This window comes from Larimichthys crocea, chromosome VII (genome assembly GCF_000972845.2).
Source record: "Larimichthys crocea isolate SSNF chromosome VII, L_crocea_2.0, whole genome shotgun sequence".
Lineage (NCBI taxonomy): Eukaryota > Metazoa > Chordata > Actinopteri > Sciaenidae > Larimichthys > Larimichthys crocea.
This window is the reverse complement of record NC_040017.1, coordinates 7,154,742-7,225,568: the sequence shown is the minus strand read 5'-3', so window position 1 is coordinate 7,225,568 and position 70,827 is coordinate 7,154,742. Positions and strand designations below refer to the sequence as shown.

Below are 70,827 nucleotides of genomic sequence, written 5' to 3'. Positions count from 1 at the left end.
GTAATCCAGCCGCGATGTAATGAAGACGTGGATTACTGTTTCAAAGTGCTTTTGTGCAAGGAAGGGCTTCACCTTTGCCAGCTGCCTAAGATGAAAAAAGCTGGACTTGACTATTGCACCGATTTGCCGGTCAAGTTTAAAATCACTGTCCATCTTAAAACCCAACAGTTTGTGACTGTTTGCTTCCTGTAATGCATCAAGGGGCCCAAGTCAACAGGAAGTGGTTCACAAGAGCCACTGGGACTGAACACCATTACTTCTGTTTTATTTTCATTAAATTGTAAAAAGTTCAAAGACATCCAGTCTTTAATGTCTTCAAGACATAACAGAAGTGGTTTCAAAGAGAACGCATCCTTCTTCTTTAGTGACACATAGATCTGGCTGTCATCAGCGTAAGAATGAAAAGTGATACCATGCTTTCTCAGGATGAAACCCAGGGGCAGCAAGTACAGTGAGAAAAGCAGGGGCCCTAAAATTGAACCCTGTGGAACCCCATATGACAGCGGAGCAGAGCGGGAATCAGAACCACCAAGGCTTACGCACATAGTCCTGTTTGCCAGGTAGGACCTGAACCAGTCCAAGGCGGTACCAGAGATGCCTACTAGCAACCGATGCACTAAAATGCTGTGGTCCACGGTATCAAAAGCTGAACTTAAGTCAAGGAGTAGAAGGGTCACATAATCTCCAGAGTAATTCGCCATAAGGATGTCATTAAGAACTCTTAATAGAGCTGACTCTGTGCTATGTAGTGTTTTAAATCCAGACTGGAAGACCTCCAGGACCTCATGCTCATCCAGAAATGATTTCAATTGAGTATAAACAACTTTTTCCAGGATTTTTGAAATGAAAGGCAGTTTGGAAATGGGTCTAAAATTGGCTAGCACACCAGGGTCAAGACTGTGTTTCTTGAGAAGGGGTTGCACCACAGCATGTTTAAAACTTTGGGGGACAACACCAGAAGACAGACTGCTGTTGATAATGGCCAGAACCATCTGCCCTATACTGGGGAAAACATCTTTAAAAAAGTGAGGCGGGATAGAGTCACAGGGAGAACCTGATGGTTTAATCCTGTCAACCACATCTTCTAAGGCCTTCAGAGACACAGACTCAAACAAATCAAACACAGCCAAGCAAGGGACAAGGTCAGAGGGGTCAGATGCAGGAGTAGAGATGAGAGCCCTTGCAGTAGAAACCTTGTCAATAAAAAACTGCAGGAAACTATTGCACATTTCGGGGGATGCCTCTATACACACCTGGGGGGGATTAAGAACAGCCTCAATGGTTTTAAATAGCACACGCAGGTTGTGGTGATTAGATTCAACAAGGTTGGACAGGTATTGTCTTTTGGCCTCCTTACCAGTGCTCTGGTAGCAGCGCCAACAGTTTTTTAGGATTTGGTACGAGACCTGCAGCTTGTCCTTATTCCACCTTCGTTCAGCTTTTCAGCACTCCTGTCTAGGTGCGCGAGTTCTCTCATTAAGCCATGGCTCAGGTTTAACTTTGAGCTGCACCGTTTTTAAATGGAGCCACAGAGTCCAGTATGGTTCGGCAGGAGGAGTGAAACCAGGAATTTAGCTCCTCCGTGTTTGCAGATGGTAAGCCAGAGGGAACACACAGTCGGTTAAAAGCAGACGAGAACTGACCAGCAGCGGCAGGGTTAAAAATCCGACGGCTCCGAGTAGGAGCGCCAGATTTAACTGCAGAGCAGGAAAAGGCAGTTTCAAACACCACAGGCAAATGATCAGAAAAAACATTGTCACACATTTCCAAGTTGGACACAGACAAACCATGGGAGAGGACAAGGTCTAATGTGTGTCCATGTTCGTGTGTGGGACCAGACACACACTGCACCAAGTTAAAAGAGTCAATGAGGCTTAAAAAGTCCTTCACCATCGGCTTGTCAGGACAACACACATGAATGTTAAAATCCCCCACAAGGAGGACACGATCATACTTAGGCATAATTTCAGCCAGCAGATCAGAGAGATCAAGTCCTTGTTGTATTTGGGGGGGGGTCGGTAGATGACAGCACACAGCACCGGTTCGGAGCGGTCCACCTCAAATAAATTTGCCTCAAAACTGGAAGAGGAGGATGAGACGGCACGCTGCCTACATTTAAAATCACCGGGACCGATCCAGGTCTGTCACGCAGAGAAAATCCAGGCCGCGAGAATTGAAGAAATCCCTCAAAATAAACGTTTTGTTCGCCTGGCGTTCACCAGGCTGATCCTGGCAGGCACCGATGGGGTCCAGGAAACGCCGGGGCACAACGAAAGGATGGATTAATCCCAGTTCTGTCCGGGAGATGGTCGGAGATCCTGCCAGCCAGGCTTTAAGCTTCACCAGCCGACCGCCGCGTTTGCCGCCGTGGCGGAGACACTTCTGCCGAGGAGGTAGAGCCAAGGCCCGACACAGGTGAGTCGGGATCCCCGCCAGAAGCAGGGGCACAGTTTTCTGTCCACCATGCTCAAACGCACCCAATGTCCTGACATTATGTCTAAGATCTAAAAGGAATTGGCGATCATACACCAGCAGAGACTTGATCTGTAATGACAAGGGTTGAGAACAGTAAAAACACAAGATACTGTAGGAGCAGCAGGCGGCCAGGTACACACACCGGCGCCATGTTGGACCCTACATCACTGTAGCATTGAATATACCCAGCGCCGGTCCTGGCCACATTTGCGCCCTGGGCGAACCCCCCCCCCGAGGCGCCCGAACGGCGCCCGTGCGCCCCTGGATGCGCCGTGCGGCCCCGGGATGCGTGCGCCCCCATCGGTCTGTCCGACGCCCCCCTCTGCCTTGTCAACACCCGCTCGGGGCGCCCGCTCGCTAACTTAATGAGCGGTATCGAAAATTACCGATTTTTGCTTTTTCGGGCGTTCGTGCGCCCCCCACGGAGAATGCGCCCTGGGGGCGCCATGTTGGACCCTACATCACTGTAGCATTGAATATACCTCATAATTTATTTTAATGTTTTCTATGAATAATACAGCATTTCTGCTCAATAGCGCCCAGGTCATGTGACCTATTGGTTCAGAATCAATGTAGGACAGTAGAACTACACTTTCTGTATGAGACACACCTCTTTTTATATCATTTTGACACTTCTCGTTGTACTGTTGCACCCAACGTGACCCCATGTCCTAACTGAGATTTACAGCCAGCTAAACTCTCTCTTGCATCATTTCCTCCAAAGGACAGACAAGTGTTGTATTTGGCCAGGATTTAATGCAAAAAAGTGTGAAACTGCAAAGATACAAAATACAAATAAGTATTCAGTAAAATCAACAGTGCACCATTAAAGTTACACTATGTAGATAATTAACTGGTTAACAGTAGCTGAGCAGTATCACAGACAAATAGGCTACACTATCACCACTGGAAGGTAACTCAACTCAAACGTCTATAATATGTCACAAACTATGACAAAGTGCAACAAATATACCTGCCAACATTCATAATTAACGTAATTAACTTACTCATACTCCCACTCAAAGGGCTGGAAATTAGAGGATGGCTTCACATCGGACAGAAAAACACCTCGTGGACTCATTGTTATTCTCCAAGGTAGTTTTTTCTCTGGCCACCTACTGGTTGAATGTATCACCACAATTGTTACTAGCGCCTTCTAGATGTGTCAAAATCAGTGCAGCATCATACTTGTTTTACGAGACACAACTCTTACTTTCTTTCTTTTTTCTTTGTTATTTTTAAATCACCTCTTAATCCTTTTTTAACGTTTAATACATTTAATACCAGTATTTGCCATAAAGTCGGCAATAAGTGCGCACTTGAAAATGTTGCAGCAGCTGGCTTGACCACGCAAAAAAAACGAGAGATGGCTATGTCATACTTTTGAAGACAAGCCATCCAAAAGGCGCTCAGACTTTCAGCACCACGAAGAGCAGCCTTTATGTCACCAGCGGCCTGGATGTTATTCAGTTCACTGTGATTGGCCGCCTCAACACTGACAAAGGCTAAAAAAAAATAACATACATTTAGAAGGAAAATTGATAAATGAAATAAATAATATATTACTTAGGGTACAATATTCGTTTAATTTTATTTTACTGGCCCTGATAGTCTCTGCCGAGAAAAATTCTGGCCCTTGGACAAATGTAGTTGATGGCCCCTGTTACAAAGTATAGGTAATAAATCCCAAACGTGTAGTTTGCATTTCTCAGTGCATCACAGGATTCTAATTTAAAATCCTGCACTAAAGACTTTCCACCATTGAACACATATGTTATCTAATTATGCAATCATTCACTATATATCATAAACTACTGCTGCATGGGTCAACAAGCATAAATTATGTGCGGTATATCTTGGGCTTGCAATGGCAAAGAGATCTGTTTCCTTTGCTGTATGTCGTCCCCCCTTTTCTTGTCTGTCTGTCTTCAGCTGTCCGCTCTCACAAGTTGAAAGCTGTCCGTCTCTGTGATACACTCTCCATACCCTTCTTCTTCCCCATGATAACAGACTGTACTCATGGTTTGTGCTATCTTAGATCCAGCTCTGCATCCCCGTCTCCTTCTCCTCACTTCAGCAGGGATCTCCGGTCTTTCCACAGAGAGTATGCTGAGGCTGCCTACCGCTAACAGCTGTTCACGAATGTAAACAAGAGAGCCGTGGCTTTTATTTGAACGGGTCACCTGGTGTATCATGAAGTATGACAGAAAAGGGCAAATCGCTTCATGCTTCAAGCCCACGTTTGCACAAACTGGATAAAGACTCGTGTCGAAAAAAATACGAAAAAGTCCTAAAGACACAGAGCTACTGTAACTGGCAGCCAACTACACGGTGCCATGGCAACAGAGCAAACATCGCGTTTTTTATTTATTTTTATTTTATTTTAATAACAGACATCTATTAGTCAATAATATTTAACTTTTTTGTACTTATTTATTTCTATTTATTATTTCCCAATTTTCAGCTATTTAGGTCTAACCAAGCACTTTTGTTCTGTTTGTTATAATTATTTAGTTTAATTAGTCTTTAATTATTCTGAGTGTATGTGTGGATTTTCATCGTTTTTTCCTCGTTCTGCCTAGTTAAGGTTGCTAAGCAACTGTTGCAAAGTCGTTGCTAGTGGGCGGAGTTTAGTAATTGTTTGACGTCACAGTGCTTTGATCTAGTTAGAGCTTTTGGAACATATTTTAAACACCAAGAGCCAGATATTTACGAGTGTATGAACAGGAACAAAAACAATATTATTTGAGTTGAGTTCGGATTTTCTGACCACTTTCAAGTTACTCCAAGTGTCCAAGTTACTCCACACAAACAGGAATAACAAACTGCTGACACCATGAATTCAAAACACAAAGTTACGATGGATCTCCAGCTTCAACCACTGCTCACAAAAGAGACCCTTCGCCCACATGTCCAGTGTTATCTCCACCAGGTAATGGTAGCACAGTTGGGCGAAGTGGATTCTGCGTATAATGACGAGGAAACAGTACATCTTGTAACAGAGATGTGTTCGTGCATTGTTGACACTGTGTATAAATACACGTTCAATGCATTTAAAAGCTACCAAGCTTCGTCAGGACTCCCCAAATGTATCACTGAAGAAGAAGTCCGTAAGTATCTGGGGAACACAGTTACAAATACTTTTCTGCATGTGATCGATCGCCCAGTGCCCAGTAAGAGCGCTAAAAAAATAATGGATATCATTACAAAAGAAGTTACAAAGAGAATCAACTCCACGCTTTGGAGACAGAGAGGCGACAGAAAGGGAATTGAACCACACACCACCAGCAGATTAATCATTACCCACGGATATAAGTTGCTGGTGACACACATTGTCAATTTCTTAAAAAACGGCAGGGATAGGCCATCATTCACTCTCTGTATTAAAGTGCAACGTACAAAACCGGCTGGGGAAAATTGTGAAAGTCTGATAGAGCAGGACAGTCTCCTGGAGACTTGCCAGACTCCAGTAACTGATACCTTCGTGAAGAAAACAACCAAGGCTGCTTCCATCCCTGGTGAGTCAAGTTTCAGAGGTAAAGAAATTATCTTTGTCAGACCTGCCAGTGGATCAAGACCAGCTTCAGCTTCCACTGAGTCAAGTGTCAGTGACGAAGAACTCTCTGATGAAGACAGTAATGAACTCTCTGATAAGGACAGTGAAGAACTCTCTGATGAAGATGATGGAAATTCAACACCCAAACTCCAACCAAGTGAACCTGCAGAACTGCTCTACACAGAAATCGCAGAAGGAGTTGTAAAAGGGATTCTTAAAGATACACAGATTCTAGTGGCTGATGATAAAAGGCAGGAGGTGGTATCAATGCTAAAACACACGCTGTGTGCAAAAATGGCAGGATATGTCCAGACAAGAGAACAAAAAGTTGAGAAAAAAGTGAAGGCAGTGCTAAAGAGTATACATAAGAAGTTTACCCGCAGATCTTTGGTGAGGAATCTGCTGTCACAAAATCCATACTTTTATGCAATCCTAAGTGACACTATAAAAAAGCACCTGTTGAAGCCAAACAGCAAGAAGGGAGTCTTCAGCTCTGTTTTCAAGGGCTTGATCAAGCCATTCACTAAAAAAAGATCTGAAACCTAAAGTCCCACCTCATGTCCATCTGAACACTGTGCTACCAGCCTCACAGTGTTCAACCTGGATATGATCAGGTCCCAAAGGCCTGCACAGGTGCCTTAGTGTTCAACACTGTGGTCTCAAAACTGTAAGGCCACTATTTTGCTATGGGTTTTCCCCGAGTGCTTTGGTTTCTCCCATATTCAAAATACTTAGAACTGAAAAAAAAAAAATCTTTGTAACATCAAAATTAAGAGCTTTAGAAAATGTCCAGCTGAAAACTCTGTGCTACCAGCCTCACTTTGGCTCGTAGCACAGAGTGTTCAACCTGGATAGGATGCAGAACTTCAGGTCCCATAGGCCTGCACAGGCACTGTGGCCTCACAGCTCTGTGATCAGGGTTCATTTCTGGACCTTGACCTATTGCTGTGAGGAATACATACGTGCTCACTGTGGTTTCCCCCGAGTGCTTCGGTTTTTCCCTCATTTAAATAATTTAAATGAAAAAAAAAGTTGACACAGAGTGTTTAACTTAAATATGATGCAGGACTACGGGTCCCATAGGTCTGCACAGGCGCCGTAGTGTTGAACACGATGGCCTCGCAACTGTAAGATCACTGCGTTGCTGTGGGTTTACTCTGAGTACTTCAGTTTCTTCCCACATTAAAATAAAAAATAAAAAAATAAAATCTTAAGCATTTTAATAGTGTTTCAGTTTCCTCCTAGATTTGAAATTCTAAAGAAAATAGAAATAAAATTAAACAAAAGATAACTTTCTAACTAACATTTCTGTTTTAAAATGTTTCTTGTTACTAGTTGCAGCACAGTTGTAGCTGTGTAACTCAGGCTAAAGTTCTGCTGATTAAAAAACAACACTGCGATAGTCACAGATGAGTGAAACAGGACAAAGATCCTCAGGTTTGATCATACAAATTAACATTAATCTTTACTTGCTACTGAATTTGAATGCACTCATCATAACCTTCTTACTGGATATTTTCCTTCTTTAAACCACAGATGGTCTTCAGATTCATGGAAATTTGTCTTGGAGATTGTCCTTCCTTTTTTCAAGCATTCAGAGGTGTTTATTACAAAATTCCACCAGATGGAGCTCTTGCATTGAGTCTCTGCAGACTTGAACAGAAACTGTTAAAGCACAAGTCTTCCCAACTTTGATCAAGTATTGACAGCATATGTTAAAATAAAATGATCTTATAACCATCTTTTGAAATGAGAGGGCTTGTTATGCATGCTCTCTCATACAGTCTGTCGCATCTTGTCTCCTCCCTGACAAGACAAATGAAAGAGACAAGTGAAATAAATACAAACAACTCAAATAAAAACGAATAAAAAACTATTAATAGTTTATAAAACTCTGATAATAGTAGAGTCAATATATTTGAACCTTTTGAAGTGTACGGAGCCCCTAAAGTCATAAAAGGTGCTATTTTGTTTTTTCTTGTGCACACAAGTTATTTTCTAAGTGCTGCTCCTATTTCCCCCAGGAAATGATTTTTCTTTTTTGTATCTCTGGGTTTCCAGTTTACACCAGTCCACATGATCCGTCACCTCCTGCTGGTATAATGATTCATCATTATGAGATACCAGTCCCACTACTGCTGTGTTGTCTGCAAATTTCATAATATGACTGCCTGGGTGTTTAGCTGAGCAGTCGCATGTGAACAGTGTGACCTGGAATATGTGCTATTGCTTTGATCACTTGTATGAAAAAGTGCACTATCGTTGGTTATATGTATGAGTCAAATGCTGGGAAGATAGATGGATAGATAGATGCAGTCGTAACTGCATTCTTTTACGCACTTTGAAACCGTCAACAAACTTGCACAACATAGCTGCTTTGAACTTATTGGCTTGTTTTGTTAGTAAGAGGATTTCTTTTTTTAATTTAAATAAATGTAACCTATTTCATTGTATCTTCATTATACAACTTCACTTCACTTGAACTAAATCAACTTGGTGTTTCTATTGATTTTGAACACAGTACCCTCCATCCTTTGTTGACGATCTTCTCGGGAGCAAACATGTAGGTCTTTATACCAGGAGAGAGGTAGAGACCTGTACTGATCCACTCCCCCCCTCCTGACACACACACATTCATAGAAGATTTTTACATTATTTTAATACAAAACACACAGATCACTGTCATGGCAGGAGGGCATCAGTCATAAAAAGCCAAAGACTGAAGTGAATGTGAGATTAAGAGAAAGGTTACATATCACTGGACAGAATAGACTACAACACCCGTCTGTCAACACTGTGATTGTTTCAGTAGCCTATGGCTTAAACGTGGGTTAAAACAAAAAAACAACCTGACTCTGATATAAGTTGGCGGCAAGACTGCAGTGATGACGGATTGATTGTGAAATCTCACTTGAGAAATCTAATACCTTTACAGAAACATGTTTTTGTTTTGTTTTTTGTGGTAGGGAGAGACTCATAAGGCTGCATTAACATTATCACGTGTCTGTGTTATGCACATCTATGTGTTTTTCTTTGTCATGGTGTGCATTTCTGTAGGAAATGGTGAAAAACCAAAAAATCCCTTTCTCTTTCTATTGTGAGCACTCTACATGACTGTACTAAGTCTTATAAGTAAAGTCTCCTGATCTTCAGGCTAAATTAATTAATTTATTTTTATCATGTCAACATAAAAAAAAAAAAAAAATCTAAACTGAAGGTTAGCTCTCAATTGCAAACATTGATAAGTACAGCTGTTAATAATGTTCATATTAGAAGAAGGAACAATGAAATAAAGTGTTCAGTTGTATTTGCACTTGTTTATTTGGGTCTTAGACATTGACAGTTAAAGCAAATATCACTATAGCGAATTTACACATTAGACATATGTTCATCATATATAATTATAGACTGTTAATTATAGCATTAAGGTGAGGCAGTTAGGAAAATAATAAAAGATGAATCTTTCCAATTCCTACAATAAATCTTCACACTTATCTAAGAGGAGTAATGTAACTAGATTGAAGCAAGCAGCAGAGATATTGATGCTGCATTTTCAAAAACAATGAAAAATTTAAATGAAAAAAAAAGTTGACACAGAGTGTTTAACTTAAATATGATGCAGGACTACGGGTCCCATAGGTCTGCACAGGCGCCGTAGTGTTGAACACGATGGCCTCGCAACTGTAAGATCACTGCGTTGCTGTGGGTTTACTCTGAGTACTTCAGTTTCTTCCCACATTAAAATAAAAAATAAAAATAAAATCTTAAGCATTTTAATAGTGTTTCAGTTTCCTCCTAGATTTGAAATTCTAAAGAAAATAGAAATAAAATTAAACAAAAGATAACTTTCTAACTAACATTTCTGTTTTAAAATGTTTCTTGTTACTAGTTGCAGCACAGTTGTAGCTGTGTAACTCAGGCTAAAGTTCTGCTGATTAAAAAACAACACTGCGATAGTCACAGATGAGTGAAACAGGACAAAGATCCTCAGGTTTGATCATACAAATTAACATTAATCTTTACTTGCTACTGAATTTGAATGCACTCATCATAACCTTCTTACTGGATATTTTCCTTCTTTAAACCACAGATGGTCTTCAGATTCATGGAAATTTGTCTTGGAGATTGTCCTTCCTTTTTTCAAGCATTCAGAGGTGTTTATTACAAAATTCCACCAGATGGAGCTCTTGCATTGAGTCTCTGCAGACTTGAACAGAAACTGTTAAAGCACAAGTCTTCCCAACTTTGATCAAGTATTGACAGCATATGTTAAAATAAAATGATCTTATAACCATCTTTTGAAATGAGAGGGCTTGTTATGCATGCTCTCTCATACAGTCTGTCGCATCTTGTCTCCTCCCTGACAAGACAAATGAAAGAGACAAGTGAAATAAATACAAACAACTCAAATAAAAACGAATAAAAAACTATTAATAGTTTATAAAACTCTGATAATAGTAGAGTCAATATATTTGAACCTTTTGAAGTGTACGGAGCCCCTAAAGTCATAAAAGGTGCTATTTTGTTTTTTCTTGTGCACACAAGTTATTTTCTAAGTGCTGCTCCTATTTCCCCCAGGAAATGATTTTTCTTTTTTGTATCTCTGGGTTTCCAGTTTACACCAGTCCACATGATCCGTCACCTCCTGCTGGTATAATGATTCATCATTATGAGATACCAGTCCCACTACTGCTGTGTTGTCTGCAAATTTCATAATATGACTGCCTGGGTGTTTAGCTGAGCAGTCGCATGTGAACAGTGTGACCTGGAATATGTGCTATTGCTTTGATCACTTGTATGAAAAAGTGCACTATCGTTGGTTATATGTATGAGTCAAATGCTGGGAAGATAGATGGATAGATAGATGCAGTCGTAACTGCATTCTTTTACGCACTTTGAAACCGTCAACAAACTTGCACAACATAGCTGCTTTGAACTTATTGGCTTGTTTTGTTAGTAAGAGGATTTCTTTTTTTAATTTAAATAAATGTAACCTATTTCATTGTATCTTCATTATACAACTTCACTTCACTTGAACTAAATCAACTTGGTGTTTCTATTGATTTTGAACACAGTACCCTCCATCCTTTGTTGACGATCTTCTCGGGAGCAAACATGTAGGTCTTTATACCAGGAGAGAGGTAGAGACCTGTACTGATCCACTCCCCCCCTCCTGACACACACACATTCATAGAAGATTTTTACATTATTTTAATACAAAACACACAGATCACTGTCATGGCAGGAGGGCATCAGTCATAAAAAGCCAAAGACTGAAGTGAATGTGAGATTAAGAGAAAGGTTACATATCACTGGACAGAATAGACTACAACACCCGTCTGTCAACACTGTGATTGTTTCAGTAGCCTATGGCTTAAACGTGGGTTAAAACAAAAAAACAACCTGACTCTGATATAAGTTGGCGGCAAGACTGCAGTGATGACGGATTGATTGTGAAATCTCACTTGAGAAATCTAATACCTTTACAGAAACATGTTTTTGTTTTGTTTTTTGTGGTAGGGAGAGACTCATAAGGCTGCATTAACATTATCACGTGTCTGTGTTATGCACATCTATGTGTTTTTCTTTGTCATGGTGTGCATTTCTGTAGGAAATGGTGAAAAACCAAAAAATCCCTTTCTCTTTCTATTGTGAGCACTCTACATGACTGTACTAAGTCTTATAAGTAAAGTCTCCTGATCTTCAGGCTAAATTAATTAATTTATTTTTATCATGTCAACATACAAAAAAAAAAAAAAAATCTAAACTGAAGGTTAGCTCTCAATTGCAAACATTGATAAGTACAGCTGTTAATAATGTTCATATTAGAAGAAGGAACAATGAAATAAAGTGTTCAGTTGTATTTGCACTTGTTTATTTGGGTCTTAGACATTGACAGTTAAAGCAAATATCACTATAGCGAATTTACACATTAGACATATGTTCATCATATATAATTATAGACTGTTAATTATAGCATTAAGGTGAGGCAGTTAGGAAAATAATAAAAGATGAATCTTTCCAATTCCTACAATAAATCTTCACACTTATCTAAGAGGAGTAATGTAACTAGATTGAAGCAAGCAGCAGAGATATTGATGCTGCATTTTCAAAAACAAAAGTCAGCTGTTTTTCTAAGTCATCCTCAAATTTGAAACAAAGTAGTAACTGTTTTCTTACTAATTCCTGAATATTGTGCTTACATGGAAAAAAAGAGCAAACAAAGTCATTTAATTTCCCACTGAATAGTCAATACTATTCAATAAACCTCAATAAACCCATCCCACTACACTTTTAATCTGCAGCAGTTTGAAGTTCAGGCATACTGGGCCATGGGATGGTCACTCCACAGAGGCAGGTTGGAGAGTTTCTCTTCAGTAGCTTTTTCGATAGGCCAACCCCAGGCCTTGAAGAATCCAGTCAGGTTCAACTCCACAGTCTTGGAGAAAGTCTCAGCATACAGGTTCATCTTTCCTTCATTGTTTTTTGGAAAGTTGCTCATCTGGTGGTAGGCAGCAAACACCTTCTTCAGACCATCCCAGCCAAACTTCTCCTGGAGCTGCATGGACGAGGACAGAGGAAGAGGAAAGAGTGAAAATGAAGCAATGATAGCTCTCCATTTTACATCCAATGTTTTTGTTGCCTGGTGTGTAATGAGAACCAAACATGTGTCATTCTGTCTTTTTTTGAATTTCTTCAACCTTTTCATTTCATTGCAGGTGTTAATTTACAGGAATTCTCTCACACCTGCAAATATGTCTCCAGAGCCAGCCACACTGACCAGCTGTTGATTTTCTTGCCTCCCTCAACATACTCCTTTATTCGACTGTTTCTATTTTCTACAGTCAAACATGGATGAGCCTGCAACGCACAAGGTGAAATTGTACAATTGTGAAACACGAGAATCCACGTGTAAAGTGAAAAAAAATGTTTCTTAGCATAAAACAAGAAAAGAGAGGTTGTGTTCCGCAAATTCTCTGAACTTGTAAATTTAATTTACTCCACCTTTTCCCTGTTGATCCCGAGCACCTCTTCATGCACATACACTGACCACAGGTTGCATGTAGCCTCTGTGGTGTTGGGTGGCAACTCCCAGCAGCTTCTCTGCTGGTTGTGTCCCAGCTCATGGATGGGGCCCCAAATACCGTTGCTCCAAGCATTGGTAACGTCGACCAGCTCAGGTGCTGAGTGATTGTGTGCCATGACAGGATAACCTGCATGCATCCAACCTGGACAGAAAAACAGATGTTGAGAGTTTTGTATTTGTAGTAGAGAAAGATTACATTGTAGTGCAAATGCCTGCAATTAGACAAAAGGTGGAAAATGCTGATTTTACCCATCGTGCATTGAGACAGGCTCAATCCCCCAGTTGGAACCAAAAACACTTACCAGCGGAAATCTGCACATCCGTAACAAATCGTTCTTTACGAGGAAATTCGTGTGGTTTAGCGGCCAGGTCAGCAATGGCCTTCATGATCTCATTCCAGTGCGCTGCCAACTCATCAGGATTGTCCAGGTTCCGAGCATAATCGGATGGTACAGTCAGGATGATGTTGTCAAACTCCAACTCTGCCCATGGTGCAGGAGCTTTGCGCAGCTTGGACCACTCAGCAGCTGTTGTCACACCTGGAAAGAACAAAGAGATGTGTGTATTTAGAATTATCATTCAATTACTTTCTAAACTTTTGTATGCAGGTAACTTTTCATACATTTTAATGAACACCAGCCAAACAGAATGTTGATAAAATGATTTCACTTAAATTGTTCCTACACCCTGAATCCCAAAACAACCATATTATCGTTTATTTTACTGAACAAAATGACATTTTAGCTGGACCCACCACAGACTCACCAGATTTGTAATATGGTGCTGGTACAGCCATCTGCACTGCAACTTCGATCCTGTCCACTTGTGTTTTGGGTGGGGCTATCAGATAGATGAGTCCCCCCCACAAGTTCCACACTTGCATCATCTCTGAGTCAATAAGGAATCGCTCATAAACACATGGTGCTCTCTTCAACTCTTGAGCATTGAGTCTGTCTGTATGACAACCAATCTGGATCTGAGGAAGACATGGAACATGTGTTACAGATTATAAGTGTTGGGGCCTAACCTGGACGTCTCCCTGGTGAGATGTTCCGGGCACGTCCCTCCGGGAGGCGGCCCCGGGGAAGACCCAGGACACGCTGGAGGGACTATGTCTCTCGGCTGGCCTGGGAACGCCTTGGGGTCCCCCTGGGAGAGCTGGCAGAAGTGGCTGGGGAGAGGGAAGTCTGGGCCTCCCTGCTAAAGCTGCTGCCCCCGCGACCCGATAAAAACGGATAAAGCGGAAGAAGACGGACGGACGGGCCTAATCTAGCTAATTATTTATATTTATTACAGTACCTTCCAATCCTTGTTGACAATCTCTGGTGGTATGGCCATGTAGGTCTTCATACCAGGAGAGAGGTAGAGACCTGTACTGATCCACTCGTCCCCTTCTGATACACACAAACACACACAGCAACAGCAGCACATCCTTATTGAGTGAGGTCAATGAAACAAAAGTGTATGAATAATAAATATAATGTAATGAATCTAAATGGTCTGACCTGCTGTGTTCACATCAATCTTGATTCTGTGGTTGTAGACAACGGGCATCAAGGGGTTATTCTTGATGATGTAGGGCAGTAGGGCATCAGGATCCTTGGAAACCTTGTATACCTCTGTCGCCACATTGAGGAGCAGGTGGTCTTTGGGACTCTTCACAGGGCAGCTGTCACACACCTTTGGAAAAAATCATTGGTGATATTAATGGTGTTGGTCAAAGACATCAGACTGGTGGTTCCACTAGTATGTTTTATAAAGGTTTCATGTTATTTTATCCACTGACCTGTGGCATGCTCGAATTTAACATGTCAGTGAGAGTGGACACCACTTGTGCATAGCAGAAGGAGTCATGAGCATTCATATGCAAGTAGTTGGCACAGTCCTGGCCCAGCTTTGTAAGACATTCCTCTTCATGCTTGCTAAGTACGTCCCCCTGGAGTACATAGCCAGCAAAGCGATGTAGAAGGTGGCGGAAGTGGTAGGTGTCTTTGATGACCTGGCTAGGAACAGGGGCCTTGTATAATCCTCCACCAATTGTTGCCCCCAACAGACTCAAGCCCATTTTGTTCAGGATCTTGTTTCCTGAAAGACATTTCAGCAAACCTAATTTCATTTACTGTGTTCTAGTGTTGAAATTATTTTGGGTAGGGTATAAGAATACTGCTCAGAAAATGTGGGTCTGATAAAGTATGTTCTGCCTTCACATCTTCACCTTTACCCTAATCTCGTCTGACATCGGTCGACTATTTCAGTATGTCTCTAACTTCCTCTCCAGCCACCAGTACACTTTGAAAGCCTTCACACAGCAACTGTCTTAAAATGTGCACCATTAATGTTGAAATACTTTTGCAGTGTAGTCAGTCAGAATGTCGTAGAAACTACATTTTTTTAAACATAACGCAACCCATATTTATCAATCCCTGCAGGCATCCAGACAGCAAACATTCCTTCTTCTGTCCCTGTAGCTATGTTCTACCTGCACAGACATGCTTTTATCTCTGCAGTAATCAATCATACTGGTAGTCTGCAGTCAGAATAGTCTAACTTGTACCTAAACCTGTTTTTCCTGTGTTTCATTTGTATCTACCTCTATGTAATCCTGTGAGTCTGCTTTTTTCTTGAGCATGTCTGTGCAAAGCTGACTCCAAGCTTGTTGAGTTTTTCAGCTCTGTGCAGCAGCCTATTTTATAAGCAGTTTATAATTACCATTATGTGCACATGGAATATGCTCTGCTTGCATTATGTTAAATTATCATAAGACTGGCCAGTATATAATCAAAATTTATGCTGTTCGTACCTGAGAAATCCGTTAATGTATTTTGCCCATGGTGTGTCTGTGCCCAGTACCAGGCATGTCCACCAATCAGCAGGCCTCCTCCCTCTGCCACAAAGTCTTGGATTTCCTGTGCATGATCATCTCTGTATGCTGTACACACAAACACACTCAGGTCTTTCCTGAAGTTTGACTTCTCACAGTTTAACCCTGACTTGCTGAGGGTGTCGACTACGTAGCCGGGCTCTACACCAACGACCCCCTGCCGGCCTTCATCCAACCAGTGAATGGCATTGATCCACAATGGAGCCAGTGTCTGTGATAAAGACAGTTATTTAAAGAAAGGCAGGAGTTTTTTAATCACACGAAAAGATCATTTCGAGCACACTGTAGATTTTCTGCCTTCATAAGTTAAATTGAGCATGTAAGGACAATTTGCTCATCTTCTAGGTATGAAACCATATGAGCAAAATCTTATTATGTTCTCAAGTAGGCTTAAAAAGACAGAAATTCTTAAACCAGTCTTTATTATAAACTCTACCTCTCGTCCTAGAAATCCTTCATGTGTAACCACAATGACCCGTCCCTGCCCATAGTAGGCTCCCGCCAGGAATGCTCGTCCATCGCCTGTGGTCCCAATGGGAAAGGCTAGCGGGCCGTGGACCAGAACTTCAGAAGCAATTGATCCACCTTGGAGGTCAAACTCTGACACCCCCTGAAGTAAGAACTCTAGGTCATCCTCAAAATCCTTACCGATTCTGTATTTGAAAGGCAGAAGAGGGTAACACAGATGCCAAGTTGGAGAGATACAGTCTGTTATGTAATGAAGTATAGGCGTACATTTGTTGGCCTGATTTTGTTTTTTAAGTTTCATAAAAGCTGCATACTGCATATAACCATATGTTAATAACAGACAAACATGTTTGTTTTAATTTTTGAGAGTGTTCTTAATATACTATTTTAATATAGATAATACTGTCATGAACAGCATGCCCAAGTGTGCAAAGTGTATGTAAGGTTTTGAGATCAAAGGTTTTATAAATGTGTCATAAAAAGGAATTACAATATATACTCACACTACAGCCATCCAGGAAAATGGGATCTGTGGATAGACAGGCAGACACTCTGCCTCACCAGTGTGCTTGGTGAAGTAGATCCCTGCAACACCAGAAACCTTATTCCCTACAAACTCAACCAGTGCGTTCTTCTTAGTGTGACTTTGAGCCCAGTACCACGCCTGACCCCCTATCAGCACTCCTCCTCCAGCTTTCATGAATGCCACCAGGTCCTTCACGTTCGCACCCACACTGTAGGCATCAGTCACATACACACCTACACCCAGGTTGTCACTGTAGGCCTCGACAACTTTGGCTTGGAAGATGGAGTTGCTGAGGTTGTCAGTAATTGCCTTGACATTTTTGTGGACCCCCACAGACAGGTTTTCAGATCCATCTCCCCTCAGCCAAGTCAGAGCATTCTCTACCAGAGCAGGAAAGGCAGTCAGGTAGCTCTCATGACCCAGGACCACAATCCTTCCAGAGCCATACACAGAGGCAGCCATCAGGACCTGGCCTTGACTGTTCACTGCTAAAGGAAAGGCGTGGTCTCCGGTCAGAACCAGCTTACAGGGAACAGAGACCCGGAAGTCTAGTTCCCTCAAGCCTCTCATGATAGACTTGTAAGCTGTTTCATTAGGGGTTTGTGTGGACTGATAGTTGGACATGGTGAGAAAGACTGATGCTCAAGATCAGAGCTCAGATGATGAGGAAGGTGGATTGCAAAAGACAGCTATGTCTGAGTCAAATTCTGCAAATTATGCAAATTATGTAAACGAATGAAGGTTAACCACTGATATGGGATGGATGTATGATATATCAGCCAGGCTGTCCTGTGGAAACAGAGACAGAGCTGATATAGATTACAACACAAACTAAAAATACTACTGATGGCTTAGCCTTTCTGTTACACATATATAACAATTAAGTTAGAAGAAGATATCAATGCAATACTTCAGAGTAAATCCAGTATAAAAGTACTCATTACTGAATGTGTACTGATTTTCATCACAAACCAAACTGAAGCAAAAAGTTAAAATTTTACCTGAAAGTTTGAGCAGCGTCTCCAGTGTTGTTTTCTCCAGTCTATTAGCCCCCTTTCTCGTAGAGATGTAAGTCTTCTTAAAGGTTTGAGATTGTCTGGTTATAGCCACACCCAACCGCGTTTATATACTCTTTTGTACCACCCTACATGGATATCCTGCATTAGCTCTTACATTGTTACCTCATACACACTTCCTAATTTGGTCATTGTCATTAACGTCTTGCAATTACCACAGCGACTGAGCACGGCTAAGTCCGTGTAAAGTGTGTCCGATGAAGGCGTGTCCTGAAACCCAATTCATGTACAGGAGACGCACAGACATATTGAGCGGGTTGGTCGTTGGTCGCGATACGTCAACGGGTCCGCCATATTGGATGTGGCAGATCTGCCCGTAAACTAAAACAAGGAAATGGACTGAACTTCATAAAGCGCCTTTCTACAAAGTTCTTTAAGTTAATGTCTCTTATACATCCATTCACACACACACTAATATATCTGGGAAACAAACAGGCACCAAAAAACAACGTATGTAACTTTTAAAGTGATGATTATAAATGTTTACTCCTTATGTAAGCACCAAACCCTCGTATGTATTTTTCTAATGCTGAGTGTTTACAGCTACTAATGTGTGTAACACTGTTACTGTGATGATAAATGTTGAAATATTTATATTTAACATTTATATTTAACATCTGAATAAAGAGCAGTAACGTTTGTCAGCTAACTAATGTGTGTGTGTGTGTGTGTGTGTGTGTGCGTGTGTACTTTATGTATGTATATATGTTCACGTGTAATGTACACGTTAGTGCTCTTTATTCAGAAAATTCTCATGCCACATCTACATTTCAGGATCTGGTTATTATAGACACAGATTAAATGTTAAATATAAATATTTCAATATTTATCACCACAGTAACAGTGGTACACACATTAGTAGCTGTAAACACTCAGCATTAGAAAAATACATATGTTGGTTTGGTGCTTACATAAGGAGTAAACATTTATAATCATCACTTTAAAAGTTACATACGTTGTTTTTGGTGCCTGTTTGTTTCCCAGATATATTAGTGTGTGCATGGGCGGACTGGGACAAAAAATCGGCCCTGGCATTTTTGGACCAGAGCAGTCCACAACAACAACATGTGGTATTAATGCACAAGCAGCAGAGTCCTAGATCTCTAGCACTAAAACATCTTACCAACTTTAGCCTTAACCATATTCCAGTTGATGCTGAAGTTTGGCATGATTGTTGAAAGCTCAGCAGTGACGCCTGGTGGACAAAAAGTGAATCACACACTCACTGCTGCACTCAGTCACAGCAGCATCATGAGGAGAGGACAAACAATCAGGGCAATGTCTCCATGTGGACTCTTTTGTGGAGTAATGTGTTGTTGCGTGTAGTTGAACCTAAGTATGTACTGCTTTTTACTAGTTACAGACATCTCCTGTTCAAATCTTATGCTAGATAAAATGTTTTAAGTGTCACTTGTCAGGTTTTCACCTCACTATGTAAGTCAAATGGTAGTACTCTGGATACCAGCTACAATACTACATGATCATTATACAATTTACCTGCAAGGCATCCCTCAGTATGAGAAGCTGGAAAATATGTATTTTTAGAGGGATAGTAAATGTAGTAAGTAACATAGATGTCTATAATCTCAATAACTTGCTGTCTGTTTTCAATGACTATTGAAAATGTTTGTTTTTACAGCAGTGACATGAGTTTGAGATTCATTGCATGAAATAAGTTAGTTAATTCGTTTCTATCTACAAAATAAGTTCATAAGTATCTGGGGAACACAATTACAGATATTTTTCCGGACGTGGTCGATCAGCCAATGCCCAGTGAGATTGCAAAAGAGGTAATGGATATCATTACAAAAGAAGTCAAGGAGAGGATCAACTTCACGCTTTGGAGACAGAACAGGAAGGGAATTGAACCACAGACCACCAGCAAATCAAACAGCACCCATGGACGTAAGTTGATGGTGACACACAATGGTCAAATTATTTTTTAAATGGCGGGGATAGGCCATTGTTCACTCTCTGTATTCAAGTGCAATGTCTAAAACCAGCTGAGGAAAATTGGGAAAGTCTAAGAGAGCAGGACAGTCTTCTGGAGACTTGCCAGACTCCAGTAACTCCAGGACAAGTAGAGGTAACTCTGGGACCAAAAAAGTTGCTGTTGCAGATAGATTTATGAAGAAAACAACCAAGGCTGCTTCCATCCCTGGTGAGTCAAGTTTCAGAGGTAAAGAAATTATCTCTGTCAGACCTGCAAGTCAATCAAGATCAGCTTCCATTACTGATGAGCCAAGTGTCAGTGATGAAGAAAATATCTCTGAACTCTCTGATGAAGACAGTGAAGCACTCTCTGATGAAGATGATGAAAATTCAACACCCAGGTTTCAACCAATCACTGGCTCAACCAACAAAATTCAACCAACTGAAGCTGCAGAACTGCTCTACATAGAAAAGCAGTTTAAAGGTATGCCGGTTCTAGTGCCTGCTGGTAAATGGCAGAAGATGTTATCAATGCTAAAACACATGCTGTGTGGAGAGATGGCAGGCTCTGAATGTGTCCTGACAAGAGAACAAGATATTGAGGAAACAGTGAAGACAGTGCTAAAGGATATGCATAAGAAGATGAGCCGCAGATCTTTGGTGGCGATGAATCTGCTGTCACAGCATCCACTGTTTGTTTTATAATGTAAGCATATAGACTGCTTTAAAATAAGAGTTACAAATTGAATATTGGCCTTAAAGCTTCACATGGACAGGCGCCCCTAGGGTGTCAGCTGAGAACAAAAAAGGGCCATGTGTAAATCTGTACAAAACCTGACACAGATTTGCAATTCATGCCCGTGGGCACACGGCTGATATGCAAATGATACCACAAGTGATAATGCTAAAACCACAACATGGCAAATGACAACTAGTGTTTAAGGTCCATTACCACTGCCTGCTGTGCAGAGTTCCCTCTTTCCAGTGGAAAAAGAAAATATAATCTTTGTTGTCGCACAACAAAGATTATATTTTCTTTTTCCACTGTTAGATACATTTAGTAAATAGTACATTTATTTAATAATTAAGTTCCTTCTTCATCCTTTCTCAATGTGTTTCATAGTACTGGCAGTGACAGAAAATATATTCAGCTGGTTCTTCTTCTAAGCCACATTCACATAATCCTTTGAATGTCCCCAATAAGTGCATTGTTTTAGTAAAACTCTGTGTGTCCTATTATCAGTTTTGATATAATTGTTTTTTTTCCCTTTTTGTTTTCAGTCCTCCCACTTTTTTGTTTTATGACTTTTTTTTTAAACTTGTATTTACACATTTACATTGTGGTACTGTAACTTTTATTTAAATAAAGATTCTGAGTACACTTCATATCATTGCCTCGAGCTGTTTATTGTGTAAATAATGCCTGTAAGCAGTGGTTAAACTGTTTTTTGTAAGGAGTGGGAGCCCCTCTTCTCTCACAGTAGTAATAGATATCAATTTATAGCGTACTTATTTATATCTGACATCAATTCACATATTGGTAGCTTATTTAGCCTACATTTCACCACTAGTTTGTAAAACGCATAACTACTTCTAAAACGTAGCATTAGCGCTTCTTAACAGTTTTCGATTTTATAACTGACATTTAAAAAGAGACATTTAGTTTCAGTAAGTTAACAATGACCTGAACATTTTGTTGTGACAGTATTCACCTTAAGCTTCCCGCTGTCGGTGGCGCATCAGCAGCACTGTGTGTGTGTTGTGTATGCGAGAATGTGCGCCTATCAGTGAACACATGGACTGGAGTTTCATTGATTCAGGTTTTATATCATTAAACGGATTCAGTAATGAAGCTCTGACACGGCGCTCTGGAAACAGTGATGAGTGAACAGACTGATCTGATGTAGCCTGCTGATTTTTGACATGGTAAAAGAGGGGAGGTCCAAAGTAATGATTTTTTAAAAAGTCGTGTAATGGTAGCTACATCGAAGCAGAGGGAGCTGGCTGTACTGCCTGTAAGTGCTGCAGCTGCATATGCTCTGTATATATCTTACTGCAGTGGTCCCCAACCCCCGGGCCGCGGACCGGTACCGGTCCGTGGATCAATCAGTACCGGGCCGCACAAGAAGTAATTAGTTATTTCTGTTTTATTCAATACGGTCATTTCGAAATAAAAAAACGTTTCAAAATAAAAGAATAAAAGTCTTTTATTTTGAAACGTTTTTTTATTTCGAAATGACCCCCCCGGTCCGCATTAAAATTGTCAAGCGTTGACCGGTCCGCAGTTAGGAAAAGGTTGGGGACCACTGTCTTACTGTATTCATTTCACTCTGGTCATACTGTTAATAGGCCCACTGCTCATACTGTATGTACTGTATCTCAATATTCAGGGGCGTAGTTTAGTTTACTCACCAATTTTCAGATCAATCTTTATCTTATCTTATTTAATATTATATACATTACGCTGAACTGATAGATAGATAGATAGATAGATAGATAGATAGATAGATAGATAGATAGATAGATAGATAGATAGCAGTCAGATATCTATATAATAACAACAATAATAACAATAATAATAATAAACAATAAAAACAAAAACAATAATACTTTGCACTTGCCGTTATAGATACTAAAATACATTTTATTATTCTGTGCAATTAAACTGAATCGTTTTAATACACTGGGACGCCCAGGACGTGTTTTGAGTACTACGGTATCCGGTGAAACAAGAAACGTGTTGGACGCATTCTTACAGTGCTTACGGTAATCCTGACAGCGGCTCCGGGTGTCAGCTGATCATGCCTTACTGGCGAGTGAGGAGGAAAATCAGCTGAAGGAAAACACACTGCTGACTGAGTTTCAAACCATGGCTGCGGAGATTCATTCGAGGCCTCAGACCGCCAGACCTATTCTTTTGAACAAGATCGAGGGACACTCAGACGCCGTCAACGCGGCCGTGTTAATACCCAAAGAAGACGGAGTGATCACGGTCAGCGAGGACAGGTGAGTTTACACCGAGCGGGGCTAATGGTAGCGGAGCAGCGGTAGCTAGGCGGGCTCGGTCTATTTGCTGGTCATTGCTGCTTATAATTCCTGGAGCACTGGCTTAAGAAGCACAACACAAAGGGACCACAAAAAAGAAAAAACTCTCATAAGGAATGTTGAGAGGTGAATTTGTATTATTTTGGTTGTTTGTTTGGGATATTTAACATGGAAACGAGGCTAACGTAGGAGGGCGTGAGGACAGATATCCATCAACAGTGAGTCGTTTCCATAAAGTATCCGCCAAACGGTGACAGTAAACGGGAATACAACACTTATTTCCATACTTTAACCACACATGACTTTGAATACGTAACTGTGTGCCAATGTGTTGTGCTGTATTGACTATTAACTAACTAGCTGGCCAGCTAAGGCTCATATAGTAAACAATACCTTCTCAAACTAGCCTCAGGTGCTCCTCGTCTGCTGTAAAGAGTTTGTTTGTCGCAGCTGCACCTTGTAATAAAACTGTTCATTTATTGGTTCATTTAGGTCGCCTGTTATCTACAAATATAATGTGTGGTATCAAAAGTAGCATGTTTTAATGATTTGAAATGGCTGTATCCTCCGCCCCCTGAACGTCTCATCTGGACAACTAGGATGTAATGGTAAATCCTTTAGTCAACACCATATGTTCGACAAAACGTGAAGGCAGCACTGCGCTGTGTCAGATAATCTCAGTTGTGTCAGGTGTGACTGTGGTCATGGCAGTCTGTCACAATCACTGAGTTACACTGTCACAAGTGTAAAGAAGCAAACATCCTCCTTCATAGATAAGGGAACTCGGCCGCTGTGAAGAAACGCGATGCAGTTCCCATCACACATCTGAACCACTTGATACCCAAAAGGGAAGTTGTGGAGCAAGTTTGCTGCTTTTTGTTGCCATCAGTTTTGCTGTTTTTTTTTTTTTGTGTGTGTGTTTTTTTTCCAGAAAGTACAGTCCATATAATCTTTGCAAAGTTCTCAAGTTTCGTATGTTCAGCGGTGGAAGAGGTACTCCAATATTAAGTAATACTGCGTAGACACACTCAGTTCTGCTTTCAAACTAAAGTATTAGAATCGAAACGTACTTGAAGTACCAAAAGTATTCATAATGCAAATTATGTTTTATAATTAGCGATGCACTCATGTGTTCATCACTGTAATGCTGTTGCCGGTAAAGGTAAATATATTGCCAGATCATAACAGAATTTATCTCATGACACTTACCACTGTGCATGTCTCTATGCTTTATGATAGTACAGAGACCCAACAATTCCCGCTATGCGTAAGCACTTGGCAACGATGGCAAGGAAAACCTTTATATATTATATAATCTACCACTTTCGATACTGATTTGACTTGGGTTGCTTTTATTTTTATTTCTTTTTTTCTTTGTGGGCCATAAAGTGTTAAAACACAACACTTGCTGAAGCAAAACCAACCCAAGTCAAATCGGTATCGAAAGTAGTTGAGTGTCGAATAATAATCACTTCTGTAATGCATTCTCAACAGTCACGTTTACAAGAACAGTTTTTCACCAACAGCAGAAATAGTTTCAACACACAGTTAATAAACTTGTCATCCAACCACTTTCAGTGCTGTTTTTTTTTTTTATGTCAGTGAACAGAATCAAGCATTGTGTGTAAAGAGAATGAGGGCTGGTTTCCCAGACGAGGATTAAGCCCAGTCCCTAAATGAGGGCTCTCTCTTCAGTGAATATTTCCACTGAAATGTGCCAAGTATTGTTTTTTTTTTATTTTTTATGTCAGTATATGTTCGTCTCAACTGCAGGGTAGGTCTGCACGGAGAGTAAGTAAAAGATCGAAATGAATGTCACACCTTTTTATATGATGAAATAGACTGCAGGATGATTCTTGTGAAGACGTTTGAGAGTGCTCTGAATGTGTTGTTTCGACCTTTTCCTTCAGAACCATCCGAGTATGGCTGAAAAGAGACAGCGGTCAGTACTGGCCAAGCATCTACCACACAGTCTCCTGTAAGTAAGACTGCGTTGCTTCAATGGGAAAATAGAAACATTCTTGTTGTCTGTGTTTTTCCCCTCCATGCTCATGGCAACTCTCTATTTCTTGCTCCTTTTTTTTTTTTAGCTCCGTGCTCTTGCATGTCGTACCACCATGACAGCAGACGCATCTTCATAGGCCAGGACAATGGAGCTGTTGTGGTGAGTGAAGCTAAACTCAAGCACAAAATGGCTTCATATTCTCGCTCTGGGCTCTTTCTTTTGATTGTTCAAACAAAGGAAAAACCTGTATGTCTGGTTTAAATAGGCCATAATCTAAATATTTGAAACTTGTGTTTGTTTGCTTGCCTTCCAGGAGTTTCTCATCTCTGAAGATTTCAACAAGATGAACCACGTCAAAACATATCCAGGTGAGAATGTGAGATGAGGATGCCCAAACACGTATATAAATATCGTGTATCAAGTCAAGTGCATTGTCTAGGCATAAGACTTTCTTACAAAACGTCTGTACAGCTGTCATAATGTCACAGAACTTGCCGTGGAACAAATCAAGACACACCTTGTCACGTTTTTTTCCACAATCGATAATGAAAACAATTTAGCTACAGCTCAACATCTTGATTTCATCTCCTGTCATATTGTCATAATTGGTAGTTTATGAACAGAACGCAGTTGCTGTATCAGCAGCCATTTAGCCTGCTCAGTGGAAAAAAATCTAGTTTTTTTTTTTTTTGGGAGGGGGGCTTGCTTTAGAGGGCAAAACAGCACGTCACCACTGGAATCCAGCATCTGGTTTCTACCACTTGCAGCAAAATCAAGCAGCAGAAGCCCCCGAACAGCACAAACATGACTCACAATCGAATCAAACAGGCATTAGGATGTGTATGCACTTCAAAGACAGGCAGGGCTTAGCATCACCATTTGCTTTTTGGCAGTCGTTGATACCTTGGGGCTGCAGACAAGTCAATACTGACTTCTTTTTATAGCAGCTTATTGGCAAGTGACAAAGAACACCTAAGATATATTTAGTCTGGTTATAAATTTATATGACAGAATCACTTTGGAAAAGGTTGCCCTCTTTACAGTTCAGATTAATTGCTCGGCAACATCTGTAATAAATTATTATCGTGGTTTGATGCACACACTGCACGAGGGACAAAAACCATTGCTTCATCAGACACTGAGCGCAGCAACAGTTTGCAGAAAACACAGCAGCAACATAAATGTTTCTTAGGTGCCCGTTACTTTATCGAATTCCAGGGAAAGTGCAATGTTTGAGGAGAGTGAGCGCTAGAATGGGAAAGAGGACACAAGATCAAAGTTTCAGCCTCACTGGACAGCCGTGGTTTAGTCACGAGGCTGTGGAAATATGTCGAGAATTTTCTCATTAATTAACAGTAGAAAGTATGTGTAGGCTTCTGTGGTATAAAATTAGACTTGAGGATTATTTTTGCCTCGTTTCAAACAGCTAATCTCACTGCCTTGTACACTGGAAGAATAAAGAAGTGACTCCTTTTTGAGATTTTAGTTGTAATGCAGTCATTAAGCTAGAAACTGTGCAGAAATTAATTTAGCATATTTTCTTTTGAAATTCTCTTGAACTAGCTTTGTAGTTGTAAAAAAGCTGGTGGGTGACAACCCTAAAGAACTGCCAATGTTGCTTTGTATCTGCTGTTGTGTTAAATAAGTACATTTTCCAACCATGTTTGCCATATCAACTTAATAAGATGATAATATGTCTGTGTTGTATCCTTGACTTGTTCTGCTGCCTAAACAACGATTAATGTTGTAAGCTTTAGATGTCCAGTGTGTCGGATTTAGGGGGCAGACATCAAATAGAATATCCATAACAATTTGTTCATTAGCATATAATCACCTTGAAATAAGTCATCATGTTGTTGTTGTTATCTTGGAATGAGCCTTTTATATCTAGATGCCACAGGTCCTCTTCCACAGAGTCCGTGTTGAGCCACTATGTTTCTACAGTAGCCCAGAACAGAAAAACTTAAAACTGGCTCTAGATAAGAAAATTTTTCGCATTTTAACATGCTAGCAGGGGGAGCGAGAAGCGAGGGGATGGCATCAAATCATTACATCGTTACATCTCTAGATGCCACAAAGCGCGACAGAATATTTCTTACTAATGATAAAAAGGGGGAATGTGAATGAAGGCTAAAACCATGCCTTATCGACAAAGGTGTGCACCAGATGGGGCATTAAGACTGATGAGAGTTCAAATAGTTTGAAAGGATTCTGCTGTCTTAGTGTGGATCACAGAGACACTAAGCAGATGGGGATCGGCACGTGGAAAGGGCAAATTAGTCTTAGATGGTGCTCATCCATGACGGCTCAGATATAAAGCCCTGTGAAAAAGACGGGATCTTATTTGGTGTTTATACAACTTTGTGTGTGTGTGTGTGTGTGTGTGTGTGTTTTTTGCAGCCCACCAGAACCGCGTGTCAGATATGGTGTTCTCTCTGGAGAGCGAGTGGGTGGTGAGCACCGGCCACGACAAGAGTGTGAGCTGGATGTGCACTCAGAGTGGCAGCATGCTGGGGAGACACTACTTTACCGCCTGGGCCTCCTGCCTACAGTATCCTCCATTCACCCACTGGGTGTGCACTGTATCGTAGGAGCACCCACCAGTGAAGTAGTAACACGTAGTGTGTTTAACCCCTGACTCCCTGCTCAGATATGATCATGAGACGCAGCATGCCTTTGTTGGCGACTACTCAGGACAGATCACGCTGCTGAAACTGGAGAAGCAGACGTACTCCACCATCACTACACTAAAGGGTCATGAAGGTAAAGATGCACACCTTCCTACACATAAAGAATCATCCACGCAGAACTATATTTTCTCAGCATCGGTGAGTCACGCGAGGTCGCAGACAAATAGTTTGTCCGCACACTTGTGCACACCAGCAGGTTTCGGATGCCGACACCAGATAATAATGACCCAGATTCCTTGACACCTAACATTATGCAAGGAAATAAAAGACCTGTCGGATCCGATATGTAATGGAACTGTTTTTCAGTGTTCAAAACATTTTTTTGTGTCATAAAAGTTTACAGTTTGAGCCAGAAGAAGAGTTGTAAGTGGCTAAATAAAGAAAAATCCTGCAGTCATTGACATAAAAGTCTGACATTTCCTTTCCAGGTGAGTAGAACTCTAGGTATATGTGAAGAAACTCCATCATCCCATGTCTGCCCGTTTGCGTCGAGATATAGGCACTGTGTTGTTTCCATGCTCATCCAGCTGTACCGTATCGTCCGAGCCGTTTATACAGGAGTGTTATCATTCTCAAAAACCAGCGTCATGCTTCGTGAAAGGATAAAAGTGATAATGAATATGTAATCAAGGGTTTGGTAGCTGAGCAACGCAAATTGATCGCAGAAAAGAAATTAGCTGCCAAGGCACTTCCCCATGTTGTCCTTCGGGCATTTATGACACGTGCTCATCAGCTAGTTGGGACAGCATGGGGGATGACTCATCTGGCTAGATGACGCTCTCCACTACTCAAAAATCCTTTTTTTTTTTTTAACCACTGACGAATTGCCTACAGGTTAACCAGTCGGTCACGTCAGTGTGCTCTGTGCTTTTAAGATTCAGACAATTCGAAAATCCTTCCTTCATAACAACCCTTTATTCCCTACCGCCCTCTTTGATCTGCAGGTGTAATAATGCACATTCATTTGACTGATAATTTGTGCAAATGGGTGTGGTGCCTGCCGCAAACTGTGCAGAAGCAGTTCCACCCAAATATTTAATGGAAATTATGGAAATGGAAAAACGGAATGGAAAGGTCAGACTACGCTGTAGTCTTACACAGCAACAATTTTAATGCCCCTTCTTGTTTTTGTTTTATCAAATTGAGAAATGACCTCTTTCTGTGTAAAAGGTATCTATTGTGGTCACACGTATTAAAAATTCCATTTAAAAATTCACAGATATAAGTGAAGATGTTCCATGTTTGGATATAAGTAGATGTTTCCCCCTAGGTCACCTGATGGAAAAGTTCTAACTAATGTTTTTTCACGTAGGTTCTAAACATTGTCCATAATGTCGCCATAAATGCTGATCCCAGCGTCTGGTCTGGCTGCCTACAGTTGTAAATCACAGTCTGTGTGTGGCTTTATGAGAATACAATATGGTAAAGTACCCGAGAAAGCTCTCGGGCCACGGTAGCGTGGTGCTCCGTCTGTGTTTGTGCGTGACACTGTGGCTCATGTGTAGCTTAGTCAGCCCACCACCACCTGCCACAGGCTGTTATTCATCATATGACTCGTCTGACTTCAACAGCTTAATTGTTTCTTTCCCGTTTGTGTGCTGGAGGCTTCACTGGAAAACACTGAAGTATTTGCAAGTTGGCTTATCTGAAAAAACAAACATGAAGTACAGTTTGAGTTAAATCATCCTGTGTGCACCGTACTGTAACAACAGCTGTGTGTTGATACCGACTCTTTAGTGTGTCAAACGCTCTCCTCTCTGACAAAAATGGGCAGATGGTCCGTGCGGTGTGGTTGATACAACTTATCAGGCGAAACCATCTGTGGCCACCCTTTGTCAGACCAGCTTTTGGTCTGTTTATCTTTATTTAATAAACATGCTACTAGCTAAAGGATTATGTTGGTAACAGCAGACACAGCTGCTTCTGTTTAGCAAGAAGCTCACCAACAGGTTTCTCATGTGTTCGTTTGCTTTACAGACTTGATTCCAGCAGCTGATAGCAACACACAAACATTCATTTTATTATTTTGTGTTTAAGGCGTTATGTGTGTTAATACTGCCACACTCCTCACCATAGATCAGACATATACAAAAGCAAAGAATGAGATCTTGGTCAGATTGAATCAGTTAAAGCACAACAATGGAAAAATAGGGCTATAGTCAGAACTGTAGTTTTCCCAGCATACACTAGGTGGAGCCATTAGGTCACACTGTAACTGTCTCTCCATTCATCCCTGTGTTCCTTCCAGGTAGTATAGGAACCCTGTGGTGGGATCCCGTCCAGAGGCTGCTGTTCTCAGGAGCCTCCGACCACAGCGTCATCATGTGGGACATCGGGGGCCGCAAAGGACGAACGTTACTGCTGCAGGGACACCAGTAAGTTTTTTTTCGGACATGCATGGATGCTGACTTTGTGTCACCTCCTCTGTGTTTGTGTTTGTGGAGAATTAAAAACTAAATGGGTGGGTGGAAAAGTGGGCTCAGTAACAGTTGGCCTGTTTTTTATTTTCACTTCTTGATTTTTTTTTATTTTTATACATCACTTCCTAGTCTGCCTCCAACCGTGACAGGAGTCATCAACAAAGCTCATGTACACTGATGCGTGTCAAAGCAAGCCTCTGTGGGTCCCGTTGCACCCAAGCAGGATTTACAGAGGTTTATCTCTCAGACACCCATAAAAATTAGAGTCGCAACGGCGTTGTAGTTCTGACAGGTCTTAATTCCTGTGTTGATCCTTTCCTGACCCAGTCTTTTATCGCTCACGCACAAGAAATGGACACAAAATCAGAATTAATTTCTATCATGATCACTTGCATTTTAGCTCTCTTTGGTTTTCCACCAACTCCTGAGAAAAATCTCTAAATCTCTGGCTCATTCATAAGAGGACTGAACAACACAGTGAACATAGAGCCATATCAAAAAAAAAATAATAATAATAAGAGGCTAAATAAAGGTCTGTGATTTCTCTGAGAGAAGCGCTTGGATTTGATTGCAACATTTCCCCCTTCTCATTCTTCCTCTGTTTTCAGCGAGCGTGTTCAGGCCTTGCGTTACCTCCAGCTGACCAGGCAGCTGTTGTCGTGCTCAGCCGACGGAGGCATTGCAGTGTGGAACATGGACACACAGAGAGAAGAGGTTTGCATCACTTTTAGAACTGACACATAAATAAAGGGTGTAATGATGCAGTCCGCTCAGACTTTGGTAAATACTTGATGCACTCCTTATATACCTTTACTTTCACTTGGAGAGTTAATTTGGTTGGTCCACATTGTGGTGTCTCTGCAGGCGCCCCAGTGGTTAGACAGTGACTCTTGTCAGAAGTGTGAGCAGCCTTTCTTCTGGAACATCAAGCAGATGTGGGACACTAAGACCCTGGGGCTAAGACAGGTAGGAGAGTCTGACCAGTGTCCTTAGCAGCTGTAAGTCCTTCAACTCATCAGTTGTGCTGCTAAACAGGTGGGTTTCCCACCCCCTTTTTTCTGTGCAGCATCACTGCAGAAAATGTGGCAAAGCTGTGTGTGGGAAATGTAGTTCTAAACGCTCCACATTCCCAATCATGGGCTTCGAGTTCCCGGTGCGGGTGTGTGATGCCTGCTTTGATACCATCAAAGAAGAAGAGTGAGTCAAGAGCTTTGCTAAATTTTGTAATCCATTCATCACATAAGTCTATTGTCAGAGTACTGAGGGCATCTAACATTAAATGCTGTCTGTGTGTGTGTGTGTGGTGCAGTCGAACAGCATTGGCCACGTTCCACGAGGGGAAACACAACATCGCCCACATGGACATGGACCCATCCAGAGGCCTGATGGTTACTTGTGGAAGCGACCGCATTGTTAAGGTCAACAACAGTTCTTTGATCCCAGAGAATTCATGCGTGTATTCAGGCTGTGTCCGACACAAACTCACCACACCGAAACTAATCAAATCACTTTTTTTTCCAAGAGTCAGATTCCCGGGTGCCCACAGGCAATCCTAAAACCTTAAAAAATGATCTAAACTCAGTCTAATAGAATAAAGTCTGTTGATGTACTGGTCATGCACAGTGTTTGACATCTCAGACCAGCGGGGGTGGTTAATTTGAACATTATCTTTGAGGTTTGGGGATGTCAACAGGATTCAAGTTGGGAACTGCAATTTGTAGCCATCAACCTCTAACTAGTGCTAATTAAAGATTAACTTAACCCCCGTAAGTTCAACCAGAGTTGAAAGCCTCAAACCTGTTTTCCCAGCTAGTGCCACTATAATGAGTGTGGTTGGGTGTGGTCATACTTCTACATCACTGCAAAAAGGCATCACTGCAAAACAATATTTTTAAGGGATGTTTAAGCTACTCTTTCAAGTGATACACACCCCAAATAATTTTCAGTATCAAACAGCCCGTTTACAGCTCATATTAATACGAGTCTTTGGAAATCAGATCACATCAGCATGTTAGCATTGTCATTGTAAATATATTTAAACATCGTGGAAGTGGTTAGCATTCATAAATGCGCAAAGTACACAAGCAAGTATGTGAAGAGATCTGCATGCATCACAGTCACGTGGTAGTCCTTGTGTGATGTCTTTGTATTTGTGTTATTGGTAACCTTTTCGTTTTACTGGGGTAATAGATTCAAACATGAGATTTCTGGTTATCTGTCAGTCCAGGCATTTCTATTTATTCATTCTTTGCGTAATTTGCTGTAAATGATGTAAAACTTAAATCTATCAGATTTTCTTCATTCATAAAATTGATTTGTTAACATCCTGAAAGTACTGAAGCAGAACAGTTCATGAGCCATCTCAGTAAATAATCCTCAAATGCAGCTTTGCACCAGGCCGCTTCTGTCATTGTCATTGGCTGTTTGTCTCCACAGATCTGGGACATGACGCAGGTGGTTGGCTGTAGCTTAGCAACAGGCTTCTCTTCACGCTGATTGGGCCCAACCCACTACATGCTCAACCCACCTCTTCCAATGTCATGGAAACCCCTTCTTGTACAGTATATCTCTCCATCATGCCTGGGATCTTCAGCCACAATCAGGCCTGCCGTTGGTGAATGTGTGAGCGTGCACATGTTAGTGTGTGTGTGTGTGTGTGTGTGTGTGCGTGTGTGTGTGTGTGTGTGTGTTCATAGTGCTGCCCTCCACATTCCTATTTGCTTCCCGTGACGGATTTCATTTAAACTAATGGTCACTCCTACATGAAGGTTTGTGTGACTGATCTTTTTTGACCTTTCGCTCTGATCCCAAACAGAACCCTGAAGCACAATGGTGTGCGTGTACACGTGTGCATGTATCGTAATGATTTCTTCTATGGGAGGATTGGTATTGATATTAGTGTTTACATTATATTAACATTTCTGATGCTTCTTTTGACTGGGGTGTTTTTTTACTACCCTTGCACTGTAATATTTGGTTTCACTAAATCACCCTGACCTGCCATTCCTGTACAAACATACACTAAGCTTGCTTATTACTGTGGCCCACTAACTGCATTTTACTTAGTCACTGTAACATGTACAAAAAAAAAAACATCTGTATATACCCCTGCATCATGTGTATCATAGATGATTGCTTGAACTGACTCTCACTGATCAAAGTGATCAGATTTTTTTTCTGTCTTCTCTTTTTCGGTTTTTGTTTTCCTTTCACTAGTTGGCCTTAAATCACTCTCAGGAGGTTCTTCATCCGTAGGTTTGTCACCGGGCCACGGGCTCTTCATGTCATAACCATCATTCACATGTGATCACTCAAGTGTTTTAAGAAACTCAATAGAACAGCCTCTTTCTTAAATAGATGAATAGATAGCCCCAGAAACTTGATGTGCCTGTCAGATGTTTGCATGATGGCACTGACCCCAGCCAGGTGAGGCGAATTTGAATGCATTGCCATAGCGACACGCGCTGACAAGAGGCAGCATCAAACATGCTGTCGCAGGCGTCCCGAGGTGCACTCGTCGTACTAAAGTTAAAGATTTGACTAGCGTGATCATTTCAGATTTATGGATTTATGTTTCCAACTTTTATTTTGGTAAAGTAGCACAGGATCAGGATTTATCACTTTATTGTGTAGGTGGAGACCACATAGCACTTGACAGTGTAAAGCCAAGATTCTAATGCCTCATGACAATGAATTTTCATCTGTTATTTCAAAGATTGAAATATTTCAAGTGTTTTGTAACGCTAAATTGGATTATTTACAACCAGAGAGGCACTTAGGTACTGAATAGGTACTTTAAACTAAATATAGCACTAAATGCTGGTCAGATCAGGGCTGCCTGTGTTCTTTCCAAAAGCCTTAAAAGAGAGAAGGACACACTCATAAAGCCTTTTCATTGGTTTGACAGACTGTTCACTCATGGTCATTCACTCTCATGCACTCACCTCATTATGAAGCTCTGGATACTTGTGCTTCCTTCCATCCTGTGTCCCCCTGCCCCTCACACACATTTGTGTATCAAGGATGTCTCATAACGCTCTGCACTGAATTGCACAACTCGTGGTCTTTGTCTTTTGAATTAAATAAAAACTTTTTTTGTAAGTTCCAATTTGGGAAGGGTAATGGTTGGAATTCAATGTAGCGTCCTTGTAAATAGCGGCTAGTATCTTCTAATGTTAGACTAATGCTTGCCTTATTGTAAGTGAAGAAAAAAAACAATGTTGGAATTCCTGATCTCAAAATGTAGTCACATTCCAGTTTTTTGATCATGTAGTGTATATTTATATTTGTAGTAAAGTATTTATCTGTTATCATTGTAAGTGGTGGTTTTACTTTTCTTTGTGCCCTTCTAGTAGTCTTTTTTTCCTTTATAATAACAAATTAGAACATGTTAAGCACTCTGTAATGAAGCACATGCTTGTAATGTTGAGATCGACTGCAGTGTCAGCCCATACAGTCAAGGTTGTCATATGACTGCTCTTGTTTCCCATCATCAAGACTGTACTCCGTTACTCTGTAACATTTCGGTGTCATCCAATCATATTTGGGGTTAGACTGAAAGCTGACACTTATTCAGTTGCCAGTATTTAGCTAAGTTGTTCATTCTATTTAATTGTGAGCATTTCTGTCCTTTTGTAGCTTCTCCAAAAAAAATTATTATTTTTTTTTTCCATCAGTGCATACGTCTGGACTTTGGAAGCTCTGGGATAAAAAAACATGCCTTAAATTACTCTGCAGAATTTTAGAAATAATATATTTGGCGCAGCAACAACCTGAAAACACAACACTAACATTATCTCTTTATTAAGCTGATAGGGAGAATGTGTCATCAAGCAGCTGACCATTTACGTCACATGGAGCAACATTCGCTTGCTGCTGCTGAAAAACACAACTATTAGTTAAAACAAAACAAAAGCTAAAGGGCTCCATAGATCTACACAGAACTGTAGAGCTGGGTGATGATTCTCTCTGGGTCCATCACTAAAAAGCCTTTCGTTTCACTTATAGTTATTTTATTGATTGTTAAAGGTTGGGTGTTTTAAAGTGACGTATCAAGTATCCATAGTTGGGGTGTTACCATCCGTAGACGGCACTCAGCTGCTCCCAATTTGGAGAAGCAGAGCAGCTCTGCTCTCAGCATCTGTTTTTCTACCAAGCTAAGTTGTGAATCAGTTTCAGATTGATCTGCGCTATAATACATTAGGCAGTTGGAAGTTTCATTCCAGCGTCTCATCTAGTGTCTCATCTAGTGTCTCATATAACCCCACTGTAGCTGTAAACACAACAAGTAGGTTATTACCACAAAAACAAAAAAAGTTGTGGTGAACATACTACCAAACAGCTGCCTATTTCTACATCCAGCAGTAAAACAAACAACATGAGCTTTTATTTGGACCCATATTTATGGCCACTTAAGAATGTGAATGTCCAATATTCACTCTCTTTTAAACTTTGTTTTGGTCTCAGCCAACTACAAAGAAAAATTTGGGTTCTTTAGCTGCTAATTGCATAGTTTCAAAACTCCTACTATAGCTGAACCTCTGTCTTATTAGAATTAGGCAACATCAACTGGCTCAATCTTCAGTAAACTGCCAATATTGGCAAACTGATCTATCAGACCAACCTTAAGTATCATAAATGCTCATCTGGGATCTACAGGGTTATTGACGATGCTACCGTACAATCAGGAGTCAAAGCTCTCCTTTCCTTTTTTCAGTCAACTGAACATTAAGGCTCCTTCCAGTCATTACTTCTTATCACTTCCTTGCAACAGATTTCCTTTGCCGATAAAAAGGCTTTCTGGACAGATGGACGAAATGTTAGAGGTATGATGGATGACAGGATTGGCTGTTTGCAGAAACAGCTAATGAAATAGATCTTCAGATTGTCAATCCGTCGCATGAAGGAAGGAATAGATTTTTGTCACGTTGTAAATGGTTTGTTTCCTTTTTCTTTCACCAGATGGAGAAGTCATAGGAGTCATTTTGTTTTTGTCATCTTGGGTTCATCAAACACTAAGAATGGGTGGTCCACATGTTGATAAGAGGCCACATCAACATGTTTAATGACTCATTTTCCAAAACACCAACGCCCATAATCTCAAACTCCTTTTCAGATGCTTGTAAAAACACACATCTGCTGTTCCAACATGATGATGTTAATGTATATCTCAAAATAATTGTATTTTTAAATACTTTTGTTGACTGACTTTAGTCTCTCTGTCCTGGTTTGTGGGCATAGAGAGACTAAATCGATGCTAAATAAAGATATTCTGATATGTTTTGACTGTTTTTGCTTTGTTGTGTTTCTTCTGTTTGTATGAATGGAATCAAAATGTAACAGCGGCAACAACAGCAGCGCAGCAACGCACAAAACATTCAGTCATTTTCTTTATTCAAGCAGGCATTTACAAGATATACTCAAGCCAAAGTCACAGTCAGTAAAAAGCCTCTTTAAAAGGGGCTGGGCAGATATTACAGAGTCGTAAATACATCAAGGTTTTATTGCACATGTCAGGTGACGTTGCTGTGTGGTGTATTTAAGGCACACGGCTAATAGAGAGAGCACTTGATCTCCGGCCTGAGCTCAACCTGGACAGTACAGAAGCTGCACTACAACTTAACAATTACATGAGTTACTGACATAGCTGTTAAATACACGTCACGTGCCACATTTGTAAGTCATAAAGACACAAAGAATGAGATTGAACCCATAGCTGGTGTTGTGAATTAATACTGCAGTGACTTTTGGTCACATCAGATTCCCATCTGATTGACAACTTTCATAAAGTCAAAACAGGCTGGATAGTGTCTGTGTGTGTGGTTTATTAGATGGTGCTCTCTCCATCAGTGAGATGACGTCCATTGAAAACTCATTTAAAGGTCACTATCAAGCAGCCTTACACAATTACATTTTTAGACAAGTTCACAAATAAGAAAATGTGTTATCATATAAATAGTTACAGAGTTTAATCTGGCATTTTTTAAACACTTTAGAACTTCATCCTGTCTTATTTTAAGCCAGCGACCAAAGGTAGTGTTAACACTCCAAATACTTTGGATAAAAATGGACCCATCTATCCCCTCTGCTCAAGTGTATTACATCACTGTGGGGATGAAATGCTGAGTCCAGCCTCGGTCAGTGTGAACGGACGGTGTTAGTGTCGGTGGTGTGCTGGTAACTCTTGCCGTCTTCAGTGCGGCTGAAACGTCTTGGCCAAGTCCTCCAGCAGAGACAATAACTTCTGTTCTTCCAGGGCGGAGCTGTGGGTCCAGGCCAGTGGCAGGTGGGCGGACACCATTTTTCGGTCTGTGCACAAACACATAAACAAATAGGGGTTAACATAAATGTGTGTATGTCTTAGATCTATATATTACCTCTTGAGTAGTACCTAAGCCCTAGTGTGTTTGTGATGTAATATTGATTTCTTAAAGGTGTCAGAGGGTTTAAAAGGCTATAAAAAACAAACATCAGCCTGATTTTTGAAGAGGAGATCTGTTGAAGCATTGATTTTTTAACAAGCCTGGCATCTCTCTTGACACTGACACATGATTAAGTACCAGGGTTTCACCTAGCTAAAGACTTTTAAGACCACAAAGAGTGCAATTTAAAGCAACATTGTCTAACTTTTCTACCATTAAATAACATAAGATAATAAGATTTTAAATCATTTTGATTGTACATTCCCACTCTGTGCCCTGAATGCCTGTTCCATCTCCCACGAGAAGTACATAACTCAACCACAACCAAATATTTGACTGACTTTGGTGAAATTGCATCATATTTTATGGAGAAAATATTTTCTGGCTTTCCCTCTGGCTGCTCAGCTCTCTGATTAACAGAGTTTCCTGATGGACAGTAAAGAAAATTGCTACCAACTGTAGCTGCTGTTAGCTAATGTTAGTTGTGTAGTTGTGTGTTAGTACAGTAGTTAGAACCGGAGCTTGGGCCGGGCGAAGAGACAGAAGAGCTTGTTGACAAAGGAAGCTAAGAAGAGAAAAGGAAAGAGTGAGCCAGCAAGAAGCGAGACCAGAGTAAATCTGGGACTGACTTCAAGTCGTTTGCAAGACCTTAGTGAAATAAAAGACAGAAAGACAAACACCAAGCTGGGCTTCATGCTGTTGGACTAGTCAGTAATATTAGCTGGCTGCTGTGTCTTGTGTTGTTGCACTTGCTTGATGTTTGGCTGTTAGAAAAGTTGTTGACTCACTAGTTTTTGATCACAAGTAATATAATTATAACAAATACACATTTACAACTGTCCATATTCACCACAGTGGTATTATACACTGAAACTGGCTGCACTAAATTGAAAAATACTATCGTATTACCAGTTTGCTAAAGTATCAAAGTATGATGGAAAACCAATAGAGAAGATATGGCTGAGAACTATTTATTACTACATCTTTTTTTTTTTATGTGATTTGGACCCAGATAAGAGGTAAGTATAAATAAAATAGGCATGGGCATGATCCAGTTTTGATGTGGATATATACAAGATTGCCTCCCTGATATTAAAATATTGTGTAGTAGTTTATACTGTCTTCTTGACAGCTACTACAATTTGATAATCATGTCTAATATATGATAAGAAAAATATGAAAAAATATGAAAACTGATTGACTGATATTTGGGGAGACAGAAATAAAAGTAAAAAATGAGGACAGCAGACATCATATCATCAAAAGATGAATGCAGTAGCAGTAGTTGTTTGTGTCTCTGTTGAAGTGACCTTTTTATATTAGGCTTGTGTGCCACCTTGTCCTAGGAGTTTCTGTATTTGTGTGTGTGTGTGAGTGTGTGCATGTGTGTGTGTGTGTGTGTGTGTGTGGGCGTGCTCATGGAGGCACTGTACTCTCAGGCAGTATCTGGCACCAAAAGCAGCCCACTCCAGCTGCAATGGACATGGGCCAAAACGTCACAAACACACACACCGTGCTGACCCACAACTGACAAACACATAATTCAGCCAATATTCTTCTCTTCTCTTCCGCCTTTCTTACTTTTCTTAGGATAATAAAACAGTGTTTTTGTCTGTTTTGTCAAACACACATCCAGGTAAGAAGGTGAATAGAAATGCCAAAGATTGCTTCAGTTTTGTCACATACCCTGGTAGAAACGTCCACTGGGGTTTGTGGTGGCAGCCTCGGAGACAGCCAGCCAGACCACAGTGTCGGCCCCCTGCTCTGGGGTCCTCAGACTCTCCTTCATAGAGGTATGGAAGTCTGGCATGGCATTGGCCACCGCTGTGACACCCAGGCAGAGACAGAGAGGAAGAGAAACACACTAGAATAAATACTATGATGCAATAAGGGAAGTATTTTTTTATCGAATAGAAAATGATTTAGTTCGCTTTGTCCAAATTTATGATAGCTGTTAATTCTAAGTGTTGCATGTGTGTGAGTGAGCGCGTGGTACCTGGAGTGTCAACCCAGCCAGGATGCATGACGGAGAAGTGGATGTTAGCGTGAGTCTTCGCCAGCTGCTCTGTCATCACCACCTGCTGCCTCTGGAACACACACACACACACACACACACACACACACACACACACACACACACACACACACAGTCCTGAATAAACGTGTCTTAGAGAGACAGAGAGAGCAGGTAAAACATATGAAATAGACACTCAGATTTGAGGGGTGTCAGATGATGAATCACAGTTCTTTGTGACTTTATAAGCACAAAACAGGATTTAGCTGTTGAAGGCTGACATGTTTTCTGGACTACAACCAACGCCTAAAACCTTATCTTGGAGTAGCTCTTAATTTGGCTTATTTCAACAGCTGTAACACAGATTTATATGAAATTTGATCAACTAAGGTCCATTTTAGTGTTAATGATTTCTCAAAAACTCTTAATTTAAATCAAAAGGAATAAAATATTGTAATATATGACTAATAAAATTCCCCAATCTGCCGCAAAAACGACTGAAAACTGCAAATATCTACCCTGTATTTTCAGGGTCAAAGTACTCAAATTACCAGCAGACTAATCATACTATAATATTCTAAGTTTTTCCTCTCAATAATAAAACTAATAAAAATAAATCATATACTGTATGTCTTGTCTGTCCTCTGATCACCTCAGAGCACCTAGGGACAGTAAATATTGATAGCCTGATCAGTTGCAGATCAGCAAGTGTTGAAGCTCAGGTCTTACTTTGTGCTGAGCATACACCATGGTGCCGTCATAGCGGCCTCTCTCATGCTGCAGGTTTCCTGTCCGGAGCTTCTGCACCAGCATTCCTCCTGATGACACTGTGATCTGGACATGGACGAATGGACACATGGGTGAGGGGTGAAAAAAGGAGCTTATGTAGGCATGACATGAAATATGATGCACTGTAATAGATTAAACTAGCAAACTGTACGTACAACATTGATCAAATTAGAATAAAAAGATGCAGAGCATGTAAGTTATCTAGGGTGTACGCTTCTCGCCCGATGTCAGCTATGATTGGCTCCAGCCCCGTGCTACCCTAACAAGCATAAGTGGTTATGGACTTATCTGCAGCCCATGACCCTGTGTTGTCAGGCAACAACTCCCTATGCCTGAAAGGTTAATTTTTTTACTAATTTTCAGGATGTTTTCGGAGGGCATGTCTCACTGGTGTGACCAGTATTAAACCATGAAATAGCCACGGTCTAAACCCATTAAATGTTCATTAAAATGATGGATCACGTTGACCAGTGCAGCAATAAGTCTATTAGGTGTTAATAAAAGTTTTGAAACCACCAGGAGGCTGTAGTGAGACAAACTAGGGATTGTGAGACTCACCACTCTGGGATCTGCGCTCTTCTCCAGCAAGGGAATGAGACTCTTGGTGAGAATGTAAATCGCTAGAGAACAATAAAAAAACAAAAAAAAAAACATATCATAACTACCCCCATCTTTTCTTTCTCTTCACATTTTCTTCATTCATGCCTCACCCCTGACGTCTGACTCACCGAGGACGTTGGTGGCAAAGCTCTTCTCAAGCCCCTCAGCGTTCACATCCCTCTGACTCATGATGGCGCCTGCGTTGTTGATCTGAAAGAGACAGACATAGAGTCAACACTCACGGAGTGAACAGTATATATTGGCATATATTTCCAAATATGAAAACAGTTAACTTGTGTCTCTCACCAGCACATTGAGGGCCTTGTACTTTCTCTTGAAGGCCTCAGCAAACTCCCAGACCTTCTTGGTCTCAGACAGGTCCAGGATGTGGACGTAGACCTCCTGTAATTACATTCAGAATAATGAATGATGTCATGTCTGGAGAGCCAGAGCCTGAGAGATGACAATGAGTCATACTGTACTTTATTTCCTGACTCCTTGACGATATCGGCCCTCGCCTCCTCGGCCTTGTCCTTGTTCCTGCACACCATGTGGATCGTTCCACCTTTGACAGAGATGAGATAAACATCGTCTTTTACCAGCTGAAGGAGAACACTGAACACATTCAAGAAGAAATAAAGTGGCAACTTTGTGTGATGCATTCAATCTTTGTACGAGCTGCAGTGCTTTATAATGATTTCTCAAACATTTTATTTCTCACAGTGCACAGAATATCTCAAATATTCAGGCATGTTTCTCACAATTATTAATTTTGATTTACATATTAGGGTAAGGGCTTATAGTTTTTACCTAAATGCAGTGAAATTTTCAACTTTATTGTATTGTGTGCAACTTCAAATCTGAGGGATCAGGTGTGTTTGTAGTCACAAAACACAAGATTGAGGTGAAGCAGGCCTCGCTTTTGCACACACTGAGCTCTGGGATAACAGAAATACTATCCAAGACTTATAAATCTCATATGTGACGGATTTAAACAGAGTTCCAAAATACAGTTATGGTACAATAGCCACTGTATGGTAAGCCACTGTTCAATGAAAACCTGACGATGCTATTTGTAAGTACAGTAATAGAAGACACACAGCCTGCCTTCTGGGTACTCAGTGAGAAACATGTCTTACATTTATGCTATGCTCCAATTTTATTGCAATTCATTTTTAATAACACTTGTCCTTTGTGTTGTTCTGTTGGTTGCGTATGATGCACTGAGGATGTTTCCCTCATTGCTACATGGTCTTTGCATAGTTGATGCTTTCTATGATTCAAACTGGGAAAGATGACTGTGAACTATTCATGCAACCATTGTTGTCATGACAACACATACTCCTCCTAGTAAAAGTAGTACAACTAACTTTTTCAGTGTTTTAGTATCAATCACAATGCATGTGTTGTGTTTGTCTTGATATCTGAGCTGAAAAACAGGCAGTAGGATTGGTACCCCTCTTAGCGATGGCCATGGCGGTGGCTTTCCCAATGCCACTGTTGGCTCCTGTTATCATGAAGGAGCGTCCAGCCATGGACACCTCAAGGTCCTTCTCCACAAACCTCTTGGAGGCCGACAGGAAGGCATTCCTGCAGGACACGAACATTTACTGTGTTATATTCACCTCTGCAAACCTAGACTGCAAAGCAATATCAATGAATTAGTGTGTGTGTATGTGTGTGTGTGTGTGTGTTTAGGTCAGAGAGGGTTCGTGTTTGAGGTCAGTCTGGTTACTGTATGTCTCTTCACAGCTTCACTGTACAGATACAATGAAGACATGAAGACAATGGCATCATCTTCGATGAGAAGGGTTTAGGGCTGAGACTACCGACGATGACAACAGGATCGGTGTGTGTGTATGTGTGTGTGTGTGTGTATGTGTGTGTGTGTGTGTGAGCTTTTGAACTTGTGTGGCACCAAAGACTTCAATTCTACCCATTGTCCTGGATGCCATTGTTGAGGGCGGGTGAAGGGAGGGGGGTTAAAGGGGACAGGGAAGGGGGTAATACTGAGGCTAAATGCCCGCTCTGTTCGATGGTGTCATGCAGAGAGCTATTAGTGCAGGGTCAGAGCGGGTTGCCGGGCAGCTCTCTGGGAGAAAAGATAACACAGAACAAAGGGGAGAAGGGAAGCGATCACAAAAGCACCTCTTCAGACAACTTGGCTTGATGTATACTGATGAGGGTAGACGCCTTAGGGCTGCAGTACACCAGATAGGACTGATAACACATTTAGAGCTTCGTTGTGTTTGAACAACTGACTTATGGTCTTATATGGCTCCTGCTGAGTCACTGCAAACTTTGCTCAATTCATAAATCAATGATATGTACTGGAGTCCACTCATAAGGTCTGTAGACTAAAACCTCCAGTGAGTGACAACCAGAAAGATCAACACCAACACATGAAGTTATACATCATTCAAAGGTCCAGCTGTATCATCTAGACATTTCAGTTAGATACTGCTTCACATTACGGCTGCAACTTACAATGATTATTATCATTTATCCTTAGATCAATGGATTCATAATTGGTCAAAACATTTTTTTTGTCAGTCCAAAACCAAAATTTAAAAACAGAGAAACACATTTGAAGTTCTTCTAATCGCCTCTTCTTTGTCATCAAAACAGTTGCCAAGTCAATTTATGTTCCTTGTTTCAGCTCTGCCTATCATGGTGTTCATTTTCTTCAAAACATTCTTCAAATTTTTTGAAAGTCTTACAATAAAAAGGCCAGAGAGCCTTGGTTTGCCTGGTTCTACTCAATTCTACACCAAATCTGTTATACACAGTGAGCTATAGGTTAATTCTGCAACTGAGTGACCAATCCTATTCCATCTCTTAGGATCTTCATATCGACGACCTCACTAGTCACATTTTCATTTTAGAAACTCAATTTAGAAATAAGAAATATAATATAGGGACATACTGTGCATCTCAAGAAGAACTATTTTCTAATAAAAATTTTAGGCCTATATTGGCAACTTCGAATTTGACTGTCACATTACATAATTTGGTGTTGCAAATGAAATGTTAAATATGGAAACAGTTTACTCAAAGTGCCCTGTGATGTTTAGAATCATAAATACAATAAAATCATGAAGCAATAAGCAGAAAGTGACAATATCATTAGCAGTTTTTCTTCTACATTTAGTTTCTTAAATTATACTGTGCACAGTATGAGTTTATGATGCATTTTTAAATCGCTTTCAGTAAATGTATTACTGTGAACTGATCTGAAATAATAACCTGATTGTTCCTAGACATACACACACACACACACGCACACGCACACACACACACAGGGAAGATGCACACATACAGCAGTAGCCAAACACTGACTCCAGCACCTAAAACAATGAAGTCTGTGCACCATACAGGAGAGATAAGAGAAGACTTGTCTTACCTGGTGAACTCGGTCACTCCCTTCAGGAACCATGCGGAGTTGCGGTACAGAGACATGGTGCTGTGCTCTGGAAGCCTCTCGCTGCTCTGAGCTCTCTCCTCCGCTTTTACCCTGGACCAGAACCACGTGTAGCTCCATTGATTTAACATCAGTGGGCGAAACTCCAGCGACCCCCCCGCCCCCAGCCGCAGGAGGCAAGGATGCGACAATGACTGTGTAATTTAACCTAAAGACAAAAAGAAGCATACAGTATCCCGTCTGTGGTCCCACTGACCTATTTTAGGACTCATAGTGAATGTTACGTATAATATATTTATATCCCATATAAATAAAATGTCTCCTCTCCCTCAGGTGAAAGGTTTACAACAGGAATATAAAATAATAAAGATAACAGGGGGCTCAGACAAAGGGGAGGTATAAAAAACAGATAAAACGTTCGTCATACTACATAGAATACGCATGGTCGTCTTATTAACTTATTTTTATTTTTTATTTAGTAACTCAAAACACTGGCTTTTAGACACACATGTTTTATTCAGTAACGGATTTTAATATTGAAAAAAAAAAAAAGTAAGACGCTGAGTCGTTTAATATCACAGATTTGCATTTGAGTTTCATGAGAGACAGTAGCCTGAACAATACTGCAGTGTTTCACATCAGTACGGTGTCTGCTCTCTGACTGCCCCGCACTGACTCACCTGCCTGCCTGCCTGCCTGTGTGCAGCTCAGCCCGGTGGCTCCTCCTCGGCTACCAATCAGGAGCTGGAGCGCAGCGGGGCGCGGCTCTGACTGGAGAAGGTGTGAGCGCACTGATTTCTGGGTAGATCAACCATGTCGCCGCATCTGAAACAAGCAAAGGAGATCCAGTAGGATAAGACTGTAGATTTTTTTTTTTTTCTGGGATAGGGTTCATTATAAACCTGAAGGATTTAAACTTGGGTGACTTCTCTCTGACTGCTGTGACAAAATGGTGAGTATGAAAGCTGGTTGTTGTAGTTTTTGTCCATGCCCCTGTTGGCAATAAAAGGTGCCACCCTGCAATAAAGGAGCAGTCAATAGCTGTGTGTGTCCTCAAACAAGTTCTCTCATACTGCAGATCAAAGGTCGTATTTGATGCAATAGTGACATTATTCTGTTCTGCATATTTCTCATGTAACATGATGAAAATACAGCTGAATTATTTATCAGATTCATGACACAGACTTAAATATATATATATCCTCAAAGTGAAAAGCTTGGAAAAGGATGGACACACATATGCCCTATCTGACAGGCAAATCAATGCAAATCTCTATTTATTATTATTATTATTTAATCCATTTAATTCTACAATTACACACACATAAACCTACAGCTTTTAAGTATTTGAACTTAAATCATTCTTCATCCAGCAGACAGTTAGTGTTATAGTTGCACTTCTGTCCTTCCTCCTTCCGGATGTCCTGCTTTGTCTTGTTGCAGGCAGCAGCAGTGCTGCCCCTATCTGCTCCTCAGGGCAAAGAGCTCTCATTAATAACCCTTGCACAACACACACATTGTATTTAAGGTGTTATTGCACTCAGAGGTGATATGGACGTGTTGTGTTTCCCATGTGGTCTCCATTCACATTTCTAGCTGTGAAATCTAATTGCCGTGTTATGGTTTTGTTTTGGTTGCAGGCGGCTCTAGCTGCTTCCGGGGGTATTATTGCATTATGTGTTCATTTTGCTCTGTTGACAAGCTGCACGTCGACTGCTTTTTAATTACATGTCTTTAAGCCTCATAACACAACATGTCATGTTACACCCTCTTCTGCAGTTATCCTAAACTTTTTAGAAGTCAACGTTTTCTGCTCTTTCGCCCCTCACTTTCATCTCCCACCAGATGCGCTTCTTGTTGCTGTTCAGCCGACAGGGGAAGCTGCGACTGCAGAAATGGTTCACACCGATAACAGACCGGGAGAAGAAGAAGGTGATCCGGGACATGATGACATTAGTGTTGGCCCGTCAACCACGTACCTGCAACTTCCTCCAATGGAGAGACCTCAAGATCGTTTACAAGAGGTAGTGACACGAGACACAGCTGCTTTTTTTTCATTTGTGTTATAATTACAGGATAATTGTCTTCCCTAGCAGGTACAGACCTGTCTTTTGAGCGGAAACCAATGCTTAACTTGTGTGTCCTCTTTGTTAATGCTTCAAAATACACACAGACACACCCACAGTCAACAATGAGACCTGGACTTAGATTGAGTAAAGGGGCAGTTAAACACACGGAGCGTGACCTAGGTCAATGGTGGGACCATGATAGTGATGACGCAACACAGAGCTTATCCTCTCATTCATCTCCTTCAGTAACAACCATGTGCTAACAGTAGAGAAGTCATGTTGTCCACCAGGAGTGGACAACATGACAGAAACAATTCAGAGTACACCTTTCTATAATGTGCTTGTCATTTTTCTTAGTTTCTTTACAACACTGTGGCAATTGTTGCTGTAACAATTCAGCTTTGTCCTTTTCAAACTTTACACTTGCAGGTATGCCAGTTTGTATTTCTGCACTGGTCTGGACAACCAGGATAATGAGCTCCTGACACTCGAGGTGCTACACAGATATGTCGAGTTGCTGGATAAATACTTTGGCAATGTGAGTAGAGCTGAGAGTCGTGGCCTGAGTAGAACTCACTGGTCTGTTTAAACATCATCTGTGTTTTTGAGCTGTCCCTACACCCCAATATGGGAAGTTATAAATCTTGTTATACATAATTAACACTGACAATGTTGATACTAATATATGAAAAAAAAAACCTTGATTATACTGTGTTATAAACTTTTATTAAATGTTTATATACTGCTCATGAATGCTAAATAGTGACTTAAAGTGTACAATATTAATTTGGCCAAAAACTTGTTGCTTGACTAACTATGTGTGTTTTGTTGTCATTTTTTTAAACAAGAGAACTTTTTGTTACCCCTAACTCCGATCACTTGTTTTGTTGTAGTATATGGTATAATACAATATAATTCTTCCCAATTTAAGTATAGCTGTTGGCTCTGAGGATCAAATAACTTTTTATAAACAAGTAACACAGACGCATGAATATGGCAGTATATACATACAAAAGTACTCCATGTGAAACACCACACCTGTACTGAACACCTCCTGGCCATTAATATGCTGCTTTAACAGGCTCCACTCTTCTTTGAAGGCCCTCCATAGGATTTTAGAGGCTGCAGGGATTTGTACCCATTTAGACAAAAGAGCATTAATGAGGTTCAACAATGATGTTGGACAGTCAGGTCTGGCTCGCAGTTAACCCTAGAGGTCTTGGCTGAGCTTGAGGTCAGGGCTTTGTACATACATGTAAGTCCAGTTTGTCCACACCAAATTAAGAAACTTGCTTTGTGTACGGACTTGTCTTTGTGCACATTGAAACAGGAAAGAGCCGAACCCAAACTGCTGCCACAAAGGAGGAAGTGCATTTTGTCTTGTATTGTCTGCCGTGTCATTAAAATGTCTGTGCTTCTAGCGATACAAAAATGTACAGGTCAAAGGTTACAGTGTGAACTACTGAGACTTCTGTCTTATACTACACATCAGAAGTTCAGCTAACTCCCTATCCTCTCTCCTGAAACTTAAATGTCTCTGTGCTCTTTACCAGTCCAACTCCCCCTGCTGTCCATAAGCTCCCTCTGCTCCAGAACCACTCGATGTCCACTCAGCTTGCTTTGATGTACAAAACAAGACAAGAGCAACACCTCCCTATTTACAAAAAATAATAATGAAAATTGTGGAAGAGGCAGAGATATTATTATTTTGTTTCTTTCATCACCTTGTTGTTCCTATATTCTTTATACCATGCAGTCATCCGTAGCAGTACAGCAATAAAAGATGTCTATCATCTTTTCTCATGGGTGACCCTTGTTTAATTTATCTCTAGTCTAATAAATGGTCTGTTATTCTGTCTCAGGTGTGTGAGTTGGACATCATTTTCAACTTTGAGAAGGCTTACTTCATCCTGGACGAATTCCTGATGGGAGGAGAGGTTCTAGAAACGTCCAAAATATCCGTGGGTGTATCTATGGAGGAGGCTGACACACTCCAAGAGGTACTTTAACAGATTTTAAATAGACATAGGTTTTTGTTAATACTCATAATGTGCTGTTTTTATACTGTATCTCTGCTTTTGTCACAGACAATGGAGGAGTACATGAGCAAACCTGCCTACTGAGCCAAGGGAAGATGAGATTGGTAGACATTTCAAGACTTGAAGCAAAAGGTTTATTACTCTACAACATTTTTTAAATTTTTTTAAATTTTGTGACTCATTTGGCATAATGCTGTGGTCATATTGTACAGTGACCACAATCCTGATCTCTTGTAATCATGTTTGAACCTGTAAGTGCCTTTTAAGCCACAAATTTATTAATCTCAGGGTTTTATGATAGAAGATATGACTGACTATCATAAAACGACTATGTTTCTGCAATCTCAGTAGCAAGCTGTTGTGTTGAGTAAATGAAGAAACACTACACAGTAGGGAAAAAAATAAAGTCAATGCTTTATTAACCTCAGGTATGTCACATATGACCACATTTAAGAAAGAATTACCAAAAAACACAAGTGATTCTAGGCGATCCAACACTGATTTTGGTTGTGTGTGTGTGTGTGTGTGTGTGTGTGTGTGTGTGTGTGTGTGTGTGTGTCTTGAAATGCAAGGCTGGTGAGTCACATGTACTGGTTGTTCAGTGTTGTTAAACAACAAACTCATATAAAAAAAACATAAAATGAATGTCTGAACACTCATATTTCTGCTAATAAATAAGAACTTTTGTAAAACTACAGAATAACTAAAGTTGACTGCATGTTTTATTCTTAAAATACTTTATTTTCACCCTCTCCCTCCACCAAAACAATATATATATTTATAGATATGTATATGTATCCACAGCCTTATTTATATTCCATGGGCAGTTTTGGCATCAGTATCACTTTCTTCCGTTTCTGGGTTCAGGTAGCTCAATAATTTCATCACCGCCTCGTTATCAAACCCTTGCATCTGCATGTCATCGCCCCTCTCATCATCCTCAGACTGTCTCTTTTCATTTGGGCTTTTATCTGAGTCCATTTGATCAAAATAATCCTGTATCGCCTGTTCAAAAGAGCCCGCCACGCTGTGTCCAACTTCATCCCGCTTTTGACTCGCCTTGTTGTTGTTGTTGTTGCTGCTGCTGGGTTTCGGATATTGTGCCAGCATCTGAGCTGCTAAATATGCCGCCAGTTCATCCTCGTCCACAGTGTCGTCATAATCATGCTTTAATGTGCTGGGAAGGTGCCGTTGCGTGGGCGAGGATTCCCCCAAACGCCCTGTAGGCAGAGTGTGAAGTCGTGACGGCGAGGTTTTGTACTGCTTCCTGACAGATCGATCCTCCCCGCCTCCTAAACCAAGGATGTTTAGTATCTCTTCTGTCCTCAGCTCTTCTGGAGTCTTTTGTCTCTCAGGAAAGTGTCTGTTGTAGAAAATAGCGTCAGGAATCTTGTGTGTTTTCTTTGAGGATATCTGGGAGAGCCTGTTTTCTGCTCTGGCTAATTCATTGTTCTTTCGTGACTTGTCTTGATTCGTCATTTCTCCAGTTTTGAGCATGTCCACCAGGTCTTCAGGTGGGATCTGGTATTTTTGGGAGATTTGAATGAGCTGGTAGATGGCACGTGGATCTATGTTATCACTATACTGTGCCTGAGATACTCTCCTCTCTTCCCTCTCTTTTTCCTCTTCCTCCATCTCCCGTTTCTGCTCTTCTTCTTCTGTTTTCTCCAGCACTTTCAGAAGGTAATAGTCCACGAGGTTTGCGACATCATCTGGATCGTTTGACCTCTTGACTGGGTAGCTTTCATCATCTTGTTCTTCATCATCCTCATCAGCTTCTTCATCATTGTCATCGACATAATCGAGCCCTCGGTTGGCCTCATGTTTGTTGTCGCTCTCCTCTTCCTCCTCTTCCTCTTCCTGATCCTGTAACGGATCCCATTCTGCGAGATCCCTGCCATCGTACGCCACGTTCCTCACATTGAACATGTCATCACCTTCGTCCTCGTCCTCCATTTCATCCTCCTCATCTTGGCGCTTATGCATGGTCTTCGCACTAGTCAGCTTGTCCAGTTCATCAAACACAGACTGCAGAGTTGCCAGGTTTTGAGGCGTGTACTTCTCCTCCACGTTCTCATTGGTGCGTTTAAAGGGGCTCTCGTGCTCCAGATCTGGCTGTTTCTCATCCTCTCCCTCATCCCCCTCTCCCTCTTCTTCATCCTCAAACATTAGTGGCAGCTTCTTGTGAGGCCTGATGCCATGTAGCTTCTGCTGCACCCTGGGGTACATGCCATCCTTTACGCCTGCTCCTTCGACGCTTGGGCGAAGAGAAGCCGGCTTGGAAGCCTTTTCCGTCTGCTGGAGGGTGTTGAGAACAGCCTGGAGCAGCTCTTCACTTTTATCCTCCCTTCCCTCCTCCTCTTCCTCCTCTTCCTCATCCTCATCTTTGCTCTGCACAGGGTTGGAAGCCAGTCTCAGCATGGCACGCAGCTTCTCACCATCATCCATGTGGCTGGCATCGTACCCTGTAGCGGGAGGGGCGTGCTGCTGGGAGTCTGTGCCAGTTCTTTGACGGAGGCCCTCGATGTACTCCAAAGCTTTGAGCATGTCGACATTAGGAGCCTGGTGGACGTTTCCTCTCTGGGAGTCTGACTCGCTTCCGCGCAGTCTGTGCTCTCTGAGAGAAGCCCCGTGAGCACAGGAGGAACTGAGGAAGAGGAGGATTAAGACGAGGTTGGCAAAACAGATGAGGAAGGGTTTGCCTGAAGTGAAGGTCCTGGAGAGTGACGGCATGGTGACGCCTGCAGAGGAAAGACAAAAAGAGGCACATGTCAGCTGTGACCTTTCGAACAGGTTCACAGCGGTTAGCGTTCTGGCATTTCTTAAAAGTCTTTTGGTCTTATCATCACTTTAAATGTCTGATGTTAACATCACAGACCACAGAGACATTTGTATTGATTGAGGGGCAGGAGGTCAGGTTTAAAACTTGATCCCAGACATTTGCTGTGTGGTAAACCAGTCAAAAAAAAAGAAAGAAAAAAAAAGAAATAAAAATGACTTTATTTAGACTTAGTTTCACTTTTATGCTTTTGTAATCATTTATATGTTTTAGATTTTTGGCACTTTTAATTCAGCTCTTACAGTTTGCATCAAAGCTAAAATGACAGATGCAGAAGCAAATCATATTAAATATTATTATTAACATGAATGATCTGGAAGTGGTGTAATACATCTGTGTGCATCTCTCCCCTGCCTGTTGCTGGTCTCTGCGGATCAGACAGCAATCCTGCCGCCTGTTTGCCAGCAGCAGTAATAGCAGCGGCATGCAGCTCCCGTGCAAATCTCATTAGTCGCCAAATTGCTGCTCTCCGTGAGTCACTGCCCCGTTGTCAGGGTAACCCGGTAAGGATGATCGAAACCTCTCCTTTAACCTTAAAACAGATTATCACTGTTTTTCAACCTTTGAGTAGCAATTCAACAACATTGTGTTGAAACAAAATGCTCCTAATAGCACGCTTCCTCCTCTGTGAAACGCGTGCTCGATGCGTGGAAAATGTTGGAAATAGGCACGCAAATGCGTGAGAAATTATTGTTGACATGTTTGAAGCGGGAACTTTATCGTTTTCAGGAAAAAAAACAAAAACAAAAAAAAAACAGGCGACAATGCGATGATTTGCTGTCATTTGGAGATCTACTTTCCCTTTCATATTCACAGCCTTAATTTGAACTTCACATAGTAGTTTTTTATTGTTTTAACCCGTGATTTAAAAAAAAAGTAGCTTTAACGAGAAACAGAGTACAATTATGAATAACCTAAAGCGAGCACGAGAACAAAGAATCTGCGGGGCAGCAGAACGCAACCTCTTCGCCTCAACATCTGTAGCGGGTGCATCAGGTTGGCAAACAGCTACTGTAGCAGAAGATGGTTTAAGTCGCTGAAAACAACTCTGTCCTCACACGGCGCGTGCTGTGGAGCACGTTCAGAGTAAGTGTGATGTGTCTCGTGCAGTTAATATGAACCAGGTCTTACCTTTGTAGTTAGTTTCTATGGAGGCTCGTGAGTGAACTGAGCATGTCTCTGCGTCCGCCTCGCGCTGTTGTGTCTCCTTTCAGCACCGCGGACAGCTCCTCTGTGCTATTAGAGGGACCACCTGACTCGTGCGTCAGAGCGCGAGGAGGAATACGCAGCAACACGGGCAGGCAGGCGCGCGCAAAGAGATAACACAAACGCCACACGAGCACTGGTGCGCGCGGGCGCGCAGTTCATTTGAGTCAGCCAAACAAAAACAGCTCCTCTTCTTTAAAACTGAAGCTAGGTTTGACCGGCTTGATATGAAGGCTCGTGTCGCAGCGTCTGGTGAAATGATGAAGTCATAACGGAGGATGGTTATATTTAGGACTATGTGACTGACAGCGTGCAATAACTAACATTTGTTTATGAAGAAGACGTTTGTCCAAGATAGTAGTAGAGATAGAGCTGCTTAAAGTAATGTATCCACCTTTTAATGCTCTTTCTCCGAGCTTTAAGTGCTAATGACGCTCAATAAATGTTTTAATTTTCTTTCTCACTCACTGTAGCTGAGGGTTATACTAACATGTCCCCCTGCAGTTGTGACTGTTGAATGACAGACGTCATTGACTGCTCTTGTGTATGAGTGCTGCGGCAGTGAGGGACGGAGACAGTTAGTCCACCGATGACTCACATACGGACTCTAGCCAAAGCCCCGAGAAACGGGCGGGGTGACAGTGGGACTGCAGAGCTGTGTGTGTGTGTGTGTGTGTGTGTGTGTGCGTGTGTGTGTGTGTGTGTGTGTGTGTGTGTGAGAGAGAGAGAGAGAGAGAGCACTTTCGTCAGCCAACGCACACTGTGGTCTATTTTTGGCTGCCTGTCAAGTTTTGTATGGATCAGTGTGTGTGTGTGTGTTTCATTCATAAATCCCTCTCTTTACTGTGTTTGATGTGAGCTCAGGCTGACCTGCTTGTCTGATATTCACTGTCTTGTTTTCAGCTTTGTCACAGTTGCTGTATATAAATAGTTCTCTGTAGACAAAAAAAACAACATATTTTTTTGTATCCACAATGAATAAAGTCATTGTATTTGGTCATGTGTCTGTCAGGAGCATATAGAATAATATAGAACATTTTATAAAAAGGTTCACTGGTGCTTTAAAAGCCACTGTGTCTGAAAAAATGAGGGCTGAGTCATACACCTTCAGTAAGGAACTTTAAAGGCTCAGTCCTGTCACATTCACAACTTCTATGGATTCATGTTGAGGCACAGAAACTGTGAAATCTGTATTGAGCCCTGCCTTTCTTAAGGACTGCAGTGAGAGTTATCTCCATCAGAATAAAGTCTACCTTTCTGACGTTGCTATACCAGACATTACAGCATCAGGAGACCAAAAGAAACCAGGACAATGGAGCTGATTTTAATCTCATGCCTCCTTTCGCCTAATTACATTTCCACTCATGACTAACGCACACACTCATACGTACACACACAGTGCCAGTTTTCTACTGATAAAGCCTAAGCTGTCTGGCTAATTGCTTGTGGTTGTGTCTGTGGCAGGATTACTGGTAAACAGAAACCAATTACAGCTCTGTTCCACCCCCATTTCAACTGGCTGTCCGCTGAGAAAAAAGATTTTTCTCAGGTCAAATGAGAAGTTTCTTAAGAGGCAATTAGCAGTCTTCCCCCTTTTCACACAGCAGTGTGGTGTGACTGTTTGGGGTCACATTTTTTGTGAGATTGTGGATCTGAAACTTTTCCAGCACAGGAAGTGATACATTTAGGTTCAACTTAGGTTACAGTCTCATTATACAGAATCTAAAGGAGTGTGCTGTGACTCTTTATTTGGGTTGATGAGTCAAACTTTCACTGGAAACCAAATACTAAATAATGAAACTTTAGAAATTACTGCAACCTTTAAGATGGAAGTTATTAACCATCATCTCATCATTAAGTTTTTGAAAGTAGAACAGAACAGGCCAAAGTCAAGCTTCACTTACTAGATTTTCTAGCGCATTCAACCATACTCCACAACCTTCATTAGTAGAAACAATGCGCAGAAAAATTTAAGAAATTTAAAACATAATTGACGTGCAGGAGTAAATTTGTTCATAAAGGACAAGAGACATGATTCTCTGGATTTTGGCACTGATACAATTTGCTAAGCATTTGATTTACAAGTCAGGTAATAAACAAATATTTGTGGTATTTCTCTCAATATTTCTCTGTAAAAATAAGCATTTGTGATATAAGCAAGTTAAATTTAGTAAAAAGTGTCAAGACTCTAATCTGCTTCATCTGGGTGTGATTTGATCAGCAAACAACCATCACACAAGCTCAAGCTGCCCCAAGTCCCAATGGGTGCACAGAAGTAAATGTCAGGACATCACCACGTTTTTCAACCGAGCACAGACAAAACAACAAATCCAGATTTCAGATCCAGATAATATTAAGTAATGTTATGAGAATGACCCTTCAATAAGGAAGACTGGATTCTAAGTATCAAAGTTTAAGTTGAATTTATTATTATTGTACAAGAAGAAGTGTTTAACAATGCAATACACAAAAGGGGTTACAGAGAAAAAGGCTCCCTGAGGAGCTCTAACAGTTAGTTCTTATACACCCTCTAATAGGCTATCTTTGTTTGGCATAAAATGGTGTGTGTGTTGTATGACCTCAAAGTTAGAAGCTGAGTGAGACAATATGTTTTCAAGGACTTTAAGACACTGAAGGTGCTGTCTGTCCATGTTTGTGGTGTCTCAGGTCAAATCAAAGCACATAAATACTTGTAACTATGTAAGCAGGTGCTTTTTACACGGTCACCTATCCCCTTTTTACCTTTTCCTTCTGTGTGTTTGTCCCCTGGCGACTGACCGGCTGCATCCCATTCATTACCTCTAGGCTTGGCAGCCAATAATTCTTCTCCTTAACTCAGGTTGTCAGAAGCTTGGCAGGCACAATGTAGAGAGAGCGAGAGAGGGAGAGGTTGTGAATGGATCTACACAGTTTGACGTCAGCCTCTTTTCTCTGGTCGATTGTGTGTGTGTGTGTGTGTGTGTGTGTGTGTGTGTGTGTGTGTGTGTGTGTGTGTGTGTGTGTGTGTGTGTCTGTGTCTGTGTCTGGGAATAGGTGTGATGCATCAATTTTTGCTCTTTTGTGAAATGTGAGATGTGGCACCAGATTGTTGCCAGTCTCTCTAAGGCATTTATAGCGCACCAGGACAGATGTACAGAATGTTCCCCACAACAATTGTCACCTTTCCCTGAAATGATGAAAACAATGAAATCACTCAGTTCCCAAAACTGTGTACACATCTGTCTGTGAGGTTTACATACAACTACAGGAGACTAAATGTGTGCTAGTTAGAAAGAAAGGGGTGAAAGGAAGAACACAAAGAGCCTGACATTTATAAAATATTGTTTTTGTGAGACGGCCATTAAAAGACTCCAGGCTAATTATTAAGTACTTTATCCAAAAACACTGTTTATGCCATTGTGTTCAAATCCATATTCATGTTGAGTTTGTTGTTGTGGGGAACAGATTAGGCAGGTAAAAATGATTTGTGTATCCACAAGAGCATGAGTCACTCGGTTTACTGATGCTTTGTGAGGAGAATACAGCAGAAACAATCAGACCACTTTGGCTGCTTCTGGAAATCAAAATGAAATTGGCAAGACCTTTAGCACGTCTGGAAAATTAAAACAGGATCTACGCGATGTGGGAGGTGATTTGAACGGGTAGTCTGACTCCAATAACTCTCATCTTATAATACAATAAGACATGAATCATAATCAATTAAAAACATTAAATGTTATTTGAAATTCTTATTATTACTTTATTTCATTTTAGACATTTTTATTTCATAAGGCCATTTCCCCAATGACACTTTAATTTCATAATGTTCCTTTTTGATAATGTCACATTTTATTTTAGAACCACTTCTTATTTCATAATGTCACCATTCATGATAGTGGTGCTGGTCCTGTCACCTTTCAGCCAATCATATATCTCCAACTCAGTTAGCTCCTGGGTGCTAGGGCAGTGGTTCACACCCTTTCTGGCACATGTTGTCACATGCACGGTATATGCCCAAGCAGCAGCTGCTGTGGCTGTGAAGTGAAGCCAATGTGAAAGTGACAAAAACTGCGGTTTTCTCGCATGACCACTTGAGGCTGGTTTTATCTCTCTATCTGCAAAATTTAACACAAATGAGCTATACTGAAGTACAGGAAAGGGAAATGTTGATCAAGGTTCTAAACAAGGTCTGGTACTTGATCTGATTCAGTCTGATGTTCAGATGTGTTCTTGTTTAACCTGGGATGTATTGTGTGGACTTTCAAGCACAGATTACCCAGCTATATATTACTGTTTTTCAATGCTTTCTTGTTCTTACAAGGAGATTTGTTGCCACAGTCTCAACAAAACCTCACATAAATATGTAAACACATAGATACATTATACAGTTGTAAGATTTCACATTTTCATACAGGTGTTTTTCTGTCATTTCACACTAAATCAAGGGACATAGGGAACTAGCATGTTTACTGAATGCACAATCTGTCACTGAGACCCCTTTTTACTGGTTGGAGTAGGTAACATTATAGGTTTTGTGTGTTTAGTGCTGGTGATCAGTTGCTGTGTTTGATTACCAAAGTCTTTGAAGAGTCACTAAAAATGATAGAAAATGAATAGATATTTTAAAGCGAATACAGTACATATTGTAAAACTAAGAATCAAAAAAGGTATGTAAATTGTAATCTAGTGGATAGATATACACATAGATATATATAGACATCTGAGAAATGTTTTTTTTTTCTGTGAAGTTAACTTCTCTAAACCTTTATAAAACAAAATGTCTCATGATTTCTATAAGACAATGTTTTTTTATTTTATTTACCACCTACTCACGCGTCTATTCTCAGCCACTTCTTAACAGCGTTGTCACAACACATCATACAGCCACATGGCTTTACCATAGTAATGGTACAATAGTGCATGATCTTTCTTCCCTGGTGTATTCCACATCTCTCTTTGGTCTCTGTCTTCCTTGCCTAAGGCAGCTGACGAGACCACGGAAAAGAAGCATGATTATAAAACTGATTTAAAAAAAGAAGTTGTCTGCATGGATTATTAAGAGGGCAGAACATTTTCTTTCATCATGACTGCTAGTCCACTGCTTCTTAAAGTATTAGCATCATATTATTGCTGCTCAGTTACACTATTATGTTGAATCAATTTTGTTTGAGGAATATATATATATATATATATATATATATATGTATATATGTATATATATGTATATATATAAACATCCACACTTGGTTACTTATGAAATACAGTGTAGCCTCATGTTGCCTTTCATGGTCGTGAGCTTTGATGATGATGCTTCATTCCTCCATCTTAAAGTCACAGAGCAGATGTTGTGTTGTTGGCACGTAAGGGAATATTTGTTGTTTACCTCCTCCTAGAAGACAAAAATAAACCTGCCCCTCCCTCCTCTACCACCCCACTGGCATCTCTGAGAAACAACCTCTTCTTGCAGCGACACATCAGAAAACAGCAAGCATATTTGTTAAGGAGCAGAGGGCTAAATGGGACATTTCTGGAACAAATATTGCATTACTATTTAAATTTATCTTGGAGAAAAAGAAGAAGGGAATGGTATCACAGAGGATTTGATAGCTGACTGTTTAAGGTATCTGCAGGGATAAAGTCAAATCCCTAGTTTGAGCTCTGTGGCTTCATGGTCTACTTGCAGGGAATTTACCCTCTGCCTCAGACACCAGGGGAACCCACATTGTGCCACTGGAAAAAGTGTCACAGATCAGTCAAACTGTGACATAAACAGATGCTTTGGCTGAGAAGCTAAAAGGAGTGTACAGGATTTGATGTTGCATTGCTTTGCACTGTAATCCAGGGTGTCAAAAGACTAATGCATAACCTACTGTTTCACTATCTGAGTACCATGGGAAAAGATATACATTTCGCCTTGACTGCTAAATACATCAAATGGATTTTCAGTTACACTGTCAACAAGGAATCTAGGGACAACATGTTGTTTGGTCAGTTCCCCACTTTGGTCCAGACTGAAATATTTCAACTGCTTGAATGGCATGCAAGTTTGCATCAACATGCATGATTTCATGAGTTGTTTTTTTTATGTAGGAAAAACACAACCGTTTGTGTTTACCTGTTGTCATAAGATATCTTGCTCGACTAACACCTCCATCACAAAAAAAGAAAAGAAAATCTTCCAGAAGAAAGCTTCCACACAATCTATGATCCATCTGTTTTTGATTGTGGGGGCAAATTAAAACGTGCATCAAGCATGGAAGAACATCCGAACTTGTTGTGGGTAAATGGTTGAGGAAGACCAGGGAGAATTTGGTTAGTGTTACCACAGAGCACAGCAAACAGAGAACAGCTAACAGCAGCACTTTCTGCTACAGAATCCAAAGTGCCCATGACTGTAAAAGCAGAAGCCACAATCATGACCTGAATCTCAGTCATACTTCGTCTGAGTTCTGCTGTTCAACCTTACTATTTCAGTTTTGTTGCACTTTTTGACCTGCAGCTTCTACAACCTTTCTTTTTCATTCCATGTTATAAATTTGCTTCAGATCTGGTATCTGTTGCTTATTGTTATTGATTCTCCTCTCCATCTCCGAGGTCCCATGGCACAGATCTCTTGAATCATTTATTATCAGCTATTTCCTTTCTCAAGTCAGAACAGCCAACCAGGTCCTACTCTCTGGCCTCCTATGCTTGTTGTGTAGATTACCCTATAGTAATAAAGGAATTGCAATAAATGCAATGCTACAGGCCTTGTGCTTGGTCTATTTTATTTTTATTGGATTTTTACTTTCCAAAAGCTATCTCCCAAAGGCATGAATGAGAAGATTAGTTAGCATGTTATATTCTAGGATTAGAATATCATTACATTGTTTGAAAGTAATATAGAAACACCAAGGATAGGTTCTCAAGGTGTAGCTGGTGGGAGGAGAGTCTCTGGTTTTGGGGCCTCAAAATATTATAGTATTTCTGCTCTTTGCAGATGATGTGTTTCTGTTGGCTTTAACAGGCCATGAACTTCAGCATGTTCTGGTTTGCAGTCATAAATGAAGGGATGGGGTGAGAGTCACCACCTGAGGCCACGATTCTCTGCTGGAAAACAGTGGTTTGATCCCTCTGGAGGGAGGGAAGTGAAAGAGTTCAAGAATCTCAGGTGTAATTGACAGATGGATTAGTGCAGCATCAGCAGCAATACGAGCATTGTACTGGGCCCGTGATCTACTGTACTCTACGAACTTCACCTAGATGATGAGCTTTGGGTAGTGATCAAAAGAAAAGATTTTGAGATATAAATTTCTAAAATGAGCTTCCTCTTTAGGCTGGCTTAGCTCACTCTTAGAGCTAGAGTGGGGAGCCAGTTGAGATAGTTCAGGCAACTTATCAGGTAGCCTGCCATTGGAGGTCCAACTACTTAGCTCACCTAGCTTGGGAATCCCTCAGGACAAGCTGGAAAATGTTGCTAAAGAGAGGGATGTCTTCGACTACCTCATCCCACCACAACCCACATCTTAAACAACTGTGTAAGCAGGACTTTCACACCCACACTGACACAAGTGAATTAAGCTGCACAAGAGAGGTTCTAAAGTGATATATAGTCTAATATCTTGTCATTTATCTCTGTTGGTGGTCTGTAGGGTGTGAAATGTTTGATGTACTGATTTAATAATGCCAGGAATGCATTAGCACTGCACTGACCTCCAGTCTGATGCATTTGTTTTCCTAACCTGCTAATATTTTCTTAGAATCTTGTGACAATAGAAACAGAAAATGTCACAAATAAAGAATGAAAATCTATAGACAAGTCAAGCTAACTATATGCTAAAGCGTATGAAGAAGTTTATCTTTCTGTTATCTGTAACTGCTTATCTTCATCAGGGTCACCCTGGACAAGTCAGCACCTCATCACAGGGTACATAAAGACAAACACCTGTTCACACTAAAGGCAATTTAGGGTCACCAATTAACCACACGTCTTTGGGAGGAAGCCAGAGTAAACAAGCTTAGATTCATACCAGGAACCTCCTTGCTGTGAGGCGACAGTGCTAACCACTGCACCACCATACAACCTTTATGAAGAAGTAGTTGGGGTTAATTCTAAAAGACATCTACCTATTTTATACAGGGTCTTAAGAGATTGAGGTTTATCAGTCAGACATTTAGGATAATATTGCTCTGTGCTGACCTCTGTGTCTGATCACCAAAGGCCTAATGAGAACAGAGTATCCCAGCCTCAGGTTCCACATACCTTTTAGAAACCTGGCACATCTGCAGGCATCTGATATGTTTGTTCCACAAAGGCCAAGCAGCTTAGATCATGTAGCACTGGCTTTAACTCTCCCCAAAGTGGGAGCTAAACCAGGATGACAAACAAAGCAACTACCAAAACGGGAACACTCTTGAGAATTGTTAATTATAGCCACTATTTGCAAGTTTTTAAATATGACTTCACTTCATAATATTGTGCTGGCCTTTTTTTTTTTTTTTAGATAAACCCCCTCTCAGCTTTTTTGTTTCTGATTTGAATCATGTTGCTGGAGGCATCAAGGCATAAAATCCATCTTTTCTGCTGGCACCTAGCCCAGCATGCATTGGGTGAAAGGTAAAGAAGCATCCATAAATTGACCTTTCACCAAGCTCACTCCCATTTGTTATGTTGCTACACCTTTCAAGCTTTCTGCTCTCACATGGAACATTATGAATTGACTAATCAAAATTAGTAGTAAACTAATTTTTCAGACAGAAGTAGAAAAAGCTGCTAAGCTATGAGTTGGTTAAAAATGCTGTATCCATTGTTATCATTTGTGAACTTTTTTCGAACATAACCTTAAAAATGTTCTTTCGTTTAGCTTATTAGCCAAACATGCTAACATGCCAAGCTGTGAATGGATAATCACGGTGTGGGGGAGAGATATAGCACTCAAAACTTTTTTTTTTTGGCCTTTTCAAGCTTTATTTGATAGAGACAGCTGAAGAGTGACAGGAATGTGGGGAGAGAGAGATGGGGAATGACATGCAGGAAAGAGCCACAGGTTGGTTCGAACCCTGGGCTTCCACAGCAAAGACTTAGCCTTTGTACATGGGGCGGCTGCTCTACCAACTGAGCTACACACCACCCCCAAAAACTAATTTAACTGTATGAATGTGCACTGAAACTCAGGGCTGAACAACATGTTTTTCAAATGCCACATTCACATTTAGAGCGGCCAGCCCCTCAGGCTGGAAGGTGTGTTTTCCCACATGGAAGACCCAAACATCTTTTGCCAATACTTTCACCTCCTTCGGTGCTTTTTTCTGGCTTGCCCTCTGCTCTCAACAACCCACGTGTACCATAAAGTGTTCAACAAATTGCTGTGCAATCTTGCTACAGCACCAGGTTCTTCCGATTTCTCAGAAAATAAGAGTCAACAATATTATCTGTGATCTTATGATGCTGGCAGGGCTGTAAGCTCAGCATCAGCATTGCTCCATCTTTACTTCATAATATTTAACCACAGGAATGGATGCCCTGGGGGGATGGCATTCACCAAAAATCATAACTTCTCCGCTTTAAGTAGTCAGGGACCTTTGTTGGATCTCTGTCTGCCCTTATTTTCTGTCATTTAGTTTCAAATAAGGGTATAAAATGCCCTCTCCCCCAACAAAAAAACCATGTTTTGTTCTGATATCAGAAAGATAACATTAACACATGTATAAGTATGCCTGCAGTCCTTTGATGAACTAAGGACCTGTCCAGGACCAATTCTGCCTTTTACCCAATGTCAGCTCAGGAGCAGCTAATGGATGAATAGAAAATATCCCTGTAACAAATATTCCCTCAAAATTATTTTAATGTCACTATGTTAGTGACGTGCTTAATTACTATACACTCAATTTTATTATATTTTGTTCCCCTCCCTACTCAGGGTGGAGAGGCTTACTGGATACTGAATCACTGAATCACTTCATTATCATCATCATCATCATCATCCTCATCCTCATCCTCATCCTCATCATCATCATCATCATCATCATTAATAAAAGTCGTTGCGCAGTCTGTCTGCAGCAGCACACACCCTTATGTTCATCAGTGTTACAGTCCTCCCTCTAGACTTATAGGACCGAAAACCTGCCATGACAGATCACATTCACAGCTGTGACACTTCCTGTTTAGAACACAGTGCCCGAAACATCACACTGCTGTCACATGGCAATAACATCAACTTGACACCTATAACACTTTGTAAGTGTTCACATGTTCGGGCTCATTAGAAGCTCTTAAGATACAGTATGACTCATTTGATAGATGATTGATTTTTCATGCATATGTATGTTGTTACACATCATACTTTATTTACTTTGTTGATTATGAAGAAAGTAGCACGGACCTGCCAATAAATACAAAACACTGTTGCACAGAAGGGGTTTTCACACACTGTCAAAGAACAATCAACTGTCCAATCACAGCACGGGGGTGGCATTGTGGGTGGAGCTTATTATCCTAATGGTAATACATGTCTGCAAGGTAGATAGCTACCTGAAGGGCAGTCAATATGAAATAACTGTCTTTTTAAATAACTAATTTTTCATTATTCATTAATTTTGACACATAGAATAAATAACAATGTGCCTATTATTTATTAGACGTTTTATATCTTCCATATGGGATCACCAGAGCTCACGCCAGGCTGATGTATCTTTATGTGATCGGCCCAGCGGCATGCTGAAAGATGTCTTTCTTTATTTTTATTTTTTTCAACTTGTGAGCAATAGCAATAGCCTGACCAGAAGAAGATCAATTCAGGAAACAGATTGACCAATTTCAAATTCCCATAAAGCCATGAGTCATTTTGAGCAAAGAGTCTGCTTGTTTTAATTCAAACTAAACACTTTTAAAACTTATTTCACAAATTAGGTCCCTCCTATCCAGCTGGAGATGTAATTGATTCAAATCAAAGTGTTTGTGGGTAATTCTTCAAAGCTTTCATTTTGGTTTATCCAGTCCTGCGTCTTCTCGGTGATGGTGAGCAATGACGAATTGCCCCTTTAATTGCCGGTTAAACTCGGCCTGAGCCTAGCGGTTGCTAAGTGGCCAGACAGAGACAGGAAGCAGCATTAAGACTGCGGCTGTCTGCAGCATCCATCTGTGACATGGATGGTTAGAGAGTGGTTAGAGTGAGGGGGAGAGAGAGGGAGAGAGAGAGGGAGAGGGGGGCGTCTGGAAGTACAGCCAGAATGACTCATAGGTCAGATTTGCGTGAGCGAATGAGAAAGTGTGTGTGTGTGTGTGTGTGTGTGTGTGTGTGTGTGTACCTGTGTGTGCATGTGAAATCACATCTCTGCATTTGCACATTATGCAAAGTTGTGCCTCAATGTTAATTTGTGTCTGAGGAAGAACAGCATTCAGGTCTCTCCGCCCTGAGTCTATGAATCATTCACTGACTGTGGTTTTACAACACAGAATATAAAAACACATCAAAGTTCATAATTCTCTTTGATGGAACATTTACTTCTTTTTTTTTTTTCCACCACGTGTACTTTAACTGTGAGTCTGTCTCCGTTTGTTTCATTCACAGTCTTATCACAAGCAATTTTACGCACAGAGTGAGTGAGCGGGCTGTGGTGTTCAGCGACACGTAGCTATTAAGAGGAGACCTTATGAAACAGTCTCTGCTATTACTAACCGCCCTGATTACCCCAAGAGTCTCAAATAAAGTTTAGGACAGGAGCAAAGATCAAAAAAGATTATTGAGTCTGGTGCTTCATGTGCCGCAGTGAGCGACCAGAGGGTGTGAGGGACCAGATCTATTCCTTTAAGTTACAGTTTGTGTTCTCAATAATCCCAAGACATGTTTTGTTTACTCAATGTGGCAATAATCAATATTTTATATTAATCTATCTTCAGTGACTACATGTATGTAAAGCCAAAGAAAATTGCCTGATGATTTTGATTAATTCTCGCTGATCAGATGCTGTTTTTCATGAACCATACAGTATATCTGCCCAGCTTCAAGCCGCAGAATGTATAGTAAGCAACTAGCTGGTGAACATAGCCGAACATTTAGCAGCTAAAGAGATTTCCTTCTTATGTAGTCCAAAAACACAGATAATAGGAGTGTAAATATTGAGCTGAGTCAGGTCACCAGAAACATGACTCCAAAGATTGTCCCGAAGGTTTTGCTGTTCGGCAACAGGTTAATATTTTCAATGTCAGTTTGTTTTTGGGATAACAGGCTTGGATACATATGAACTTTCAGTCCAATGGGATATTTTTTGGACCACTGGGGTTTTGGAATAATGGGCTATCAGAACAACAGTCCCCTTTTTGAAGCACGACCACAATGAGAGAGACAAGTCTACAAGGAGATGTTAGTCCCAGAGCAACTGATGGTGTTGCTAAACAACAGCACACATATGAGCCCTTGAGATCCAAATTAGCTAGCATACTACTACTGGCAGAATTCTCACTGAAGAATAGACAAACAGTACTGCGGCATGTCAGTCCATTTTGTTTCCCCATGAGATCACATGAGCTGGTGCATTGCTCCCTCTGATAGCAGCAGATCTGGCATAAAAAAATATCCTGTCGTATGTGATGCACCATTATTTTTTGGTCTTTATTTTTGACAGAGACAGTTGAAGAGTGACAGGAATGTGGGGAGAAAGAGATGGGGAATAACATGCAGCAAAGGGCCACCGGTCAGAGTTGAACCCTGGGCCGCTGCTGAGCCTTCATACATGGGGAAGATGCTCTACCAACTGTGCTAATCGACGGGACTTTTCAAGGTATTTGGTCTTGAACCAAAGGATTGGACAAATCACTAAAAGCCCAAAGTGTCATATTGGCACTCAGGGAACTATGATTTTTTATTTAAAATTTTATGGAAATCTATAAAGTAGTTTTAGATGTGTCTATCTGGGCCAAAGTGGTGGATCAACCAACCAAAATTGATCAGCCAACATGTGTGCTGTCCATAGAGCTGAGGAGAGTCGCAATGACTTGAGACTGTCTTTCAATTTGAGAGATCAACATATTAATTAAGTGTATATGAAGGTTGGCCTCACCAAACAAATTATTTAAAATGAAAAAAACAAAAAACATTTAAAATAGACACATAAAGCAATACTGAATGCTGTTTTATAACCTTGCCATAGATTATTAAACTGTCTTCTCTCTGTCTTCCTCCTCAGGATATTTAGACCAGTCAGAAAATCATTTAGCTAACAAACCACTGCTGGCAAACCAACAAATTAGTTTTTTTCTTGGCTGTCAGAATCTGTACTCACATTCATTTCCTCTCCCTTGTCACACATCAGGCGGCTGCAGGGCCACAGCAGTTGAAATACTCAGTTGACGTCTCTCTTCATTAGCTGCTTCATATTTTTCATTTTATGTCTCCCTTATCGCTACTGGAGCTATACTGCCAGAGCTCATACGTATACTCACACACATATATTTTGGTGGAAAGAAATCATTGTGGAGAGTGTCATAACAACTGGATTACACACTGAGGTGTGTTGACAGAGGTTCGATGTCCATTCAATTAGTTTCCTTGGCACCAGAGGAGAACTGAGACCCTGTACTTTTGGTGTCATGTCATGTTGATGCCCACGCAAAGAGTTTGATTACTGAGAGAGAAAAATGACTGTAATTATACTGAGTCACAGAGGCGAGAGAGGGACTGTGAGGGGGAAGTACAAGACGAGACTGTGTGTATGTGTGTGCACACACACGTTACTGTATTACTGTTACACAGACGTGTTAAACTAAAAATCTACTAAAGATCACACACAGACACCTGCTTATCTGATCTCATGTATCATCTCCGGGCTCTCTTTCACTCTCCACCGACAATGAATTTCACTTTGCTCAGGTGCACCGCTGGTATCCATGGAGACCAAAGATGGTGCTTCTCTGGATGAATGCCCTCCCGAGGAGTGGCTAACATGTAGTGTCATTAGTCTGGCTGTGAGACTCAAGACAAACACACACATATTTGCACACACTAACCTTACATTCAGCACTAGATGTCTTCACACTCGGAAAAAGTGATTGCATCAAAGTGTTTCCTGGGGTTGTTTTTCAGCAGAACATCATCTTTATATCTGTAATTTATCATTTTAAATAAAACTTGCATGGTCCAGCAGTCTCAGGTGCCATCAACATAAATTATGAAACAAGGTAAAAACAATGTATTGCATGCTGTAAAGCAATTTCAAAATGTGTCACGCTTGAATTGTTTTCACCATTTCTACCTCCACTGAGATTTTTGATGTTAGTGTTGTCGCCAACAAAATGTGAATATAAAACATATGTACAACTTAAATTTGTATATTGCGGTGTTCGCCACAACCGTATCATAACACCAGCAGCTTCCTTGGCCAAAATTTCACAATGCCGGTGGTCCTTCCCCTTCCAATACGTAGCTAAATCAGCAACCACTGAAGGCAAGAAGCGTTTGAAGTTCCACAATCAACTTTTTGAACACTATTTTGAGTATAGTCAAAATAGTGTTCAAGTACACTGCACTTGTCATTTGTCAGTAGTCAGCTGACATTGCAGCTGCTTTCCTTTCTTTCTCTTCAAATGTCAGCTAAACTGCATTGATCTAGTTCTCCACAGCTGACATTTGAGCTACTTTCAGTGCTTCCATTTTAAATGACACATCAAACCCTTTCAGGTCTCAGGTCTTCACCTTTGAACGATACACCACACTTCAGCTGACATTTTCATCTTTCATTTTATATACTTGAACTGACACTAATTTCTTTTAAGGACTCCCACTTTAACCAACACGGCCAACTCCATTTAACACTTGAACTGAAATTTGAACTTATTTCTGCATCCTTTCACAGTACTGGTAGCTGACTGCTACTTCAACTATTGATCCTTTGAGTGGATTTTTGTTTTCACTCAATCACAAGTTTTTACAAAATTCTTACAGACTGCCAAAGTTTACCACGAGTGGGGTTTGAACCCACAAGGGCTGTCATCTGAATTAATTTATGACCACCTGACAGATGTAAGTCTAAGACTCTCCTTCTAGTTTTGGTCTCTTACAAAAGTTTATAAAAATATCTAGATCTCGAGCTGCCAATATGATCATTAAGTGGTGGCTTGCTTGTGTTAAGGCTGCTGCTGTAATGAAATTACAGTTATAGTCAAGTAGTAGCCTTGACACCTTTATCAAAAGTAAGCTTTTTTCCTGTAAATGTCACTGCACATAAAAAGAGAGCATCAAACAAAGAAATATCCAGGACAGCGGTGAAAAAAAGACGTTTTAAAGGTTACTACTGATGTGGAGATCTATTCCTGTTGACCGTGTCTGTCAGGTATGTGTGAGGTGAGTGTATCACACTTTTAAAACTTTGGCTCTGTTTGCATTAAGTGAGACTGGTAAACTGTGATTGAAGAGGTGAAGGTAGCTCCCTGTTCTCATTAAAGACAGAGACAGAGACAGATACTGAATTCAGCTGGGGATAGAGTTGGCTGGTTGAAACTGTTCAGGGGATAAAGTTGGAAGATTTGAAGTGTCTAAGCCCATTTTGTTGGAGGAGGTCGCTGTAGTCAGTAAACTCCTCAGGGACATGATGGTGGAGGTGATTTGGATTGTTCTCATATACTGAAAAATGTCAAGGTACTGCAGTCAACACGACTGTTTGGTGTTTTAGGGAAGTGTGTTTCTTAAGGTATACTTGGAAGGTGCAACAGTCACATGGGGTGCCGTCACTGCTGCAATCCATTCATTACTTGTACGCTCACACTATTAAAGCAATGCTACATACAAAATATTTTTGATTACCACACTTATCCTTGGTAGACTTCAAAGGTGGCTTATAAGGATGATTTCAACCATAGAAATGTCATACTCCTGGTGAAATCAAACCATGCTGTTATGACCCAGGGTCATTATTTTGTGTTATGTGTTATTTTTGTGTTATTGTTCCTCCCTGCCTAGGGGTGGTGCTACCACGTTAGGTTCCCTCCCTCTCTCCAGGTGCTGCCTGCCAATTGGTTGATTGACTGGGGCATCAGCTATAAATGGCCGCCACCGGGATTCATTCGGCCTCTCTCTTGACCCGACCTCACTCCCAACCGTGCCAGACCGTATTGTATTGTATTGTATTGTATTGTATTGTATTGTATTGTATTGTATTGTATTGTATTGTACTGTACTGTGTTGTGTTGTGTTGTGTTGTGTTGTGTTGTGTTGTGTTCTGTTCTGTAGCAGACTTTAGTTTAGCAGTCCAGGTAGTAGTAGTAGGGGTGAGTAGCTCTTTTGGTTTTTCTCCTTTTCTCCTGTTTATTTTATAGGGAGGCAGGTTAGAACCCTGTATTTTGTTTTCTGATTTTGGTTAGGTAAGTTAGTTTTGGGTCAGATTGTTTTGTTTGTTGTTTTGGGCGATGCTCACCCTGAAGTTTTACACTACCACTTTTGAAATGATAACAATAATTGAATAAATCATTAGTTGTTGGACTGCAGCTCTGTGGCTTTGGTCATTCTTGGGAGTGGGGGAAAGAGGGAGCGTCCTTTTTTCCTTGTTATGTTCGGTTCCTCTAGGCCGGACGTAACAATGCCGATAATGTGCTTTTCTAAGACTTCTTCCTCTACCCCAGTAAAACAGAAGTCATGGTGAAGTTATGGTGCTCAGTATAGAAATGAAACGTGAAGAACGCAAAAGAAACATGTCTTTTAAAGCAGGCCCTGTTTACTCTGGAAAGTTCCAACTTCTGTGAGATCAAACCTTTTCAATGGTATCATTTCTTTTGTATAAAGTAGTTCCAAAGACTGTGTCCATAGACCTGGATGTGCAAGAAAAATGAAGGATTTGCACTTTAGCCTGCACAAACAAATGCTTGGGTATGCTCTGCTCAAATCTAACGAGAAAATTTAAGTTTGCATCATGTGAATGTACAGTGGAGAAAAGGATTGTGCTGCTGTCTCACCATTAGAAACCCTTTTAAGTGCTTTGAATGCAACCGGGCTACAACCAGCTGTAGTGTGCTTGGCTTGATTGGTTAATTGATTCCCTTTATTTTCTCAGAAGGGAATTAGTTTGGAGTGCGGGCACAAAATTACGTAGTACACAATAAAATATATAAGCCAGAATCAGCAAACCTGACAAGGGCATGGATAAATTATGTCCTCCTGATTATGGCATTAGATCAGAGATTGTGTTTTTATGTTGTTCTAGAGCACATAGACAAACAATATTTCGTCGAGGATTAAGAGGTCTGATTCCACTGACTAAAGTAATGTGGGAATTGTATGAAATTACTTTAGTGAAGAAAGAACTGAGCTCTGGAGCAATTTTGGACCCTGAGTCACTTGTCAAGAACCATATTGTAGGTAGCTAGCAATAACTATGAACTGACAAGATAGCTGGCTAGCTATAGCATACATTTTGAGCCTGATAGTTGGTTCAGCAGTAAAAGCAAATAAGTTACATTGAAATCATGCCCTGTGTCAAATGCCAAAACAAGTAGCTTGTTTTAACCAATGTTCTTGCCATTAACCTGCATGGTGCTGCATTTGCATGTTTAACTTTCTCAGAGCTGCATGTATTAATTAAAGGCGCAGTGTATAGGATTTAGTAACAACTAGTGGTGTAGTTGCAAAGTACAACCAACTGAGTACTGCTCACCTCACTATCCCAGCCCAAGCATGAAAGGACGAAAGGGTCCTATCTAGAGCGAGTGTTTGGTTTATTCGTTCTGGGTTTGTAGAAACGTAATGGTTCTTTGTAGATGTTAAAGGCTCATTCTAAGGTAACAAAAACATAATGATTCTTATTTCCAGGTTAAATTACACAAATAAAAACATAGTTATGAATATTATATTCCATTTCTGCCAACAGCTACCCTTATTATGAATATTATATTCCATTTCTGCCAACAGCTACCCTTATTAGCACTGACAGACTGCCAATGTCTAGAAGGCTAAAACTTTTTCTTGCATGGGTTGTAGTTACCACCTTTGTTTCTTTTAACAACAGACCTGGTCGAACCATAGCGGTGCACCTGTTTTGGCGTTTGGAGGACTTCTTGTTGGTTCTATCTCTCTCTTTCTTTTTAGTTTAATTAATCTCTGCTCTGGAGACAGGAAGATATGAAGCACAACTATGTTTCCATGCGTCTAATCCACGTCTAACGATTATTGCGCTGTTTCATCCACTCTCTGCTCAGACAGAGAGTTGTCATTCGGGTCATTTGTGTTTGTTGCAGGCAACTCGAAGAGTAGCAGTGCTGGGGCTAAGCAATTTCCTGTCCAGACAGATGAAAGCAGCCATTTAGAGGACCTGCTGGAGAGCTGTG

General features: G+C 40.8%; 5 protein-coding genes across 6 annotated transcripts; 2 read left to right on the top strand and 3 right to left on the bottom strand.

Annotated features, from left to right (window-relative positions):
- Positions 1–11,889: 11,889 nt before the first annotated feature.
- Positions 11,890–18,260, bottom strand: LOC104934364 (TRPM8 channel-associated factor homolog). Of its 2 annotated transcripts, none has more exons than XM_019256251.2 (12): positions 17,995–18,260; positions 16,971–17,782; positions 16,436–16,652; positions 15,919–16,210; positions 14,905–15,203; positions 14,624–14,798; positions 14,418–14,512; positions 13,884–14,094; positions 13,421–13,657; positions 13,037–13,260; positions 12,779–12,892; positions 11,890–12,590 (listed from the first exon to the last, which is right to left on the bottom strand). In XM_019256251.2, the coding sequence occupies exons 2-12, from the start codon at positions 17,615–17,617 to the stop codon at positions 12,348–12,350; spliced, it is 2,754 nt and encodes a 917-aa protein (XP_019111796.2). In that variant the 5' UTR covers positions 17,618–17,782; positions 17,995–18,260; the 3' UTR covers positions 11,890–12,347. The 2 variants fall into 2 exon arrangements, with proteins under 2 accessions (XP_019111796.2, XP_027136609.1); XM_027280808.1 differs by having other exon boundaries at positions 16,971–17,052; positions 17,995–18,258.
- A 4,507-nt stretch (positions 18,261–22,767) lies between these two features.
- On the top strand, positions 22,768–36,441 carry wdfy1 (WD repeat and FYVE domain containing 1). The gene is made up of 12 exons (XM_010750002.3): positions 22,768–23,007; positions 24,957–25,024; positions 25,137–25,210; positions 25,365–25,419; positions 27,452–27,602; positions 27,702–27,814; positions 29,990–30,116; positions 30,770–30,875; positions 31,026–31,127; positions 31,228–31,358; positions 31,471–31,579; positions 32,598–36,441. Exons 1-12 carry the CDS (start codon positions 22,871–22,873, stop codon positions 32,655–32,657), a joined length of 1,233 nt encoding a protein of 410 aa, XP_010748304.1. The 5' UTR covers positions 22,768–22,870; the 3' UTR covers positions 32,658–36,441.
- A 96-nt stretch (positions 36,442–36,537) lies between these two features.
- On the bottom strand, positions 36,538–44,509 carry dhrs12la (dehydrogenase/reductase 12-like a). Its single transcript, XM_010750003.3, has 10 exons — positions 44,389–44,509; positions 42,442–42,575; positions 41,468–41,550; positions 41,292–41,387; positions 41,114–41,195; positions 40,944–41,005; positions 40,326–40,430; positions 39,579–39,669; positions 39,269–39,406; positions 36,538–37,469 (listed from the first exon to the last, which is right to left on the bottom strand). Exons 1-10 carry the CDS (start codon positions 44,442–44,444, stop codon positions 37,354–37,356), a joined length of 963 nt encoding a protein of 320 aa, XP_010748305.3. The 5' UTR covers positions 44,445–44,509; the 3' UTR covers positions 36,538–37,353.
- Positions 44,510–45,114: 605 nt separating this feature from the next.
- On the top strand, positions 45,115–49,217 carry ap1s3a (adaptor related protein complex 1 subunit sigma 3a). Its single transcript, XM_010750004.3, has 5 exons — positions 45,115–45,358; positions 46,252–46,430; positions 46,905–47,013; positions 48,338–48,475; positions 48,563–49,217. Exons 1-5 carry the CDS (start codon positions 45,356–45,358, stop codon positions 48,596–48,598), a joined length of 465 nt encoding a protein of 154 aa, XP_010748306.2. The 5' UTR covers positions 45,115–45,355; the 3' UTR covers positions 48,599–49,217.
- scg2a (secretogranin II a) lies at positions 48,917–52,654 on the bottom strand. Its single transcript, XM_010750005.3, has 2 exons — positions 52,485–52,654; positions 48,917–51,255 (listed from the first exon to the last, which is right to left on the bottom strand). The coding sequence occupies exon 2, from the start codon at positions 51,245–51,247 to the stop codon at positions 49,325–49,327; it is 1,923 nt and encodes a 640-aa protein (XP_010748307.3). The 5' UTR covers positions 51,248–51,255; positions 52,485–52,654; the 3' UTR covers positions 48,917–49,324.
- Between the last annotated feature and the right edge of the window lie 18,173 nt (positions 52,655–70,827).

What these genes read in the sequence shown, in the direction of transcription:
- LOC104934364 (XM_019256251.2), bottom strand. Translation starts at nt 17,617, where the DNA reads ATGTCCAACTATCAGTCCACACAAACCCCTAATGAAACAGCTTACAAG. An exon ending in TTTTCCTGGATGGCTGTAGT is followed by an intron (nt 16,653 to 16,970) that starts GTGAGTATATAT and finishes TTTCAAATACAG; the next exon opens with AATCGGTAAGGATTTTGAGG. An exon ending in GGATGTGCAGATTTCCGCTG is followed by an intron (nt 13,261 to 13,420) that starts GTAAGTGTTTTT and finishes TTTTCTGTCCAG; the next exon opens with GTTGGATGCATGCAGGTTAT.
- ap1s3a (XM_010750004.3), top strand. An exon ending in CTCAAGATCGTTTACAAGAG is followed by an intron (nt 46,431 to 46,904) that starts GTAGTGACACGA and finishes TTACACTTGCAG; the next exon opens with GTATGCCAGTTTGTATTTCT. An exon ending in TGGATAAATACTTTGGCAAT is followed by an intron (nt 47,014 to 48,337) that starts GTGAGTAGAGCT and finishes ATTCTGTCTCAG; the next exon opens with GTGTGTGAGTTGGACATCAT.
- wdfy1 (XM_010750002.3), top strand. Translation starts at nt 22,871, where the DNA reads ATGGCTGCGGAGATTCATTCGAGGCCTCAGACCGCCAGACCTATTCTT. An exon ending in CATCTACCACACAGTCTCCT is followed by an intron (nt 25,025 to 25,136) that starts GTAAGTAAGACT and finishes TTTTTTTTTTAG; the next exon opens with CTCCGTGCTCTTGCATGTCG. An exon ending in TACACTAAAGGGTCATGAAG is followed by an intron (nt 27,815 to 29,989) that starts GTAAAGATGCAC and finishes TGTTCCTTCCAG; the next exon opens with GTAGTATAGGAACCCTGTGG.
- scg2a (XM_010750005.3), bottom strand. Translation starts at nt 51,247, where the DNA reads ATGCCGTCACTCTCCAGGACCTTCACTTCAGGCAAACCCTTCCTCATC.
- dhrs12la (XM_010750003.3), bottom strand. Translation starts at nt 44,444, where the DNA reads ATGTCTCTGTACCGCAACTCCGCATGGTTCCTGAAGGGAGTGACCGAG. An exon ending in CATGGCCATCGCTAAGAGGG is followed by an intron (nt 41,551 to 42,441) that starts GTACCAATCCTA and finishes TCTCTGTCAAAG; the next exon opens with GTGGAACGATCCACATGGTG. An exon ending in AGAGCGCAGATCCCAGAGTG is followed by an intron (nt 40,431 to 40,943) that starts GTGAGTCTCACA and finishes GTCCATGTCCAG; the next exon opens with ATCACAGTGTCATCAGGAGG.